This window comes from Vicugna pacos, chromosome 11 (assembly GCF_048564905.1).
Source record: "Vicugna pacos chromosome 11, VicPac4, whole genome shotgun sequence".
NCBI lineage: Eukaryota > Metazoa > Chordata > Mammalia > Artiodactyla > Camelidae > Vicugna > Vicugna pacos.
The window spans coordinates 6,615,066-6,686,639 of NC_132997.1; the positions used below are offsets into that span (position 1 = coordinate 6,615,066).

The following is a 71,574-nucleotide window of genomic DNA, read 5'->3' on the forward strand; positions in this document are numbered from 1 at the left end:
TGTTTGTGGAAAATACACACTCCAATATTTAGCAGAAATAGAGTCTCGTGTCTGCAGGTTATTTTCAAATGCTTTAGAGAAAGAGGAAAGTGTGTGAATGTAGCAGTAGGAGTGCGAGCAAGTGTGTGAGGGACCTGGAGGAAATGCAGTGCACAGTTGGGGAAATGTGAGTTTTCTGTACACTGCCTGTGACCTAAAGTCTGAAGTCATTTCAAAGTAAATATGTAAACATTTAAGTTAATTGATGTAGCTAAAATATTAGTAGAAAAAGACAAGTGAAGCCTTGTTAGTATCTTAGTAGATGCAAAAAATATTTGAAAAAACTTCACACACCTTCATGATTGAAAAAAAAAAACTAAACTAGGAATGAAAGGAAACTTCATTAAAAACAAAACTAACAAAATAAAAATCATACTAAGATAAATACTGGACTGTTTCTTCCTGATATTAATAATGAGACAAGAAGGCTTGTTACTGCCACTTCTATTCAATATTGGACTGAAAGCTCTAGATGGGTCAGATCAGTAAGGCCAAAAAAATTTTTAGAAAAGGTGTAAAAACTTTTAAGATTGAAATAAAACTCATTTTAAAATGATATCATTGTATTCATCAAAAAGTCAAAAAATTCTATGGAAGAGATATTAGAAATAAGTGAATTTAGCAAACTGACTATATAAAAATCATATTTTTGTGTATAACCAACAAATAGAAAAATTAAGTGATACCAGGACAATTGTACCCTTTCTGGATCAGGTAACATGGGCCAGACTTACCCTCCCACCTGACAAAATTGTGTAAAAAAAAATAAAAATAATTATTTTCAAGTCACTGCATTGTGATGGTTACACAGGTATATTTGTTAAATTGTATCAAGTTGTACAAGTCAAATATGTGCATTTTAAATACTGTGTTACATTGCTGTTAAATTTATAACAAGCCTAAAACAGTATCAGAAATCTAAACACTAAAAAAAAAAAAAAAAAAAATCTAAAAACTGCATCACAATACTGAGAACTTAAAACACAAAAAGGACTTTTGGTGACTTTGAAGTCTGGTTTCTTCCCAGATTGGTTGATTCAGTGCTCCCCTAATCATCATCCAACAGCTGGTTTTGTTGTTGGAAATTAGCAAGTCTGAATGTAAATAGTATATGCAGATTCAATGACCACCAACAGCTATGTCAATCTGAAAATGGCAAAGTCAGTCTACAGGACTTAGAGGGCTAAATAACAAGACTGTTACAGGCACACCTAGAATCATGTGGGCTTGGTATTGGACCACTGCAATAAAGTAAATATTACAGTGAGGTGGGTCACAAATTTTTTGGTTTCCCAGTCATATAAGAAGTTATATTTACACCATAGTCTATAAAATGTGCCATAGTTTTATGTCTAAAAAAAGTACTTGCCTTAATTTAAAAAATACTCTATTTATAAAAAATGCTAACCATCATATGAGCATTCAGCAACTTGCAATATTTTTGTAATGGTAACATCAGGGATCACTGATCACAAATTATCATAACAAGTGAAAAAGTAAGACATATTATGAAATATTGTGAGAATTACCAGAGTGTGACACAGACACATGAAGGGAGCAAATGCTATTTTCTCACAGACCCCATCCCCAACCTGAACTCCTAGACCCACAGCCCTCCCACTCCCCATCAGTCTTGTCCTCAGGAAGTCCCATCCCTTTCTTTGAGGTGGTTTGGTGCAGTTTAACCATTTGTCTAATTCTGGGCCCTGTGACAACAGCTCTTTCCTGACAGCCTACTTTATTTGCAAAATCCATGAGAGTCACACTTAATAGGCAAATTTCCCAGGAACAAAAAGGTAACAGGAAAGATGGAGCTGAACTCCTTTTGGTGAGGACAGCCCTGGGGGAGGGCAAGACCTTGAGGCTGGGTGAGGAGGCCACAGAAATGGGGGTAGGTCAGGGAGGCTCATGGCTTCTCTCTGCCACTGCTTGGAGCTCATCTCATTGAGGTTTTCCAGCTAAAATCTGCAAGCACAAGATTCCCCATCTGGCCTGAAAAGGGCAGATCACCCAGGCCCGCCCGCATCCAGGAACTCTGCTCTGGGCACCAGGCTCATATCAGTGGGGTGGGGGATCCCCAGCTACACAGGGCCTGCCTGGTTGTGGCTTGCCCGTGGGTAAGGACAATTATGGACATGGGTAAGGGGCTGCTGTGCATACAGTTTATTAAGATGCACACAAAGCCTGCCCTGGTCCCACTGTGGAATGTGGATGGCGGGGCTACCGGCACATCTTGAGCACCACTACCAGCTGTCAGCCTCTCACCTCCCATCCCAACCCATGTGTGGTCCCAAACTCATGCCCTGGACAGGGCTGTGGGGAAAAAACACTGCTCTGTAGAATACTTGAGTGTTAAAAGTACCAGAAGCCCCTCCCAATCCCCAGGCTGGGCACATGGCAAGGACTGTGCCACCTTCTGTAGCACAGGGCTCACAGGCCTGGCTGGCAGTCCTGGGGACTCTTGCCACCTGCTCCTTCCCTGCCATTGCTCAGGCTGGTGAGAAGTCCTGCAGTGATGTTAAAACAGGCAGATAGCTGGATAAGAGCAGAGAAAGACACAGAACTAATGGCAGATTTGGGCAGAAAGGAGGGCCACAGGCCAAATGCAGGAAACCATACATCATATAAGCACCAGGGGTCCCTGGGCAGAGAAAGAAAAGCAGGAACCTCTGGGCTGATAAGTGGTCACAACTTTGGGGGTGATAAGCAACAAAGAAAGGTGGGGAAAGGCAGGAATTTCCAGGGTCTGAATGTAACCTTTTGCACATTATGCCCTCATTTCAATAAAATTAGACTTGCAGATTAGAAGAACTCCCCACTGACCAACACCATGACACTTCCCATCCAGACTAAATAAGGACAAAAATTCCTCCTCCATTTGAGGAGGTTGAGTTGGGATTAAAAATTCAAGGAATATAACCCCAGATCCTTCCCTCCCTAAATAATACACAAACCATTTATTTTTACACCCTATGTAACCAACTTGCCAAAGAAACTCAGGGCAGCCCCTCAACTTAGCCTGTCCACTCTCCCCCTGGGAGTGTACTATCCATCCTTTAATAAATTCTCACTTGACTTTTTCAACCACAGTGTCTTGCCTCTGAATTCTTTCTGGGACAGGACAAGAAACTAGAACACCAGTTACATCCATCAGCAACAGAATCTTGCAATATTTTTCCTTTCCAAAGTCTGGCATACTTAGCTTAGTGTAACTTCTTCAAGATTCATCCACGTTGTAGGAGGTATCAGAAATTAATTCCTAATTTTCCTTTTTACATTCCCATTATGTTAATTTTTTTCTTTTTTTTTTTAACACCTTTATTGTGGTAGATTCCTGAACAGTAAATGATGCTTATTTCAGATGTACAATTTGATGAATTTTGATAGTTGTATACAGCAATGACACCATCACCACAATCAAGAAAGATAACAATTCCATCACTCCCTAAGAGGAGCAAATTTATATACCCAGCTTATACCTTCCCACCCACATTACTCTCTGCTAACCCTAAGTTTAGAACAGAATTCCTTTTCAAGGTAGAATTATATTCTACTATGTGAATTCACCACACATGATTCCCCCATTCATTGGCAGATGGATACGTGCTGCTTGCCCCCTTTAGGCTGTTGAGAATAATGCTACTGTGAACATGGACCCTGGTTACAGTTCTTTTGCAAATTAAGCTGTACAAGTGGAATTGCTGGATCAATTGGTAATCCTGTGTTTAATTTTGGAAGTCCTGCCCCTCCTCACTGCAGCTGAGGCTGTCAGAGGTTACAGGCTGGCATCCAGAAGCAGCACATCAGGCCTCTCTCCTCTCCAGTCCCTCTTACAAGGGTTCTGGTGTGCGAGCTTCCCCTGTGACTAAGGGGCCCATTGGAAGGGAAGACAAGGGAAGAGGAATATGAAGACACCTTGAGCAAATGAGGGTTTTTGTTAAAACTGATGTCAAACAATAAACTGGGAAGAGAACATTTAAACAGTTCTGAAAAATACCTGCTAAATTGAACCAAGTATCCTGAGCTGGGAGAACATTAGAATAGGGCCTTGAGAGCAAAGTTCAATGCCATTAAACACAATTAAATTTTTTTTTTCATTTGTGGGAAATCAATTTGTTTTTTCCTTTTGACGTTTTAGTCGAAATGAACACATTTTAAACTCAGTCACAGAAACCACTAAGATCCTTGTAGCTTGTGGTTCATGCCATTTCTCACAAGGAACTGGAGGAGGCCCTGTGATGGAGAGAACTGAGGGGGCATGTTCTAACTCATGTCATGGCCCCAGAGGGCCCTTCAGAGGAGGTGACACTTGGGCAGAACTTTGTCAAAGTCAACCCAGAGGTGAGCTAGTGTAAGAGGTTCTCAGGCAGAAAGAAGTGCACACAAAGAGACCTGGAGGTGACAAATAGCTTGATGTGTTTGAAGAGCAGAAGTTATTTCATAGCAAATAGAGCATGATGATTAAGGAGGTTGCATGACCTTTCAGTTTTGATCATAGGCCCCCACTCCTTTCAATTCTTTACCAATTGCTCATAGGTTTGAAAATAAAGTTTAATTTCTGCACTCTTGAGACCAGTTCCATCCTGGACCTGACTTCCCTGGCCTCCCCCTCTGTCATGACAGTGCACACCCTTCCCATCAGCCATGCTCACCCACATGCAGCCCCTGGACGTTGATGGTTCTTTTCTCCCCTCTGCCTTCCCTTCTGCCTGGAACACTGGCCTCCCTCTTCTCTACCTGCCTAATTCCCTTCCTGTGTTTGAAAACCCATGTCCTGCCACCTCTTCCAGGAAACTTCCCAGGTTGAGGGGCTCACCCCCTCGGCACTTCTGCCATTCTCTCTGCAATGGTTAGTACTTTGTCTTTCTGTCTGAGTGACTGAACACTCTTTCAAGGCAGGAAGCAAGGCTCACTCCTCATGTTTGTGTCCCTGTGTTGACCTGGTCAGAATTAATATCTCCGCTGATGTCTCCCAAACACTTTCTGCACCCCAGGTCCTCCCTCTTTGACTTTACACCCACACATCTAACTGCCTAGTAGATATGTTCATGCAATTGGCCCCCAGCAGTGGTCCTGGGGCCCCAGGTTCACAGCACAACCACCTGGAGCTAGATCATGCTGCCTGAGAGTGACAATTGCTGTGTCTCTTCTCAACTCGGTGTGAAGTCAGATGAGTGGCTAGAAGTCAACTGTGGTGGGATGGTTCCCACCACTGAATTGGCAGCTACTAAAATCAGGGCTCCTCCCCTCTCCCCAGGTATTAGTTGTTAAACACTGTCCAGCACACCCTTCCTGGGAGGGCTGGAGGGTTTGTTAACACCCAGATTGCTCACCCTACCCACCCAGAGGGTTCCTGATCTAGGAGGTCTGGGGTAGGGCCTGAGAAATTGCATTTCTATAAGTTCCCAGTAACATGAGGCAGCTGGACTCAGAGTCAGAGCCCTACAGGCATGTTAGCATCATGTCCAAAAGGAAAGCCATCATCCTTCCCTCAACCCACTCTTTCTGTGTGTTGTGTATGGGGAACAGCAGCACCATCCACCCAGTTTCCTCTGCCAGAAATCTGGGGATTGTCTCCCTTTTGTCTCCCTCCACTTCCGGGCAACTGATCACCAGATCCTTAGTATCACCTCTCCTCAATCCGCCCCCTCTGATCCTTCCCCTTCTCCCCCACCTCAGGGCCTGGGCCCAGCCTCATTCACACTCCCTCCCTCCTGTGTGTTCCTGCACCAGCCTCCCAAGGAGGCACCAGCTTCCCTCCTCACCTGTTCTGGTCCATGTCACTTGGCAGCATGGTCCTGACCAGCTGAGCCATCAATCCCATCATAGGATTCCCCATTCATTCCCTTCAGGAGTCTTTCTTCCTGGAGGCCTCCCATCATCATTCTTCAGCCCCCATCCCCATCAGGGCTGGGCAGCTGTGTGTGCTCTGGGATCCTTGCACCCTCTCCATCCCCATGGCTTATTGAAGTGTATCAGGTTTACAGTGTTGTGTTAGTGCCTGCTGTATAGCACAGTGATTCAGTTACACATGTATATATAATGTTTTTCATATTCTTGTCCTTATAGTTTGTTAATAGTTACTGGATATATTTTCCTGTACTATAAAGTGGTCCTTGTTGTTTATCTGTTTTGTGTATAGTTGTGCATACCTGCTAATCCCACACTCCTAATTTAACCCTCAACAACACTTTCATCCTGGTAACCATAGTTTGTTTTCTATGTGTGTGAGTCTGTTTCTGTTTTATAAATAAATCCATGTGTATCATTTTTTTAGATTCCACATACCAGTGATGTATTTGTCTTTCTCTGTCTGACTTACTTCACTTAGTATGATAAACGCCATGTCCAAACATATTCCTGGAAATGACATTGCTTCATTCTTTTTTGTGGCTGAGTAGTATTTCATTGTGTGCATATTCAATGTCTTCCTTATCCACTCATTTGTCAGTGGACATTTAGGTTCATTCTCTCTCTTGGCTGTGTACATAGAGCTGCTGTGAGTATTGGGGTGTATGTCTAGGAAACCTAGAGACAGTCATACTAACGGAAGTCAGTAAGACAGACAAGGATAAATAGTACATGATATAAATAATACAAGGCATCTAAACAAACTGCAAAACTGAGACCACTTTAAAATGAAGTCATTGGTAGAAACTGCTTCTCAGGGGTTACAAGCAAGCTGAGATACTCCAGCTGAGTAAAGAGCCTCTTGTTCCTGGCGACGTAAACTTTGGTTCTACTAGGATTAGGCCTGGATAAAACCTTACAGCCAGCTTCAGTCTTGGGGAGAAGTATATAATGACAAGGACATAAAGGAAGTAGCAAATGAGATCATCAAGTCTGTCTGGTGATGACAGCCACCATCTGCCAGTGTGTCCCCGGGACACTGCATGTCCAACCAAAGTTAACACGGTAGACTGTGTGAACTGAGAAGTCAACAGTTTCCCAGCCAACAGCACTGTGGCAATGAGTGTGGACAGTGGAACGAGACTGATTTGCTCCCAGTTTCAGCCCTGCTACATGCATGGCCTTGACTCATGAGCTCTAACTTTCCAGCAAGGGCCTCAGACTTTCTCACTCGGTTTGCTTTAGAAAACCGAAACCATCAGACCTCAGGATGCTATTGCCCATTTCTCCTGTGTGGGGACTGTTTCCTACTGGCGACACAGAGTGTGAGAAAAGGTTTACACACACACACATACAATGAAAGACACACACATTGACACCCGTGTACAATGACATTGAGTAAGAATTATCGCGTCCCATCATAAGAGGAACAGACACGGAGGAGGAAGTCAGAGGAAGATAACTTGGGTCGCAGGCAACACCTACAGGTGACATGACTCTCCAATTTTTCAGGCCTTATTCCACTTGCACCTGAGGACATCCCTAGAAGTACTTTCTAGGATCATTCCCACTGTGCAGCTGGGGAGACACACCGGCCTGGACACACACCAGGACTTCCCCAGGATGGAGAACAGGTAAGGATGAGGAGTGGATTCTGGAAGCCAGGGCGTCTCCTCAAAGCTGCATGCAGAACCTCCTCGGCAGCTATAGAGACGGCGGGGCTGCTCTAACTGTGCAAGGTGCGGGCTTGCGTTGAGAAGGGCGTGAGCAGGCAAGCAGCCCAGACGGCTGTGTGTGGAGGTGTTGTCTGAGGAGGGGGTTCCAGGAAGTGGACCCCAGGAAGTGACATCACATCCTTAACAGACCCCAACCGAAATGGAACCTGGTTACTAGGCACCCACATTCTAACGACGGCTCCAGAGCCAGCGCACTTGGCTGGAGACAGTTGAAGACACAGGATGTTCTCCTCTTGTTTCCCGGTCTCCCGGGGCTTCTCCGCATGGAAACCCTGGACTGCGAGGTTCTTCGGTGGCTGCAGGCGTCTGTGGAACCCTCCACCCAGGCGCCTGTGGCCTATTTTGAGGAGGTCACCAAAGGTAACGCTGGGTGGCCTGGAGAAGGCCAGTCTGGGACCGGCCTCCACTGGGGGCCCTCCCTGGGCTGGCCCGCTTCCCCTCATCTCCATGTCGCTGAAGGGGGGCTTGAGAGGAGGTGTCCCCTCTGGGAAGGAATGGTTTGTTGAACACTTGGTAACCTGGTGGTCCTGTCATGGCCGCACCCAAGGACAGGGCTGATAAGGGGGAAAGAGGAATCCTGGGGGGCATCTTCTCTGGGTCAATGGGAATACAAGGCTCCCACTTTGTCAGCTTTTCTGCCCGTGAAGGAGGTCTGTGCAGACAGTGGTGGATGTGTGTCACGACTGGAGATGTCTTATGGGTCGGAGAACCAGACAGGGCTCTGAGGCTCCTGCCTGGCCTCTGGGCACTGTATTTACAGGACTCCACACACGGGACAGGACAGGACCTGGTCCACGGAGATCCCCGCTCCACCTACCTGCAGGAGGCGCAGGTGCCCCACGACAGCAGCAGAGCCCAGGACGCGCTCAGGGTGAGTGCGAGCGAGGAGACTCCACACCCAGGAAGCCCCGGGCCCCGCTGTTCCTCCCCTGGGCTGCCTCTTAAGAGAGCTGCTGGCAAAGGGATCTGTTGCCCCATCTCCCCCATCTGCCGTCACAACCCAGGACCTGCCTTGGCCAGACGCAAAGTCAGTGCCCACATATGAGTCCGAATCTCAGAAAGAGACTCGGACAGAACTTCAGTATACGTAAAGTCAAGGGTATTTCTGCATTTTCCTACACGTTGTCCTGTTTCTTCTCCATCCCCACGTGTCCACATTCACCTGAAGACCCTGAGCCCTCCCACCCCAGGCTCAGCCGCTGTGTTCTCATCCCTAGAATGGGATGTTGTGACAGCAGTCACGGGGATGAAGTGGTGCAGGCAGGGAGGGGCCGGCACTGCGGTGCTGACACAGGGATCCGAGACACTGATGCATTTCATCATCGCCCTTCACCCCTGGTACTGGTGATGCCGAGAACCTTGGATCTGCTCAGGGCTCCCCTGTTCCACCTCAGGAACAAGAGCTTGAGGCTTGAGGATTCGGTCTAATCTCCAGCCCCAAGTGCCTGGGGGTCCCCGGTGCTGCCTCTGATTCATGTCTCTCCTCTTCCCACCCCAGGGGGGAGCTGGACCATCAGGCAGCAGGGATGAGGCCTACAGGGCTTGGAGCCTCCGGCGACACAGGCTGGAGAAGCTGGTGGCAAAGCTGGTGCCTGCCATCCTGGGCGGCCACCCCTCCTATGTGAACACATTTCTGGGCAATTATCGAACTTTTGCCACTGCCCAGCAGGTGCTGGACCATCTGTTCCGAAGGTGAGCACTGTGACTTCATGGGACATTGGGGACCTGGCCACCTACCAGCAGTGCCATGAGGCATTGTTCCTCTACCTCTCTGAGCCTTAGGGTCCCCCTGCACACTGGGGTCAAGAGAGGATCAGGCCCTAGGAGCGTAGGAACAGAGGGAGACCTTCATGGCAGGTGCTCTCCGGGGACCTGGCTCACGGAAAGCGCAGCTGGCGGGGCTGTGGTTGTGCGAATTTGTCATTGTCCTCCTGCCCAAGGGCTAGTGTCTGCCTCCTGTGTCACTGGGACTTCGGCCTTGGGCACAACTGTTTTCCCATTTCAAAGGGGATCTGTGACGCCATTAGCTGTCCCTGTCCTGGGAGAGTGAGAGCAGGGATCCCTGGGAGGGACAAGTGGGGTCCCAGGCCCACTCAGATGTGCGCCGTGGGGCCAGGTGGGCTCACTCACTCATTCGTCAAGTGTACAGGAAGGGCCCCCAGGGACAGGGGCTTTTCTAGGAACAACCGTCATTTAATGCATCGAGCAGACATCAGCCCTGCCCTCCAGGGCTTCCATTCTCTCGGGTGTCACACTGTCACACTAGACAGCACATCCAGCTAGTGTGCTAGGGACAGTCCATGTGACGCCTTCCTGCTCTCCTCTAGATATGGATGCGTCCTCCCTATTACAGAAGAGGACGGGGGACCCCTGCACCAGGTGAAACAGTGAGTCTCTTGGATTGAAATGGGAAGGACTCCTTCCCCAAATAGCGTGTGAAGCTCTGGGCTCTCTGATTGGGCAGAGGTGGGCGGAAACCTGGATCCCGCATATCCTGCAAGTCTGGCTTGAGAGCAGAAGTCCTAGGGCTTCCCCTGGCAAAGAAGAGACGAGACCCAGAGAGCTGTGGATGGGACTGTGGTGCTGTTAGGGGCATCTGGGAGGTCGGAGGACAGAGTCAAAAGTGAAGAAAATCCACAAGCATCCCCTATCCATCCCATCCCTGCCCACATGCCCTTTGGGAGACTCAGAACACGAGGGGTGGAGAGCATCCTGCCCATCGTCTAGGGGAGCCTCAATGGTGGGGACTCGGCTGGTGCTCAGGGGACCCAGGGAGCCTCAGGGGACAGCTCAGCCCATCCTGATGATGCTGAGTGACAGGGGCATGAGGAGACCCAGGCAGGGTCCCTGGAGGATTCTGCAGCCAGCAGGTGCAGGAGCTAAAGTCTGAGGAGTGAGGAAGCCCGTGGGCAGCCTGGATGGCCGACATAGCCTGTCTGTTCCCTCCTGGCTCAGGCACTCATAGAGCAGCTCCCGTGTCCCTTAGAGGGCAGTGGCCAGAGCACACAGCCTGCCTGTACTCACAGACGTGCCATCCCGTGGGGAGGGGCAGGGAGAGGGACATAGCAGTGTGACAGGAGTCCCTGAAGTGGTGGACAGGTGGTCACGCCATTGAACCAGGGCTGTCCCTTCAGAAGGCTTGTAGCAGCCCCTCCTCTGTGTCCAAGCCCACCTCTGCCCACACTGCCAGCTGAGATGGGACATGGAGCAGAGCCGGCCTCTGGATGGGCTGGAGCCAAAGGCAAAAAGGCCCAGGTCCCTGCAGGGCTACCCTGGGAGCCCAACGTGGTAGGAAAGGCCAAGCCTCTGACTCTGGTGTCCCCCTGACTATCCCCAGGGCCATGGCCTCCATCCTGGGCACCTGGATGTTCCAGTACCCAGACGATTTCCACCAGCCTCCAGAATTCCCATGCCTGAAGACCGTTGTCGCTTACGTCGAGCTCAGCATGCCTGGCTCAGACCTGGAGCGGCAGGCCCACCTCCTCCTGGCACAGCTGGAGCAACTGGAACTCCCAGAGGCAGACAGTGATGGTGAGGAGGATGCAGGGTGGGGGATCTGGTGGGTGGGGAGGGGAAGGCACTGGACCCCACAGAGCAGAGTCTGGGAAGACCCCCTGGGGGTGGAATCCTGGAGTGAGATTTGATTGAGTAGCAGTGAGGGCTCCCCTGGCTTTGGGAGACACGTGGGAAAGCAGTCCTATTGATGAGAGTTTCCCTTCTTGGAACTACAGCACCAGCTCCAGAACCCGCTGGGGAAACCCCTCTGGGTGGAGAGCCAGCTCCAGCTCTCCTGCCTGCGACAGCGCCCGAGCCAGAGCCAGAGCCAGAGCTAGAGCCAGAGCCAGAGCAGAGGGACACGCTGTAAGTATCAGTCTGGCTTGGCTGCCACCCGTCGCATCAGGGCCAGGACGCCCACTTTCCTTGAGGTGTCTGTGATTTACAATTCCGGATTATTCTTAGAGGTGATAACATATTCCTTGCGGCTTGTTGTGTCTGTGTTTTATTGTTAATAGAAACATCAAAGTGCCCTACATGTCTCTGTTTGGATTGACTCACTTCTCTGCACCAGACACACAGGGCGGGGATGTGGACAAGTGGCCCCAGCACATTCCCACCCTCTCCCTGCAGGTCCCGTGAGGCAGCAGCATCCTCTCTTGTCTGCTGTGGACCCAGGGCCCAGCTCAGGGCCTCCATCAACACTCCCTGAGACCCCACCCTTGGTAAGTGGCCGCCCATGTCATGATCAAGACAAGGACTTAGAAGGCAACCCCAAATTTTGATCTTAGAGGATTTGTTTTTTTCCAGCAGTGAGACTGATTTTGTGTTTGTGTGAATGTTGCCTGTTTGTCCAACATCCATGGAGCCAGCGGTTCACATGTCATTCCCCATACGGCCACCAGAGGGAGGGATGTCACTGCTTCTGAGAAACACTGTTCCATTCCAAAGTGGTCCTTCCCAAATTAGCCCTCCTCAGAACATGGTTTAGAAAGTGAGGATTCTTTTTTTTTTTTTTTTACATTTTTATTGATTCATAATCATTTTACAGTGTTGTGTCAAATTCCAGTGTTCAGTACAATTTTTCAGTCATACATGGACATATACACACTCATTGTCACATTTTTTTTCTCTGTGATTTATCATAATATTTTGTGTATATTTCCCTGTGCTATACAGTGTAATCTTGTTTATCTGTTCTACAATTTTGAAATCCCAGTCTATCCCTTCCCACCCTCTACCCCGCCCCCCCCCACCCCGGTAAACACAAGTCTGTATTCTCTGTCCATGAGTCCATTTCTGTCCTGTATTTATGCTTTGTTTTTGTTTGTTTGTTTGTTTTTGTTTTTTAGATTCCACATATGAGCGATCTCATATGGTATTTTTCAGAAAGTGAGGATTCTTTTAAGCTATAGAGGTTTGGTTTTTTCCTTCAATCTCGTTTCAGGTCTAATCTCGATACACCTTCATTCACAAACAGAAATTGAGCCACTGAGTGGAAGTTGTCACTTGGGATACACAGACGTGTGTTATTCTGTGTCCAGCCCCCATCTGTGTCCACCTCTGTCCCTTCCTCTCTCCCTCCAAACGTCTGCGTTTGTAAATATCTATTTAAATAAAAGACTTTGACAATCAGTGCAATGTACAAGAGATATTGTAATTCATGTTGCCTTGTGTGCGTGTGATGTAGATTTGGGTAGAAAGCGGTCTGCTCACAGGACAGTGGGGTTGTCCCTGAATCCCTAGGAGACAATTGAAGCGGGGCAGTAGGTCTCAGTGGGAGTCACTTCAGTGGAAAATTCTTCTCAGCACAGCCAAGTTGGGTCCACACTGTCTTGTATCTTCCGAGCACTGATTCTGCTTTCCCCTGGGGAGCTCTGCTAAAATCCTTTGTATCCTTAAGGATCATAAGGGTCAGAATAAAAACAGTGATGATAGGATCCATGTGAGTGGGACAGGCTGTGATTTTGATTACCTGATCCTTTGCCTACAACAGCCTTCCTTTTATTATATTTTAACCTATGCTCAGCCACGTGGGAGTCGTGTCCTCGCTGAGGTTTTGAGCATATTAAAGGCGTCTGGCCCAGCACATGGCTGAGTAGACATGCTTGCACTGCTGAATGAGGGGAAATAGGGCAGGTCTGAAAATGTATTTGAAACAGGGACTTCCTGGAGCTGTCCCCACAGCAGGTCATCTTACATAGGCACCTTCTTCAGCTGTCAGGCCCTTTACAGCTGTAGACTTTCTCAAGGGTGTGTCTTTGGAAAATCATCTCTTAGCTGTGGGTAATGGAAGAAGTATAATAATGAGCCATAATGTGTTTCCTTAGCATTCTGGGACACGAGGTTACTTTGTGGTAAGTGTAGCTCTTCAAAATCAGAGCCACCCTCTGACTTTGTGCCCCTGTGTTTCTAGAAGCGCCCAAGGGTCCAGGCCTCTCAATAAGTAGGTCACATCAAAGTCAGAGCAAGTGTGGGGTGAATGCCGTTTCCCTCTTGGGAGATGCACCTCCACCTTTACAGGAGGAATGGCTGTGGAGGGCAGGTACAGTGCCATTTTTGGATCACCTGTGTCCCCAGGGGCCCCTTGCAAGGGGCCACATTTGTTTTGGCAACCTCCTTTCAATTAGCCGTGTTCAGGGCAAATATAATATCTTGACAAAGAATGTTCCAATTCAATGTAAATAGACTTTCTCTACAAAGCCACAGGATGCAATGAAATTATTTAATCTAGAAAGAACTCAGTGAGTTGGAAAAAAATTGGTGTGTATTAAAGTGACCATCTCCTTCCCCGACAACTCAGTTAGCTCCTTTTTAATGTGCAGGCAGCACTGTCCACCTGGGCTGTTGGCTGTGAAGCTGTTTGTTATTTCAGGAGCGCCTGTCCTGTCCCCCTGCCCTGCACTGACCCATGAGCATTGTGCTCAGGGATAAGACGGCGACCCCAACAGCAGCTAGGCATTGGAATTCATTGAGAGGCACTTTACAAAGACAGATTTCCAGGCTCTGGCTCCTCAGTAGATCTGAGGAGTAGCCCAGGCATCTGCATTTTCCTGTGCAGGCAGGCCAAACACTGTGGAACAGTGTTTGGGCATGATCAAGTAGTGTTGTGGACACTGTTGTCGTGCAGTCTCTTGCAGGGATCCAGGCTCGGCCACTCCTTCCTGTGGGCTCCCTGGCCATGAAACTTGCAGCCTCGGTTTACTTTTCTAGAAAAGGAATACATCATATATGGTCTGCTTAGGACCTGGGCAGCTTGTGGGGATCAAGGGTTATGATATGAGTAACATAAGAAAACAGCTAACATTTATTAACTATTGACCATGTTCTGGGCACCAGATGAAGCACTTTGCCTGCATAACTCAGTCTTCATAAAAAAAAATTGTATGAGGGAGTTACTTTCATCTCTGTGACTTCTGTTTTAAAGATGAGTGAGCTGAGACCAGGGAGGTTAGGCAATTTGTCTAAAGTCACTGAGCTTGGGACATGAGCTCAGGCATGAGAGCAGGGCCCAGGCTCCTCTCCAGTTTCACCTGTGAAACCTGATAAGTGCTGGGCACCAGTGACAGTGGTGCGGGATCCAGCTTTCCTGCCCCGCCCCCTCTGAAACCATCAGGATGTGAGATCTAAGCCTGAGGGACCTGACAGCAGGAGACTTGAACACTAAACATGGCTGGCCAGTGCCCTTCTGCAGGAGAACAAGGAGCAGATGGTCCTCATCTGACCCTCCCCTCCCTGCCTGCTGTCAGGGATGTGGAAGTTTGAACCAGTTTCTTCTGATGGGCAGGAAGGAAAACACAATGACAATAACAAGTCCAGCTGGGGCACAGGCTGCCATGTTGAATTGCCAAGGTCAGAAGCCAAAAGTATTGAGAAGAATTCTTAAAACAATAGCCCTTCACACTTGTATGTTTGACAAGGAGAAGAGGATGCATTTATTGAGCACAAACTCTATGCAAAACCCTTCTGAACTGTCATTTATTTTAATCCTCACAGTGAAGCAGGGTTTCTTTCTGAGCCCATTCTACAAGTGAGAACCCTGGGTCTCAGAAATGCTCATTAAGGTCTTCAGGGGCCAGCAAGCAATGGACAGGGGATCTTATTCAGAGGGGCCTAGCTCCAAAGTGTTGCCCTTCCTGTGCCACAGCGCCCTACACAGGGCACTTCACCTCCATCATGATGGCCGGCTTTGACAAGGCTCTTACCTCACAACCAACTCCTGGATACTCTTTCCATACAACTTAAGATCTTGAAGATGAAGCTCTCTGTCTCATAACAGGAACAGGGCATCCTAGAGCATGTGGGAAGGCTAAAAAGACTGAGTTAAAAGGTGGTTCAATCTCATGATAAGGGGATGCCCACTTCAGTTATCAGTCAGACCAAGATGAAAAGTCACAATTAACCGACCACTACTTAGTACCAAGAAATTGCTCATAAATGACATGAGTAAAGTGTCATCACCACCTTGCCAGATTGGGTTGTATTATCCCATTACGGACGCAGAACCTCAAGGTCAATGAAGGTGAAGGGAAAGAGGGAGGTGGGAGTGCTATTCCCCCCTGCCCATCCCCTGCAGCCTGGGCCTGCCCCTTCCTTGCCCAAATCCTCTCCCACCTGCGGACTGATAGGCTCGTTCCACCTGCTCAGGTTTATCCTTTCAGCATTAGGCCAGTAATTGCCATTGACACACAAATTCAGTAGGAAAGGCTGATGCTTAAACCCTTATCATGTGTTTCCACTTTGGAGCTAGGATGGATCAATTAAGGTATGGTTAGTTTTGATTCAGGAAGGCAAGCAGGCTGGAGAGGGGAAGAGGCAGTGCCAGGCTAGAAGGTAAAAAGAGCCAAAATGGGAACTTGGGATTCAACATAGCTTTAGATATGACACGAAAACACAAGCAAGAACAGAAAAAAGAAATAAACTTTACCAAAATTAAATGATTTTTCTGCTTCAAAGGACATTCTCAAGAAAGTAATGGACAATCCACAGAATGAGAGAATAATTTTTACAAATCATATTTATGAAAAGTCTTTTATCTAGAATATATAATTGCTAATACATGTTGCTCCAAAGAAGACAATACAAATGGCTAAAAAGCATATGAGAGAAGCTCAATATCAGGGAAGCACAATCCAAAACCACAAGGAGATGCCACTTTACAACCATGAGGATGACTGTCATCAAAAGACAGATGGTAATAGGTGTTGGCTATAATTTAGAGATAACCTGAAACCCTCATAGTCTACTAGTGGAAATATATAAAATCGTGCAGCCACTTGGGAAACAGTCGGGCAGTTCCTAAAAAGGCCAATCATAGAGTTTCCTTATAAGCCAGCCGTGACGATCTCAGGCAGATAGCTGTGAGAAGTGAAAATATAGATCCCCACAAAACTGGTATACACATGTTCACAGCAAAATTATTCCTAATAGAAAAAAATGAATACAAATTAGGTGAACACCTGTTCACACACCTGTCTATCCTAAGGGAGCAGCCCCGCCCCTGGGCCACAGGAGCCAATCGGCGCGCTCGCTGCCCGGCCCCGCCCCGGAGCCCTCCTAGGCCGGGCCCCTCCCTCCGCCACCCGCCCTCCGTTGGCCAGGCAGGCGAGCGGCTGCTGGCAGTTGGTCCGAGCGGCGGGCGGTTCCGCCACTCAGCAGCTCTCCCGAGGCGGCGGTTGCTGCGGCTGCAGCGGCTGCGGCCGCGCGGTCCCTCCGGGAGGCGCAGCGTGGGCCGAGCGGCGGCCGCGAAGCATTGAGCTCAGCGCGTGCGGCGGCGGCGGCGGCGGGCGCGGGCCCCGAGCTGGTCGCCGCACGGCCGCGCTCCAGCAACCTCACGGGCGAGGGCTCCTCCGGCATGATGTGGTGAGTGTCCGCGCCCCGCGTGCCCCCCGCGCTCCCCCGCCCAGCCTCCTCCCTGACCTAGTGTGATTTGTTATTATCATAGAGACTACTTGCCATGTGCCAGGAACTCTGCAGGGTTTTACTCTGCAGCTCAGAAAAGACCATCCCTGTTCCTTAGATGAGGAAGCAGAAGCTCAGAGAAGTCAGCCTGGGCGGTAAGTAGGAGGGAAGGATGAAAACTCACATTTCCTTTTTTATTTACTTACTTCTTTGTTTGCACTTGACACAAAACTTAAGAGGTATTTAGAAATCTGCAGTGAAAAATTTATCTCCATCTTTGTCTCAAGTCATTGTGCCTCCCTCCCTAGCACAGCGCTTCCCTAGGTCTGTGTGTGTGTACTCAAATACACACGCGTGAGCTTGCTTTTACTCAGAGCAATACTCATGTCACTGTTCTCACTTTGCTTTCGTGAGCTAACAGTACCGTGTGTTGGAACTATGGCCTCTTAATACATGAAGAACCACAATTTTCCATTAAATGTATGTATCATAAATATATGTAACCAATCTGCTAAGGGAGGGACATTTAAGTTGTTGGCAATGTCTGCTGTTACCGACAACGCTACAGTAAGTCCTTATGCATCAAGAAAAGAGTCTACCTGCAGTGTTCGCTCCCCACAGCTTTACCATGAAGACCATGAGGCTGTGAGCAGAGCTGTGACACCTGGGCTTTGGGAATCAGACCTGGTCAACCCCCTACTCACCAGCCATATGTCCTGGAACAAGTCCCTTTAATTCTCAGAGCCATAATTTTCTTGTCTGTAAAACAAGGATAGCATGAACACGTCTCGAAGGGTTGCTGTATTAATGATGAAGTGAGCTGGTGCAGTTAAGGCTCTTACACAGTGCCCAGCTCAGAGTGAGGGCTGGACAAATGTGAGCTGTTACTCACTGACATCTGGACTACCTGGCTCATCTGGGAAGTTCAAGTCCTGACTCTGCCTTGGAGTCTGGGTCTGGGATTTGTCCTCAGGTCACAATTATTCTTTGTGCATCAGTTTCTTTCCTTTTGTAGCTGGTCAGTGAGTCTGGACACAGGCAAAAGGGCCCTCTGGAGATGAAGACCCCAAATGTGTCCTCAGGTCTCTTGCCTGGGCATAAAGAACAGGACCTAAAGGCACCACCTGAGGTAGCAAGGTATGGCTCCCAAAGATTTCTGGGGGTTCTTCAATCATCAGTGAGGCCTCTAAGGCCTGCCTGGCCCATAGCTCCAGCCACACCCATGGCCATTGCCACAGTCCAACCATATGCTCTTTCTCCGCTGCATTGCCCCCAGGCCTTCCAGCATGTTTTGCCTTCTGCTGGGACGCTCTTCCTACCCTCCTCCCCGCAGTGACTTTCGCTGATCTACCTCCTACTAGACCTTTAGACTCTTGCTTACATGCCACCTCCTCCAGGAAGCCCTCCCTAACCACCAAGCCACAAACTGTGCAATCACCACCAAGAATAAGATCAGCCCAGTGGCCATGGCAGAGTGGAGCAGTATCAGGGAGGAATGTCGGGCAACTGGGTGCAGACAAAGATGGTCTAGCATCGGGATCCATGTGCATGCAGTGCCACAACCTAGACTGAAGACACCCAGGAAGGAGGACAACATCTGCCCTCAGGACAGAGTGAGGTTTCAGCAGGAGACTATCTTTATGTCATCTGGATAGGGAAGGGCCTCTTAAATGTGACAGGAAATAGAGCTATGTGTCTAAAAGATGAATAAATTTGACAACAATACAGTACAGAATTACTGTGAATTAAGACAAATCACTCAAAGAAGATATTTAACCTACTTAACTTACAAAAGAAAGAGCTCAATCATAAAAACAGGCAAAAAATTAATAACTTTAAACAGGTGTTTCATAAGCGAGCAAACAAAAATAATGTATAAATATATGAAAAGATGCTCAACCTCCCTCACTTTTTATCATGGCAACGTAAATTGAAATCAGAGTAAGACACCATTCCGCGTGAAAATCTTAAAAGTAAAAACAACAACAGGTGTTGGTGAGGTTGGGGAGTTTCGAGAACTCTTGTACACTGCAGACAGCTGTCAAAATAGGTAGTAATGCTTTGGAAAACAGTTTGGGATAAACTAATAAAGTGAAACATGCAAAGACCCAACAGTCCAGCAATTCTGCTCCTTGAGAGAGACCCTCAAAAACTTCTTGAACACGAACACAGAAAGACAAGAATCTACTTATCAGCATCATTTGTAATAGCAAAAGCCTGGGAACAACTCAAATGCCCACAGTGACAAAATGGATAATAAATCAGGTGATGAATTTGCAGGAATAAAAATGATTGAATACACCCACCGGCATCAAATGAACAGATCTCAAAGACCTAATGTTGAATAAAAAAAACATCACCAAAGGGTACAGAAGTGTAACTCCACATATTTAAGGTTCACCAAGAGGCCAAGCCAAGCAATAGGTATGTTAGGATCCATACTTGTATGATAAACTATAAAGAAAAGCAAGAACTGTTTATAACACAATCAAGGTAGTGGTTATGCCCCCTCGGTAGGGGAGGACATAATAGGATTAGGACCCACAAGGGCTCTTTTACATGTTTTAAACTGGTTTGGGTTCATGGGAGTTCACTTTACTATCATTGTTTTAATTAGACATAAACATTGTAAGCGTGTGTAAATTTTAAGCTTTTTAAAATAATTTGAAAACAAGCGTGGATAGAAAATGGGTGCACATTTAGATCCCCAAGCTTTTACTTCTGTGGGATCCCAGCTGCCAACTCAACCCAGGCCTATAAGCTGGCTCAGAGGCCAAGAGGGACCACCACACTCCAGAGCCCTGAGGGTCCTGCCTTCCCATCCCAGCACTGTTCAGCTTTAACCAAGATACTCCACCCATCTGTTCCTTCATCTAAAATGAGTGCCTAGCAAAATAATTGTGCCTGGTAGGGTCTCAGTGAATATTTGTTGAATGAATGAGTCAGTGATTTCTAAGAGCCCATCATAAATATGCCCCTCATCCAAATGTGTTCACCAGGGAGAAATTGTGGCTGTAGTTTCTAGCACACCCTCCCCAGCACACCCATAAATATCCCAGAATTTGAAGCAGCAAGTCAGAAAGTTCTCTCTTCTGTTCAATCCAAACTTTTGGTATTTTAATGTTACATATTTTCTCTCCCAAATGTCAGCTTCTCTTTTATTTTTCCTTTCACTGTCACAACAAGCATACAAGTATTTTCAATGGAATTTTACCAAATGGCACATCTTGCATTTTGTAAACCATATACAAACTCCTCTCCCACCCCTCTGCCAAGTTCTGTCTTAGAACTTGCTTTTGCTTCTCTGGCCCTTGGCTCTTGACTCACGTGCCCAATCCTCAGGCTCCACTCATGGCAGGACATTCCCCTGTTTAAAGGGAGGTTGAGGGGCAAATGAGGGAGGATCAGTCCTCACCCTGCAAGGGTGAGAACTTACATATGACATTCACTAAAGTGACTGATTGCACCAACATAGGGCATGCCAAGTCCATTCCAGACATCTCCTTGGCATCAACTCTACCCAGCTGGGGACAGGAGAAGAAAGCTGGAGCCAGCAAGCCCCAGATTGCAGAAGTAGGACAGTGCCTTGGCTAAGTTCATGAGCATCAAGGTCAAAAAGAATCTCTCTGAGCTTCATGCTCTTCACTTGTAAAATGTGGCAATAATCCTACCTCAGAGAGTTATAGAATGGCTTAAATAAAATAAAACATGCAAAGATACTTGCAGATCAATATCAAAAAAGTCACTATATCCCCCAAACCACTTCTGTTCGACTTTGGAATGAATGAAACATTCTTTACACTCAATTTGCTTTTTAACTAGGCTCATCACAGCTAGTGTTGGAGTGGTAGGGTGAAGGAAGGGCCTCAAGGAATCAGGGAGACACCATCTGTTTTGGGCGTTTCAGCAATATAAATCTATCCACAGCCCTCGGACAGACGAGTGCCAACCAAGCTGAGGAGCACCCAAACCCTTCATTCTTGGGGCTGCACCAAACACCATACCACTTTGATTCACCTAACATGTTGAAAATGAGCCAGAGGTTGGATTGTGCATGAGCTGCATGGCCAAAACAAGTAAGAGGAGTTGGGAATGGTTAAAGGCTTACACACAATGTTTTGGGGTAGAAACCTGGTCTCAAAGGTTCTCAAGTCAGGGGGCCAATGACCAGGGCAGGCGAAGACAGGAGGTCCTGCACAGATCCCTATGAAAGAACACTGGCCTCCAGAACGTCTAAAGCCAAATGGATCAGCACCGTGGACAGAGGCAGCCAAGTGTAAGGCAGCTCAGAGAGGCTTTAATTGCCCCCATCTTACAGATCAGACTCATCAAACAGAGCAGGTTGCTGCCAGCTTCTCCCCTGCACCATGATCCTTCTTAGAGCAATCCCAGCTCTTTCTACTGCTGAGCCCACATGCATCCTCAGAATCCTTTCCAACACAGCATTCAAGGCTTGAAAAATTGCCTGCTGTGTCTACCATAGAAAAGCCATTGGTCATCCTGTGTCTTTATAGAATCACTAATAAAGGCCAGTCTTGTTGAAAACTAACTTCAACCCCATGAAGGTAGCAAGGTCTCCATGTTAGAAAAGAAAAGCATAACTTTTGGTTTGATTGGAGGTTCTGGGTGGGAGAGGAGAGGAGAGGGGCAGGGGAGAGTATCAGCAGAATGAAACATCTGTTTCCTAGCTCACCTCCCCGACCTCAGAGGTAAAGACTATGCAGTACCCTTGTATATCTCCATTTTCTTGTGCAAAAACTTGTTTGAAAAGTCTATGTCCTCATAAATGAATTGGATCATTCACACAGTGACAATTTTTTAGGGCCTACTCTGTGTAGGCCACCATGCTCATCAGCAGGGACGCAGCAGGGACATAGCAGTGAACAGCCCATGGCCTGCTGTCCTGGAGCTCACAGTCTGAGTGGGAGTAAGTGTCCATCAAGGATCAGCCCTCGGAGTGTGTCGGAACAAACTGAGAGCAGGCTGAGGGAAGGAGATGTGTGTCTATGAGAGCATGTAACCAAGGAACCAGCTTTGTGGGAGAGGGAGGAGTCTGCAGGCAAGTGGAGATCAGGGTGTCCTTCTTGGAGGACTGGATCTTAGAGACAAGGGGAGAAAGCAATGTAATAAGAAGAGAAGAGTGAGTTTGAGCAAGTGCCATCAGGCGTCATTCAGTCTGCAAAAATAACAGGAGCCCAGATGGGGTGGGCAGGCTGTAAGCTGATACCTGCCTCCTATGGCTGAAGGTTCCCCTCAAAGCCACCTCAAGGCCTTAGGAAGAGCCAAGGCTTGAAGATTTTCTATACATCAGAGAAGAAGGGTTGGAAAAGAGCCAGGAGAAGAGAGGTGGGAAGGGCCTACAGACACTGGACCACAGCACCCATCCAGCCCTGGCAGTGTCTACACCTCCCCAAGGGACCCAGCCTCAGAGCACCCACGAAGTCAGGGTTGAGCCCCTGGGGTTCTCAGGGGAAGGTTGGGCCCATGAGAGATGCTGTGAGACAATCTCCAACTCCTCCCCTGGGCCAGGGGTTGAATGGGGGTGGGAGAAAGAGGCCAGGTCCTGGACAGAGTCCAGTTCAATTGCCCAGAGCCTCCCTTGTCCCCATCACCACCTCATCTTTATTTGAGCACAGTAACTGTTTGCTCTTTCAATTCCTCCTGGAAGACTCCAAACAGCGTATTTGCTCAATAGCTGAGGACAACATTCCCATCTTAGGGACGCAGAGTATTTAGGCAAATGCAAACATATGCTGATTTCTCTTCTTAGTCGCATTCTTGGCAAAGGAATTCTTTCTCCAAGAGAGAAAAACAGGACTTTTGAGAGTCCACCCCTTGCTATCGTGGCCCCAGTTATGTGGCTGCTGACGCTCCCCAGTCCTCCACACCCTTTAAAGACATGTAATATGGGTAGCTTTGGCTATAAAAGGGTAGCATGGGGATACTTGTAAGGGACCTGCTCCGCATCTGACTGTGGTGGTGATGAATCCACATGTGACAAACTGCACAGGAGTGAAAATACACACCCAAGTGCATGAAAGCTGGTGAACATGAACACGGCCTATGGACAAGGTCAAATCCTGCTTAGGGCATGGAATGACAGTTAGGCAAGGTGTTGGGGCAACAGGATCTCTACATTACTTCTCATAATTGCATGTGAATCTCAATTATCTCATAACATGGAAACTGTTTTATTTTGGGACCAGAATTGATCTGTTTTCACAGAGCAACCGTAAGAAAACCTGAAGCAATTCCTTCAAAGTCCATTTTTCTGGTTTCCTAACAAGCAAATTATGATTTTATTTTTTCATAGGGAAAGTCTTCAGAGAAGCCATGTCTAGCCGTGCCCAGTGTCCCTAGACCCACACAACCCCAGCCTGGCTCCATGACATTCAGGGTGTCCCTCCCCCTGACCTTTGCCCCAGCCTGAGACTCTGAAACTGAGAACAGCTCAGGGCAGAGGTAGGCAAGGAGGTGGGAAGGCCAGGAGGGCATCCATTGAGAGGGGCATTCTTTGCAGAGGAGGCTTCTGGGAGGACCCATGCTGGTCAGCCTCCACCGCTGCCTAGGTGGATCCCTGCCAGCAGTTTATTAATATTTTATTGAAAACTCTAAGATGATTCAAACTTCAGCTGACATGATAAGGATTTGTTGCTAGACAACTTTAGTGACTGCCTACAGATCTGGTTTCAGAGCTCCTCCCCCACTCACAAAGCTCAATGGTGGGCCCTACCACTCAGAGGCCCACTCAGCTCAGACCACCAACTGCCATCCACACCCAGCCCCCTCCATTAACACTCAGCTGCCAAGGGTGATGGTCCAGCTCCTACATCTCCCAGTGCCCAGCTGTGCTCCCACTGGAGCCCCAGAGCAGCTCGTGGCCCCAACTCACCATACGCGCTATCGTAGAACATGATGAACTTCTGCCAGCACAGCTCTGTCACCAGCCTGAGCATGACATCGTTGGGGCACACGGGTGGTCTGGAGGCCAGTGTGTAGGCCTCACCATCTGGGCTGGGGTTCAGGTGGCAGGCGATACGCAGAGACCCCTCTGGGTTGTGCTGGACAAAGAGGTGTGGGACCTGCATCACATCTGTGAGGGACTGCAGGGTGTTGGCAGACACACAGCCGGTGGACGTGACCAAGGCCAAAATCCCCTGGGTCATGAGGTCACAGGCTGGAAAGAGAGGGGAGAGAGAGAGGGAAGGGGTCAACATGGGTACGATGCTGCCCTGGCTTCAATTTGTGCAGCTCATGCCAAGCAGCTCACGTCCAGGTTTCCAAGAAACGCTGCCTCCCTCCAGAGCCCAAGAACCCATGGAGGGCCAGGCCAGAGGCTCTCACAGGCACAGTCTCACTGATGCCCTTTGTGATCCTGCCAGCAAGATGTTCTTGTGTCCAGTCAACTGATGGGAAAACAGAAGTCAAGAGAGGTACAAATCACCTGTCCTAGGCTACTCAAGCAGGAAGAGTAGAACAGAGATCCAAGCCACGTCTGCTTGAGACACCCATCAGGGCTACTGAATTAGCATCCTGTTTCCCACCTGGGCTATGAGCCCCTTAAGAGGTGTGAACTCATTTTGTTGATCCATGTATCCCTCAAGGCCAAGCCACAGGCCAAGAATGTTCTGTGTGCTCTACAGCTGTCTGTTGAACTAAACTGACTGGGGCTGAACGGAATGAATTACTGTGGAAAGTCAGGGAGACACCCACGAAGACCCAAAGTATAGGCAAAAATAAAACAGAAACCCTAGGTTTCCTGGCCAAGTCCACTTGATTCACATGATAAAAATACTAGATCAAACCCTCGATGAAGCGTTTGGTTGCAGAAGCCTAGGATTTTTCAAAAGCCACTTGACAATAACAAAGGAAGATGCTCCCGCAGCTGGGGCGGTAACCGCAGGTGGAGAGAAGGAACAAGACCAGGAGCCAGCGGGTTTCCAGGGTGGCTGCACTCAGGGCTCACCTTTTGAAGTCATCCAGTAACCGTGAGTTCCAGTAACACCTTTTTAGCCACACACTTCATGCCTTTTTTGAGACATCGGACCAATTAATAGAAAGATATACCTCCCAACACTGCAACCCACTGCACCAGTTTTGAAGCAAACATTTATTAATGATGCTTTATGTGATGGCAGGAATGTGGGAAAGCAGATGCAGTTTCAAAACTCAGCCTGTGAATGTCAGCAGGCCATCTGCTGCCGACGGCAGACTTCTGAACAACTTTGACGATGTGGTTCTTTCGGCTGAGAGCACTTGGGTTTGTGTAATGCCTCAGACAAGGCTGGGAGAAGGAGCTGAAGGGCAGGGGCAGTGACCCGAAGGAGCAAGGTGGTGTGAGGCTGGGCAGATGTGGGCAGAGGCAGACACCTCCAGCTCGCAAACCCCGAAGGCCAGCTGCCCCTACGCAAGGACCTTCACCTTGAACACTCTTGAGCTGCAGCAGGACGATAATTCAAATGCCCACAATTCTCCCTGCTGAATCCTCAGCCTCCAAACACAAGGCAGGGGAAGGGGGCGGTTAAACAACAGGTTTTCTGAAGTCTCTCTTTTAAATTTTTTATTTTATTTTGTTTTATTTTATTACTGAAGTATACGATTTATAATGTTGGGTAGTTTCAGGTGTATAGCAAAGTGATTCAGTTATATATATATATAAAATATAATTATATATGTAATCTTTATATATATAATATAATTATATATGTTTTATTTTATATATATTCTTTTTCTGATTCTTTTCCAGTATAGGTTATTATAAGATACTGAATATAGTCCCCTGTGCTATACAGTAGGTCTTTTGCTGTTTACTTATTTTATATAAAGTAATGTGTATATGTTAATCCCAAACTCCTAATTTATCCCTTCCCATCTTTTCCTCTTTGGTAGCCATAGTTTGTTTTCTACATCTATGAGTCTGTTTCTGGCCTGTCTTGAAAATCACGCAGCCTCCCAAAATGCTCTGGCCCCTCCTATTCAGGCTCCACACAGACAAGTTCACTCCTGAACTGAAATCCAATCGTGTTGTGCTCCTGTTTAAAGCCCTCTGGTGGCTTCCAAGGGCCTTGGGCATAGAGTGAATCTCCTTAGGGCAATCTTGCAGGCTCCCTGATGCCTGCAGCCCTCACAAAGCCCTGCCCACTTTGTTCCAGCCAACTGCCCACCTTTCGGCCCCTCAAACTCATCACGTTTCCCATGGCCTCCTGTAGCTTCATATCCACTCTTGCTTGAAGACTCAGACTGCACCCCCAGGCTGGCTTAGGACCCTTTGTCATGTGCTTTGTCTGCATCCCATTGTTCCCCCATCAACACACTGTGCACTGCCTGTGTAACTGTCTCTCCCACTGGACCTCAGGCTCCAGGGGGACAAGGGGACATGCCCATTCTGCTCCCCACCCTTTTCCAGACACACCATATGCCTGGCACACAGCAGTCCAGCATGATCGGAAAATCACTTTGGGCTTCTATCCAAACTATGAATATGGCTTGAGATCCCAAAACATTCAGAGGATGCTTATTCAGACTCTTGATATATTGCTAATGATCTAAAAGATGCAGAGAGGTGAGTAATATAAAAGGGTTCCATTTGCTTTAAAGCACATGCAGCCTCTAGAACTATGTCTGAAGATACTACAGTAACATGGGAAAGTACTTGTCATAAAAGTTATGTGCAAGTCATACAAAACTGTACGTATTTTATGATATCAATGAAATCAAACTTAACATGCATGAAAGACCAGGAGGAAATACTGCAAAATGTTAAAGGTAGCTGCATTTTTCCTTCTTTTCTACATTTTGCTAAAATTTCATGTTGTAAACAGGTCATTCTTTTTTACAAAAGGAAAATAATCTTCTGGGCAAGTATGAAGCTATGTAGGAGGACAGACTATTCTGTGAGACTTTTCTCTGTGCCAAACGCTCCGGCAGGTACTCTATATATGAATTCCCATTACTTGCATGACATCCCTGTACAGCAGGCATCGCTGTGTCTATTTTCCAGATAACACGATGTGAGGCTGCACAACAGATAAGGGCTGTAATGAGACGCCTTCCAGTCTAAAAATGCTTCCGAGAGTTGACGAAGGGACAAAACCAGGACACGACATGTTATGCCCACCAGGATTACAACTAGGTAGAAAGCATGCTTTTGAAAAAGGCAAGAGAAAACACTAAAGGCCAAGGTCTGGGATGGCGAATGGATTTTTCTATCTTCTCTTTTACCTGTTCTCTTTAATGTTAATACATTGCATTCACGCCTTTAAAAAGTCATCTGATGGAATACACTTTATAGCACTGGAGTATAACACTGTCCAGGAACTCCAGACTTCGGTCGCAGCCCAGGATGCCCGCGAGAGCTCTCATCACAACATCATTGGGTCCCGGCTCCCTGTGATCCACCCCACCTGGCTCCCTCCCACCTGACTTCTGAAGGCAAGCCCCGTCCCCACTTCATATATGCTGGGTTCTGACATTGCTGAACATCTCTGGGCCTCAATTTCCCCATATGGGCACACATCCCACTGCTGACCATGGATGGACTGGTTTCCTCCCTCTGGGGTATTTCATACATACACTCAGCATCCCGCTAAGTGCAAATCCCTGCACTGAGCACTGGAGAGGCAAAGGGCAGGATGAACACGCACCCCAACTGAGGAGTTTAGGATCCACCTAAGAGACAGGCCCCCACAACTCAGCCTTGGAGGAAGGTAAGAGGAAGCTCTCTGGGACCCAGAAGAGGGTGAACTCATGTAGGGTGAGCATCAGGGGCTCAAAGCAAGAGAAGGATTTAGATCAAGATACGGGGGGCGGTGCAAGTGAGGGGTGCTGTGTGACAAAGACACAGGGGCTGGGCAGCAGGAACATGCTCAGGGAATAGGCGGTTGCCTGACTGGTCTTCCTGCTCCAGCCCCACTGGCACTCAGAGAACCAGCTTCACCGCCTCACCAGGGGCAGCAGAAGGAGCACTAGAACCTTACAGACAGAAGTTCCGACATCTCCTCCGGTCAGCAGCCATGTCTCCTTCCCAAGCCCCTATTTTCTGTTCATTGAGGATACAAATTACCCAGCAGAGCTATGGGAGCACTGACTTAGAACGTGGACCACAAGGGCCAACCTTGTGCTATGTGCAAGAAAGATGCCAAATAAGTATCAGTCCCCGACCCCTTTCCTTGGGCATCCCTGGCCCCCCATCAAAGTCCCCACACAAATCATGCCCAGGATCCCAAGAAACAGCAGTCACAACTGAGAGCAGCCTCATTCCTGCTGCTGACCAGCCCTCCCCATGGAGGTGGGCACCCTGCCCTGCCCCTGGTACGGCCACCTGGGGCACCACGTAAGCTCATCAAGTCTCCAACCTCCTCCATGAACCGGGTGGGTAATTAAGGCTGGAAGCCTCTCCCAGGCGCTGATGGAGAGGCCTGATGCAAGTCAATTTCTAATCCACTGTGAATGACCTGCTAATTGGGTCACTGTTGAAATGATGGTTATTTAGAGGCTCCTAACATAAAAATAATGAGATCAAAATACATCAGATCAAAGCCACATCAGCTACTAGCTTAAACAAGGTTTTGTGCGCTCACTCCCAGGACAGGACATCACGCAACTCATGCCCTAGTTCTGGAGAGAGATGCAGAACCCCATTTCCAGAGCCCAGTGGCCTGGGTCTGAATCAAGGCCCTGCCACGTACATGCTGTGTGATCTTGGGCAAGGGACTGACCCTCTCTGGGCCTTTGTGTTTTTTCTATCAGATAAAGATGACGGCACCCACTTCATAGAGCTGTTGTGTACATTCTGTGAAAGGTCTTTATGTGTGAAGAGCCACTCAGCGCTGCCTGGTGCATAGCAGGAATATAGAAGTCAACCCTGTTACTAGCCTCTCCAGCTTAGAGGTTTTTTTGCAGCTCACTGGAAGATAGCAGCCTTTGTTATAATTCTTTGCCTACAGTGTCATACAGTCATAAAGCTGATCTCTCTCTTGACGATAACAATGCAGGCTTGATGGACTGATAAGAGCTCACCAAGAATGGCTCATCAGCTGGGAAAGTAAGAAGTAGAGATGAAAGCAACAAGCAGCTTCGAGCCCCTTGACCCGAGCCTGGTGGTCGAGAAAAGTAATGGCTCCCCAGGACTCAAGAACAGGCCGCCCAGACTCAGGGTTGAGCCCAGACAAGAGGATCCAGGGGGCTCGGCCAGCTCTCTCAGACAGCCCCACAATCACCTCCCTGCCAGCTTCTCCTGAGATGTCAGCGTCCTGCTGATCGAGGATGCTCCAGACCCACGACTCTCAGGGGTGGACGTGCCAGGCCTAGCACTGGCCCCATCTCAGGACAAACGAGGTCTCCCTAATTCTTACCCAGGTGAGCTTTCTGATCCCCTGGTGAGAAAACTGAAGCAAAGAGAGGGCTGACCGTCTGGCTAGGGCCACACAACCAGAGAATGAGTAGCAATGAGAGCATCAGAACCAGATACCAGGTACCTGTATAGCCAGTCCCAGAAAGAGATGGTGGCCAGCAGAGGACAGAGCCTGGAATTCCATGGCTGACTCTACCCAGCCCTTCCCTGGTAGAAACTCCTGGGGCAGATCCACTGCCTAATGCCGGCCCCATAGAAGGAACCAGCAGGCACGAACAAGGCCTCCCTCTGCTAAAGGCAAATCCTTGTCAAGTCAGTCAGTGCCCACAGGTGGGCTCTGGAGATAACAGAGTTGCTCCCAGACATTGAGGTCACCCTGGGGACCCCTACTGATCCATCTTCTCCATGTCCATGGGCATTCCTGGAAAATCTTCAGGCTAAGACTGGGGGAAGCCACACCCCCAGAAGACTTGTGCAGGAAAAGATGCACAATTCCTAGTGCCATCACCTGGTGATGATGCTGGCCACGGCCATCCCAGCCCTGCCCTCCACCACATCCCCTGAATGCATCATGCCTCGAGCACATCCACATCTACTACTCCTGAAAGAGCTGACAGGGTCCCAGATTACCCCTGCAGCCCCTGCTCCACTGAGGCCACAAACCCTCTCAACCTCATGTGCTAACTGGCCTCTGGGTAACCCCTTAAAGAATGACAGGACTTTTCCAGATGGACAACGCAAGAAAGGGCACTCAGCCTGGGTAAAAGCAGCCTGGTAGAGGTGCCCGCATGTCAGAGAAGCACACTGGCAAGGCCCTGCTGATTTCAGCAGGCGGCAAGCAGAAGAGAGAGCCAGGATCTGGGCAGTCCCGAGCTCACCTCTGTCCTTCCAGAAAGAATCACCTCTCCCTGCGGGGGCCCAGCAGGCCAGCCCCAGGCCTTCCAGCACCTCTGCTGCCCTACAACTCAGGCTCTGGGTACCACCACCTTGCTAGCTACTCCAATAATCTTAACACCCAGGAGCACTCACCCTTTCCCGAGCCACCTTCATTATCTGGGCCCTTCCATTCCTCCTTTAAGCTGGCACCAGCTTTATTAATATTTGAATTCTAATGGTGAATCCTTTAAATTAAGGTAGCATTTATAAATACTTTATAGTCAATGAATAATTGACTAAATTTAGTATTGTCATAACTCATAGTAAATTATTGATCTATGGAGAATAAATATTTTTCATGTTTTATTAAGACATTTAAGAGGTAAACAAAACCATCAAATGGGGGGAGACGGGTGGCAGCACCACACAAAGGCAAGTGCGAGTGCTTGGGCCCTGCAGGCCCTTGAGCCCCACGCCCCTCACCATCAAAAGGCCCCCAGTGGGGAGGGTCACCAAGACTCTGCCTCCCTCCCGAGCACAGGATAGACTTGACAAGCATCCTGTCCTGCAGACCTTTTGCTTAAATGACTCTCCCGCCAGCACCCTCCTGCCTTCACTCCCGGCTCCCTGCTCAGTTTGGTTTCTGTCCATCCATCATTACAGTCACTCTGTTGCAGAGTCCCTTGCTCCTCTCTCTCCTAAAGCAGCATGCCTGGTGTACTCCAAACCTCCTCCCATCGGGCTCCCTGCGTCTGGCCCAGGCCCAGGTCAGTGACAGTGGCCTCTATGAATGCACAGCCAGGAACCCTGCGGGATCTGCCATTCAGAACTACACCCTCAGGGTGCAAGGTAGGGCCTGAGCTGGTGGCACCCTTCACGCACCCCTGCTTCTTTTTGGCCTCTCAGTGCCCCTCCCCATCTCCATGCCAGGCTGTCACCTCTTCCTGGCCCTCCAGTGTTTCCTCTGGCAACCCTGTTTCCTGTCTTTCTCAAGCTCTGTCTCTCCTCCTCCTCACCCCTCTTCTCTCCCTCTCCTGTACCCCTTGGTTGGGCCTGGAGAGACTGTTCAGAGGCCCCCTGAGAACAGAGGGCAGGGCCTAGTGTCTGTGGGGACTTGGAGGTCGAGAGGAGTTCCCACGAAGGGGGTTCTGGTCTCAGCTTAGGGTGGGCCCAGGAGTGGGCGTTCACCTATGTGTCCAGATCTCGTGCACAGAAGCAGCCAGTGGGGTCACTCCGCCACAGAGGTGGGGGCTTATCCTCCACCAGCCCCGAGGAATCACCTAAGACAGGGGTCAGCTGGCCTCCGCCCTTAGCCACCTCTGGCCTACCCGCTGTTTTCAGTGGAGAATGATGTCTTCATTTTTAAATGTTTCAGGAAGAAAAGACAAACAATATTTTGTAATGTGTGAAAATTACATGAAATTCAAGTTTCAGTGTCCATAAATATGAGTTCTATCGGAGTGCTACCACACGTGTTCAATTATGTGTTGTCTGTGGCTGCCGTGATGGCAGGGTTGAGTAGCTGAGACAGACCATCTGGCCTGCAAGGCCTGAAATATTTACTATCTGGCCCTTTATGCAAAAAGCTGACACCTGATCTACGCTCACTCCCCATTTTACAGAGAAGATTCAGAGATGGAGGGGCTCACAGCTTTGCTGTGGGTTTGCATAAGCATATGGGAGAAAAGGAAGCAGGGCGGCTGGTGATGACCAGGGCCTGAGTCAGCAGAGCTGGGTCTGAATGCTGACTCTGCCACCAACTGGCTGTGTGGCTTTAGGCCAGCTGCTTGGCATCTCTGAGCTTTGGTTTCCTCTTCTGTAAAGTGGGGGCAATAATGCCTATGCCATAGCTGTCAGAAGGGTATCAATGGCATCAGGCACTCAGTACAGTGGAAACTGTTCTCGTTTTCAGCAAGCATTGGTAGCGGAGTGGTGGGCAGGGAGTGTACACCCTTGTGCTCTTGGACAGTGAGGCTCGCTCGGGGCTCAGGGTAGGGGAGCCAATCTCTGTCCAGGGGCCAGGTTCCCATGGGTGGTCTTTGGGCTCCTCCTCTGAAGCTGGGTAGGTAAAGGGCCAGCTTCCTCCCAGGGCCCAGGACACTTGTCCCTGTCTCCGAGACTTCTTCCGGACTCGCTCAGTCTGGCCCCACGGGAAGCCACCTGGACTCCTGGTCACACAGACTCAGGCTTTGGGCTGCTCCAGCTCCTATCAGCTGACGGAGTGGGTGACTTTGGTCAAGCGACAACCTTTCTGAGCCTCAGTTTCTTCACCTGCAAAATGGGCATGTCATCACCCACCCCATAGGAAGGACCAAATGAGATGCATGATGGGAAAGTGACTAGGAAACACAAATGCAGAAGAAACAAAACCCACCCTCCTCCCACCCCAGGGAAGGGAAAGAGTGAGTCTAGCCGCAACATTTTTGGCACTACTGTGGGCCAGACCCCGTGCTGGTGACTCTACTGCTACATCTCCCTTTATCCAGGGGCGGCTTTGTGAGGAGGGGAAACTGAGACTTGGGTGAGGGGCAGAGCTGGGATTTGAAACTCCTCTTCTGTGCATGCTGCCCCCCACCCCCACCCACCATGCTGAGTCAGTCCCGCCACCCTCTGGGCCTCAGTGTCCCCATCCAGCACTGAGCTGGGTGGTTCCCAGCTGATAGTTCTCAAATGGTATAAGCGGGCTAGGGGTGGGGCTGGGGCTGGAGCATGGAGGAGCGACTCTTTGATGAGAGCCCGTGTGTTCACGCAAAAGGCTGATATTACTCACTCTTGGGGAAATTCACCTGGGGGGCCCCCACTGTCTTTTTCTGACAAAACAAGGAATAGTCAGCCTTGGATTTTCCCCCGGGATGATTTCTGCCTGTTGGTGACATCCAGGGGTCGAGGGAGCCCTGTGGCAGACCTGGCCTTCCCCATGGGTCTGGGCCCTGGGACCCCCACCCCGGCCCTCTGCCTTGACAGCCCTTCCTGTGGAAAAGTCAGTGCCCCCCCCAGGTGCAGCTGGGCCCGCGGGTCCTGAAAGTGCTGGTGGGAGACACTGTAGACCTGAACTGTGTGGCTGACTTGGACCAAGGATGGGGTGGACCTGTGGGGCGGGGGGCCCTAGGGCTCCATCCACTTCCCAGCCATCCAAACCTCTGATGCCAGGACATACCACTGTGAGGCCTCCAGCAGTGCTGGGGTGGACGCCTGGGAGCTGGAGCTCAGGGTGCTGGGTGAGTCTCCTATACCCCTCTCCACCTCCCCCCAACAGCAGCCTGGGTTTCTGAGCTGCTGGACACCTTCCCTCCTCCCAGCCCCCAGCCCCCAACCCCTGGGGGGCCGTCTGGTGTCAGGCAGCTTTCGCCAGCCCCTGGCAGACTCCGTCCTTGGCATGGGCTGCAGGCGCCTGGGCCCAGGTCCAACTTCTCCCACTTTCCAGCTGGACAACCACAGGTCAGTCGTTTACACTCTCTGACCCTACAAAATGTGTCCAGTGATATGTGCGGGGTCAGTGAGAGCATGTGTGTAAAGTGCCTGGTGCACAGGAAGTTCTGGATCTGTGGTGCTAGCGTTTTCACCTTTAGGACTTTGAAACTCATGAGGGGAGTGCATGGAAGGACGATGCCCAAGCTCAGCCCCCCTAGCCCGTAGGGGTCGTGCGTGGCCCTGGTGGCTGCTCCATGGGCCACTATGCAGGAGGTGAGCTGGCGCAGCTGGGGTTCTAGAGGAGAATGCCCTGTCCACTGGCCCTGGGCTTCTGGGGGGAGCTTCAAGCTTGGGGCTCGGGGATGTGAGCGTGGCCATATCACCTCCTGCCAGAGCCGCCACACTGGGAGGCTGATGAGACCAGCGGGCTGCTGGAGATGGTAGCAGCAGAGAATGGCAGCCTGCCATGTCCTGCCAGAGGTGAGGCTGGGCCCCGGGGAGGCTGGGTGGGGCAGGAGGCCCACCCACATTCCAGCGCCTTGGGTCACACACTGGGGGCAGTGTGTATGGGTGTGAGGGTTCCTCACTCTCATCCAGGGCCACACCAGGTACTTCCCATCAATAACCCTATAGGATGGGTATTAGCATTAACATTGGTGTTTTTTTCATTAGGGGCAATTTAAGCCCAGAGGGGTTAAGCAGCTTGCCCGAGGTCACACAGCCAGAAGGTGACTCACAAAGGATGGTGTGCTTTAACCTCAGCCCTGAATGCCCATTAAGCCCTGGGCCCCTCTGCACCTGAAGAGGGGGCAGAGGAAGGCCGAAGTGTCCTAGGATCAATGCCTGGTGGCCCCTGCCTGTCCCCAAGCCCCAGACTTTCTCACAGAGGATGATTCACATGGTCCTGGGCAAACCAGCCCTTTGAGGCTTCAGCACAGTGTGGGGCTGAGAGAGCCACCCCTCGGTCAACTACCCAGCACTGAAACCTGCTTCGATCCTCCCAGGCTGTGTACCTCGGGGCGGTTCCCATCTCTTTTCTGAGCCTCAGTTTTCCCAGCTGTACAGTGGGGTCACACCTATCTCTCCACACAGGGCTGCTGTGAAGGCCCAGTGGACCACAGAAGTTTTAGGTCCTGGCATCATGCCTGGCACATAGTAGGGGCTCAGGAAAGTGGGTTAACTGGATGATGCTACCTTTCTGTAAACCCTCCCGGCGGATCCCACTGCCTGCCCAAGTTGGGCTCTTCTATGACTGGTGAGAGGATGTGCTGTGCCCCCCCTACTGCATGGGTGGCACTTTCTAGCAGGGCAGGTGTCTGGGTGTCTAAGGGGCAAGTGGCCACTTACAGCAAAGCCTGGCAGGAGTCAGGAGAGCTGGTTCTAGTCTCAGCTGCAGTTCCTCAGGCCACGGGGCCCAGGGAAGCCCCTAGAGCAGACTGAGGGAGAGGCAGGCGGGAGGCAGGCACTGAGGTGGGAGCCCTGGGAGCCAGGTGGGCTCCCTTATGCAGAGCTGCCCACCTGGAGGGGCTGTTGTCCCGCCTTTGACCAGTGCGCCACCTTGTGCCAGTCTCTGGTAATAGCAAGCAAGGCATTCTCAGGAGATTGGAGGTGGCAGGTGGGACCACAGGCCTTGGCCCCCTGCCCTGCTTGCCCCATGGCTCCCTACAACTCTAACGTCATGTCTGGTCAGCCAGGGGCCTGTCCTCTGGCCAGACTTCAGCCAGGTCAGCATAACCCAAGTCGTCTGATAACACTGCCTCATCCCTGCTAGCGCCTGCCCACCAGGCTGCCCCTGGCCTTTTCCCTTTCAAGTAGGTGGCTGCCTGGTGGGCAGTGTTGGGCACCAACCACCAGCCATGTGACCTTGGGCTCGGAGGGCTCTGAGGGGAAAAGGAGAAAGACCAGAGCCCAGGGCCTGGATGTGGGAGCCCTGGTACCTGCAGGGCATGGCACCACACACCTCCTCCTTGTGGGGCGGGACAGAGGTCAGGAGCCTGGCCACCAACTTGCTGGTGACTTGGGGCAATCATTGCTCCTCTCTTGGCCCCTGTAAAATGGGAGTGGGGTGGTGAGGTGAGTGATTTCCAGGGATACCCCTCAGTCCCCTGGAGTCTTCCCATCTCAGAGCTTCGGGGCAGTTCTGTGTTACAGCTCCTTTAGGGGATAGATGTTTTTAAATTGATTTAAAAAAAAGTCCCAGCATTCAAAACTCAGTGCCCCTCTAGGCCAGCAGTCCTGATCCTAGGTGGTGGGAGGATGGGTTGGGCCCTCTGGAGAAGCTGAGGAGCTGGGAGGGGCATGAGTGTGTTTGTGGTGGGGGTGTGTGTTCACCTGAAAGTCCCCATGGTGGGGAGCAGGTCCTTGGCAGTGGAACACTTGGGTGGGCATCCTGGGTGGGCACAGAGGAAATGGCAGAGGATTCTATGGGAAAACAGACATGGAGGATTAAGTAGCCCAGAGATCCCAGAGCTCTGGTGGCCACAGGCCTCCCTTCCCCTCATGGCCACAGTGCAGCTTCCCCAGCACTTAGGGCGGAGCAGTCCACATGGTGGGTGGGACAGGGGCCCTCCTGAACGAGACCACGCCCAGGATGCCTTGGATGTGCTGCATCATAATCTTGCCCCGCCCACAATGGGGTGGCCCGCCCCTTCTTCCCACCACCTTTCCCCCTCTGTGGCTGAAGAGATAAAAGAGCAAGTGAGGCAAAGAGAGAGTGTGTGTTTACAAAGAGCACTTTGCTGCCAGGGGAGACGGCAGATAAAGGGGGGTGTTGTTAATGGTCATTGGTACTGGCAGTGATTGAGAGTCCCGCTGACTCTTGGTGGCAGTGGACATCGATGGGGTGATGGAGGAGCTGCAGGCTCCCCTCCTGCTTGGTGCCAGTGGAGGTAGGAAGGCAGGTGTGGGCCGAGAATGTGAAGCTGTGGGTAAGGGTGGCCCTTGTCCTGAGGTCACTCAGCAAGTCTGCAGAGCTGGGGCTTCCGGGACTCCGAGCCCTACTGTGGCCACTAGGCACCAGGCCTCACAGGCATGTGTGCCGCTTGGAAGCCTGGGTCATTTCTTCAGCACCGATCTGAGAACCTTCTGTGTGCCCAGGCCCACTGGGGCAGCTGTTCATTGTGTACCCACTGTGTGCCAGGCCAGAAGAGATGACGGTCTGGTGGCAGAGCCAGATGCTGGACAGTCCGACATGAGGAGTGTCGGAGAAGGGGCTCCAGGAGGACTGTGGTGCTCACGTTGGGGCCGGGCATCTGTCGTCAGCGGTGCCAGATCTCGTGTCTATGCGTTGATCCAATGGGGCAGTACGGGTGTTGAGCATGGCAGGCTTGTACATCCGTGTGGCACCTACTGCATGCCAGGCGCTGGGCTTGCAGCTGGGTGTGCAGCAGGGAGCAAAGCAAAAGCCCTGCCCTGGTGGGGGAGCTAGACAATAGAACAAAAAAAAAAAAATGAAGAAGTACATCTTATGTATGTTAGAAAGTTGAAGGTGATGAATAAAAAAAAGAAGGCCCAGAACTGGTGAGGGGATTGGGAGTCCTGGTGGGGGCAATTTCAGATGAGATGGGGCCCCTGAGAAGGGAACCAGGAAAGTCTCTGGCCCCCATGCCTGTGAACCCCAGGGCTCTGGGAGGCTGTGTGGACACACAGTGCTGGGTGGGAAGGTGGCTGGTGTGTGGGCACCTGCAACTCTGAGAGCCGCTCCTCCAGCCTGGGGGGCAAGAAGGTGCCTGGGACCCCCCCCACCATAGGGTCAGTGACATTTGCACAAGGAGGGGGGCAGTGTGCGTGTGGAGAGGGAAGCGGACAAGGTGTTTGTGCTGATGACTCTGTGCCCCGCCAGGGACACCCAAGCTGCAGGTCACGTGGTGGAAGGGCCCGTCCTCAGACCCCCTGCGTGGCCGGCTGGGTCTGGTGGTGCTGGATGAAGGCTCTCTGTTCCTGGCCTCCGTCTCTCCCACCGATGGCAGAGACTACGAGTGCCAGGCCACCAGTGAGGCAGGCTCTGCATCCAGGGGAACCAAGCTGGTGGTCCACGGTGAGCGGGGACCCTAGAGCCAGGGACACCCTGTACACACCTCCCAGTGGTACCCTGGGATGTCTAGGTGTGGCATTCCCGGCTCCTCGGCCTGAAGGCTCACCGCAGGGAGAGCTGCGGTTCCCTGCCCCCAGTGCCTGTCTGGGAGGGCCTGATGGAATGGGGAGATTGGCAGGTTTCATGAGCATCCCATTCCCCAGAGAGAATCCCACGGAGACAGTGAAGGAGAACCTGGAATTCCATAAATGGCCTTTTAAATGGCCTAGTGGTGAATTCATCTTAGAATGAGCACTGATGGGGTGGGGAGGGGTAGATCTCAGTGGTAGAGTGTGTGCTTAGCACGTATGGGTTCAATTCCCAGTACCTCCATTAAAATAAAGAAAGAAACCTTATTACCTCCCCCCACCAAATAAAAAGAATGAGTGCTGATGACAGTGGAGGGTCCCGAAACCCATCTCCCATTAAAGCCTCTGAAGCCACCTGAGGCTCATATTCTGCCCATCCCCTGTGCTGTGTCCCAAAGGAGCGGACCACTTCCCCTTAACGTGGGCTCATGGAAGGGGTGAGAAGCAGTTTTAATGGTTCCTAATCGGGTGGCTTGCCATGTAATGACTTGCCTGGGAAGTTTGTTTCCAAGACTGACTTGGGGAACCCTCCCAGTTGACCATGACAACAGTTTGGGTGTAGAACCAGCTGGATCTGGGGACTTCCGCATCTTACAAAATGGAATGTCAGAGACAGAGAGGGGCACAGTTCCTGGTCACAACCAGGTCAAGTTCCCCTGTCTAGGCTGCTGAGGCCATTCCCGGGGCCACAGGCTCCTGATGGGCAGATCAGGGGCTGGGGCAGGCATCCTGGGACTCAGAATCTGGGGAAGGGTGGCAGTTGGGGTTGCCTCATCCCAACAGGGTCCTGGTGGCTGCAGCTGTCCTGAGGAAGGGGCAGTTTCTCTGCTTCTCCTTGCTCCCAAGTGCCCCCCCCAACATCCTGGAGGACAGGCGCCAGGCTAACGTGTGAATTCACCACTGGGCAGTCCCTGATGCTGGAGTGTGCTGCAAATGGCTTTCCAGCCCCTGAGATCATGTGGCTCAAGTATGGGCAGCTGGTGGATGTTCCCTGGGGTGGATGGGCTGTGGGTGGAACTTGGACAGGGTTCAGGCCTTCTGGATGGGTTCTTGTTTGTGCCGTGTGTGGCAGGAAGATTGACAGGTGATAGGTGTCTTTGGGGATGCACTGGGGCTCAGGGCCATGGGGGACCTGTGGTCCCATGATGAAGCCCGGGGGGCTGCATGGTGGAGAGGACACAACATTATTTTGGGAATCAGAAGACCTGGGTTCCAGAAACCAATCAGATCCCTGGGCCTCAGTTTCCTCATTGCTGGTGCTGGGGGATGGCCAGACCCCGTTCATCAGCTCCCTGTGACCTCTTCTGCCCAGATCCCTGAGGTGGGCAGCCACCGCCTTCTGGATGGGGCCCAGGCACTCCACTTTCCCAGGATTCAGGAAGGCGATGCGGGCATCTATTCCTGATGGGCCAAGAACCAGGCCGGGACCACCCAGAAGGACGTTGATCTCCTTGTGCTCAGTGAATGAGGTCTGAGCCCCTGCAGCTCCCAGCCACTACCCTTCTAGGTGGGTCAGGGGAGAGGGGAGACTGCCTGCTGGGAGCCGGAGGCACAGAGGGGCCCATGGTAGACCCGGGCCTGTGGTCACAGAACCATGGGGACAGACATGAGACAGTAACACCATTAGCCAAGTAATTACTGTTGCATTCTGTGCTATGGAAGAGTAGCGCAGGCCTCTGAGGATGCACAGAGCAGGGGCCCCTCCAGCCAGGAGCTTGGGGGAGCTTCTCAGGAGGGCTGAGTGGGAGGAGAAAAGGCTCACTGGGTAGGGGACCTGTACATGCAAAAGCCCTGCAGCAGGCAGGTCCTGTAGGGTTTGAGCATTTTCACTCCCTACCCCTTCTCTCCCCCCGTCCCACCTTCTGTGCTTGGAGCTGGGGCCACCCAGGAGGTGCTGGGGCTGGCTGGTGCAGGGGCGGAGCTGGAGTGCCGGACCACGGGGTCCCCACGCCCCAGGTGGAATGGGCCAAGGACGGGCAGTGAGTGGTTTCCCCCACCAGCAGTGGGTAGCATCGGGGTGGAGCCCAGGCTGGGACTGGATGGAGGGGTCTCTGGGGAGGTGGAACTCTGCAGGGTGGGGGCTTGTGCACAAGCCACCCAGGGCCCAGGCAGAGGGCAGCGTGAGGCACTCCCATCTGAGATCACCCAGGTGAGACCCTGCTTTTGCCAGGCAGTGTTTTCTCATCACTCAGCCCATCTTCCTCTTATTTTTAAAACTTTTTAAAGGTATTTTTTATTTTAAGGTATTTAAGGTATTAATTTGATATTCACCATTCCAAAGGGCACAGTTCAGTGTATTTACCACATCCATAGTACTGCACAATCATCACTTCTGTCTGGTTCCAGAATATTTCATCACCTCAAATGGAGACCCTGTACCCATTAGCTGTCACTCCTCTGTTCTTCCCCTCCCCAAGCCCCTGGCAACCACAAATCTGCTTTCTGTCTCTATAGATTTCCCTATTTCACATACATTTCAAGCGGTCATACAGTATGTGGCCTTTTGTGTCTGGCTTAGCACACAGTTTTAAGAGTTCATCCACATTGTAGCAGGTTTTGGTATTTCATCCCTTTTAATGACTGTATAATATTCCATTGTAGTGATTGACCACATTTTGTTTATCGGTTTATCTGTTGATGGGCGCATGGGCTGTTGGCACCTTTCAGTGACTATGAATCTTTCAGTCTTCCTTTTCCCAAGCAGCAGGCTCCCCTCCATGCAGCCTGCCCCTGCCAGCATCTCGGCTTTTCTGGCAGTCTTCTCCACCATCTTTGCAGACCTGTTCTCCCAGGGTACCCTCACGTCCAGCTCCAGGAGGATGGCCAGATTCTCAGAATCACCAGCAGTCATCTGGGGGATGAAAGGCGGTACCAGTGCGTGACCTTCAGCTCAGCAAGCCAATAGGTGAAGGATTTCCAGCTCAGAATCCACTGTGAGCCCGGCCTCTTCCCGGCCCCTACCATGGGCTGACCACTGCAGGGAGGGTGGTGAGGGGAGAAATGGGGACTATGAGGAGTGAGCCCCCAGTCCAGTAAAGCAGGGGTTTGTAGGGGAGAGGTGGGTGGAGGGGGTGAAAGACAGAGGGAATCTGGCCCATTTCCCAAATCCCATCCTAGCTTCACAAGTTTTGCTATTCCTGATTCAACTCAGGTTGATTGTTTCTTTAAATCAAGTCACTTTTCTTTACACTGAAACACATTCATTTAAAAGGATGTTTAATATCTCACAGGGAAGTAGGAACCAGGGCCACTTGGCCTTCAGGGGAGGAAGCTGGGGAAACAAATGCGACCAAAGAGGGATGTTGGAAACGCTCAGACGTGAGCTGCCTGCATGTGGTAGAAAGGGCAGAGTAGAAGGTGCTAGAACATTTAGGAACACAGTGGCACCAAACACACTAAACACCTATCCTTTGTTGTAATTGGGCAGGAAGGAGATTTGGGGAGGGTGTAGCTGCTCTGTAACAAGATGCAGGCCTGTGTGCCCCGAGGATTGTCTTGGGTACCACTTCTGGTGTGTGACCAGCCCTGTGGGAACCCCTGATCCAGTTCAGTCCCTCATTTGACAGATGGGGAAACTGAACTCAGGAGAGGGGAAGTGACCTATGCTGGTCAGACAGCAAGTTAGGGGCAAAGTGGGGTCCAGAGCCTGACCTGAGGCCCCTCCCCTAGCTTATGCGCCTCTTGCAATGGCCGAGCTTGCTTCCCTTGTCACCCAAGCGGCCTCTCCCATCTGTCCCCAGACCCCACCCCCGTGCCATCCCCCATGCCTTCCCCACCCCTGCAGTAGAAGCCTGTGATGTGTATGGTGCTTGTGGCCCAGGGGCATGTGCATGTAGCCTTGAGGAATGGGACACCAGCAGCCTCAGTGTGGGCCAGGCTCCTTGTGACCACACCCCTCACCATTGTCCTCAGCACCTCCCACCATCTGGGGTTCCAACAAGACAAGTGAGGTGGCCATCATGGAGGGCCACCCATGCAGTTCCTCTGTGAGGCCCGAGGCATACCTACTCCCAACATCACCTGGTTCAAGGACGAGGACCCCGTGCCTTCCGGTGCTGGGGTCGTTTCCACCAGAGGTGGCCGGCAGCTGCAGCTGGAGAGGGTCCAGGGCTCAGACACGGGCATCTACACCTGCAAGGCCAGCAACCCTGTGGGGGACGTGGAGAAGGCCACCAGGCTGGAGGTTTACGGTGAGCCGCCAGGGGCGGTGGTCAGTCAGCTGGGGTGGTAGGAGGGACTCGGGGCCATAGCGGCCTCCAACTGTCTCCAAAGGTGGGTGAGGGGAGCGGTCAGGGGCCCGGGATAACACGATTGAGGAGTTACCCAGGAAGAAGGGTCATCTCAGCTCGTGTAACCCACCTTAGACAGGCGAGTAGCAGACCAGGAACGGAGGGGCCTGTCTCGGGGCCCAGCCAGAGCAAGTCAGGAATCCAGGTCTCCCCTCAGGGCTCTTCATGAAACAGCCCCCATGATCATTAATAACCAACTGCTCTTAATCACTTCCTGTGGTCAGACCTCCTGGGGCTCTTCACACAGCACCACGGGTTACAGGGACCAGGGCCCGTGTGTCCCCACTCGTGGGTGAGCCTGGTGGGCTCTGGGGCAGGTCACCCTGCTAGGAGGTGAGGGGACCTAGTTCATACCAAGAGCATCTGACTGTGAATCGTGTGCTGCGACCCTCAGGGCTGGCCTGCCTTGAGGGGCTTGGCTCTCAGGACAGGCGAAGAACTCAGAGGAAGGGCTGTGTGTGGGCAGGGATGGGTCCAAGCAGGTGAAGTCTGAGAGGGCAGAATGCAGGCTGGTGGGGTCATCGTGGGCTCTTGTGAAGAGTCATCTCTGGAGGTCTGGTCCCCAAGTTACAAGATATAAAGGGCTTGGGTGCTGGAGCCCTGGAGACCCCAAAGGGCAGTTGGGATGTGGGGAGGCTAAGGGCAAACTCTGAGGATGAGCCCAGCTGCCTGCTCAGGGATTCTTCTTCGGGGATCTGAAGTCCTCCTGGAAACAGAGTGAAAAATGCATATGTGTGTTTTCATTACGTTTTCAGCAGGGCTTGTGACCCAAACAGTTGAGAAGCCCACCCTGTTCCCTCATCTCCCCATGATGGCTCTGTGGGCTCAGCAACTTGGGGGCCCTCCGCAAGGGGGAGAGAGAATCCTCCCTCTGGCTACCCCCGGGCCATTGCTGGCTGAGTTAGGAGCCCACATTGGCCGGGTCACCTGGGCGAGGGTCCGCCCGCTTCCTCAGGTCAGAGAGGGGCCTTTAGGAGCAGAGGCTCTGGTCTGGGGCTCAGGGGAACCCACCACTTTCAGTTCAGCGGATATGGAGACCTACTGTGTGCACATGCTGGAGACACACAGAGACAAGCGTTGTTATGCTCACAAAGAGCTCGCTGGGGTAACAAGGCATGGAGAAAAGATACAACAGTGAGTTGGGGGTGGTGGGTGGATACCACCAAGGGGCAGAGGAGGGAGAGATGGCTTCCAGCCAGGGGTCTGGGAGAGGCTCCCCAGAGGGGATGATATCTGAACAGGGGTTTCAGCTAGCAGAGGGAGGAAGGAGGCATTTCACATAGGAGGAGGTCAAAGAGGGGCTTCATCAGGCTTCTGGTCCCTGAGCAGCCCCCGTGCCTCTTTCCTAGTCCCACCCACCATCGAGGGTGCTGGCGGAGGGCCTCATGTGGTGAAGGCTGTGGCCGGGAGATCCTTGGCGCTGGAGTGTGGGGCCAGAGGCTGCCCACCCCCACCTTCTCCTGGCACCATGAGGGGCTTCCCATGGCAGAAAGCAACGGGACGTGGGTGGAGGCAGACGGCGATGTGCTGAGCCTAGAGAGCTGAGGGGGAGGCACATCCAGATGTCTGTACAGCTGCATGGCCAGCAGCCCTGCTGGGTTGGGGGGACTGTGCTGCAGGACTCCGTGGTGGTGCAAGGTGAGCACAGGCCTGTCCCACCCGAGTTACCTGGGCTGTGTGTGGAGGGGATGGAAGGTGGGGGAGAAGTGACCAGTGCTCCCTGAGTTGCATGAGACAGATGAGGACACTGAGACCTGGGCTGGGGGCCCCTTGGGGCTTGGAGGGGGCAGGGTTGGCTCTCGGGATCAAGGGTCCCTGCTCCTGCCCAGGATGTTAGGTCAGGTCACCCAGGATAAAGGACATGGCTCTGCCTTCCACACGATGCTCTGGGTCAGCGGGATGGACCTTTATGGAGAACTCCCTGAGGCCCAAAGCTGGGTGGTGGGCGTGGGTTCCGGGGGCAGGTGGGCGGGTCCTTCTCCTGCTTCTTCCACTCACAGACACTTCCCAGCCACTGGCTCTGAGCTAAGGCAGGGGAGAGGCAGGTGGGACTCCTGAGCCCTGGGTCTGGTGGGAAGACAGAAGCTGAATAAACAGACCAAGCCTGTGGGGAGGTTGGGGACCACTCACCCGACCTTGGTAGTCGTGGAAGGCCTCCTGGAGGAGAGCCCATTTATGGGGGACTTGGAGGGTGATGTGGGGCTTGGCCTTGCTCTGGTGGCACTGGGACTGGAATTTTCCCAGCTCCAAACACCCAGTGGTGGCACCTGCCTGCAGCTCCTTGTGGCTGAAGGCTTGGGAAATGTGACCACCCTCATGGGACAGCCCCTGGAACTTCCCTGCCAGGCCTCAGGTTCCCAGAGCCTGCTATCCAGTGCGTGTTGGGTGATGGAGGCTAGAACTGGGGGGCTGAGGTGTGAGTAGAGAGGGCATACTTGTGGGGTGGATGGGGATGGGAGATGCTCTACTTCCCAGGATCAAAGAAAGAGGTCACGGAGCCAGAGACATGAGAGCAGGAGAGATGCTGCCAGGCCCCCTGGCTTGTCTTGTTGCCCCTGCCTTCCCTGGCCTCAAGCTGACCTATCTCCCTCCCCACACACTTTAGGTGGCTTCAGAATGGCCGCCCAGCCAAGGAGCAGGCCGGTGTGCAGGTGGCCTTGCAAGGGACCACACTGCACATCGACCATGTGGAGCTGGACCACGCGGGCTTCTTTGCCTGCCAGGCTACCACTGAGGCGGGCACTGCTGCGGCCGAGGTGGAGTTGTCTGTGCACGGTGAGAGGGGCCTGGGGTTCTGGGGCAGTGGTAGCTGGAGATGCTGGAGGGGTGAAGGCAGAGGGCATGGTCTTCTGTGCCTTTGTCATGCCTGGGGGATGTGGGAAGTTCATGGAGCCAGTCTTCTCTGGGCTGGGCTTCCAGCTTCCCAAAGAGACATAGGAGTGAGAGGGTGGTCTTAGCTGCTCTCCACACTTGTCATCTACCCGGTCCAAAGACCCTCAATCCCCTCCTCAGCTTCCCCCACCTTCACCCTCTGTTTGCCGGCACTTGCTCTATGCTGAGCACACTGAACTTCATTCAACTCTTCACATACACTGGCTTCTTACCTTTATTTAAGCCTGCAAATGCTGTTCCCTCTGCCTCTTCCTCTTTGCCTGCTTAGCCCCTCCCTACCTTTCAGGTCTGTCCTAAAACACCCCTTCCTCCAGGAAGCCCTCCTTAATTCTACCATGGTTATAATCTGCACTGCCCAGCCTCTCATGGCCATAGGCCCCCACCCACTGTATTGGGATTGCTTATTTGGTTGTTCATCTCCGTGGCCCAGTTTGGGAGCTCTGAGGGTGGTTCAGAGCTTTCTCTGATGTGTTTCTTTGCCTAGTACAGTGTGGGGCACAGAGTAGAAACTTAATTCCCGTACAGATATCTGGATGGATGATGGATGGGAGTATTTTAAAGGGAAAGACTTGCTCTACTGGCTCCCAGTCTGGTGCTCTTCCCCCAAGACCAGGTGTCTGGAGAGCTGAGTGGAGAGAGGCTAGAAGACAGTCCTGGAAGGTCACTCCCTCACTCCCCAGGCATTGAGGAGGTTTCTGGGTGCCCACTGCACCCCTCCTGACCCTCACTAGGCCCTCCCTACCTCTTCCTCTGCCCAGAGCTCCCATCAGTGGTCATCATGGGGGTGAGAAAATCACAGCCCCTTTCCTGCAGCCTGTGACTCTCTGATGTGCAGTGACTGGAGTGTCTACCCCAAGCCTCTGCTGGTGGGAGGATGGGGTGGCCCTGGTGGCCTCAGGGGGGAACCTGCAGGTACGTGCAAGGGCTCCAGAGCTGGCAGGCCAACCTGGCATAGGTGGAGGGGATGCTTTTTAGAGACCCTGTAGAGCCTGACCAGGGCCCTGGCAGCCTGGGGGCAGGATGAACAGAGTCCACTCCTCCCAGAAATGCTCACTGGGGTGCTGAGTCTGAGGAAAGAAGGGAACCCTTAGCCTAGTTGAGGTCCCTGGTGTTTCAGCTGTCAGAGGGAGAAAGTAGGGGGAGGGGAGTATCCCCAAGGTCAGAGGGATCCCCTGGAATCTGAATGCATGGCTCAGAGCTTCACCCCAGAGCCAAGCCTTTGCCCAAGACTCACTTCTCCTGCCCTGGGGTCAGCAGCAGCCTGGCCACTCGCCACGTCCCAGTGTAGCTCTGACAACCCTTGGGTTCCAGGCCCCTGGCCCGACCCACATTCCTGGCACACACTTGGCCCTCCTCCTCTGTGCCCTCCTCCCCGCCCGGATTGAGAAGGTGGACCTGAGGGACAAAGGCATCTACACTTGTGTCGCCACTAACCTGGCTGGGGAGACCAAGAGGGACGTGGTGCTCAAGGTGTTGGGTGAGGACACGGGCAAAGGCAGAGCCTGGGTCTGGGATGGTGGGTGACTGAGGGCTCGCAGGGCTGCTGTCAGGGGTTTGGGAGGGTTTGGGGTTCTAAAATCAATGTCATGTCCTTAACTTTAAAAGTAGAAAGTCATTTACTCTGTGGCCCTTTCTGGTTGTTTCCGGCTGGATGGGTTTTCAGTAGACAGCCTTGGTCTCATTCATACTTACCTTTGCTTGCTTTGTTCATATGGGGTATTCATTTACGTCCTTGTGTGTCTGAGCAGATCCCCGTTCTTGTCACTCTTCGTGGCTGCCTGGGATCCACCTCCCTGCTGTGCTGATGCCAGTTCCTGGGGGTCGGGCACCAGGGCCATCCCTGTAGTATGGCTGCCAAGCAGGTTGCCTCCCAGTGCCTTGCACTTGGGTCAGGAGCGAGGTTTCCTGGTCAGTGGACTTGAGCTGTTTTGGAGATTTGTTGTCCAGCCCCTTTGGGAAGGCGAGGGAGGGGCGTTGGGGATGGCTGAGATGAGCCACCCAGAGCCTGCACCCACCAAGCCAGGGCTTTCCTTGTCTCCCCAGTGTTCTCCAAAATTGAGCTGGGCCCAGTCAACAAGGCAGTGCTGGAAATGCCTCCATAAACTTGGAGTGTCTGGATTCAGGCATGCCTTCTCCTGGTAAGACCCCTCCTCTGGGCTGCAAGCCGCCTCCAGCCAGCCCCAGTTCCCTGTCTAAAGAGGCCCACCAGTGCCCCAGGCACCGCTCTGGCTGTGCCCCAAACAGGATGGAACTAGTGGGCCCACCCCCTTGTTCCTCTCTTCCTTCTCACCAGCTGTTTATCCAGTGCCCATTAAGTGCCAGTCCCCACTTTGCACTGGTGCCTGAAACAAACCTGCAGGTTTCTACTGACTTTGCAGCTTCGCAGGGCTTCCCCGGGGCTGGTGAGAACCAGAAGCTCTGTCTGAGTTGCCATCTGTCTGGGCCTCTGCTCTGGACCAGCAGTTGAGGAAAGGGCTGGGAGATGGGGTGAGTGTTCAGCAGACAGAATGAGCCCAAGAAGAGGATCCATTTCCTGTCGCCCAAGTGAACCACGTCTACCCTGCTTTGTCTGGGGCATTGAGCCCTGGAGGTATTTGCCCTCTCCCTTGGGGGAACCCTATTCTGGGACGGGTCCTGGCAGGATGTAAGGAGGTGAAGATTCAATTGGTCCATACTTCTGAGGCTGCTGTCTTGGGTGCACTGTGTCCTCCTCTAAAGCTGGTGCTCAAGTGTGGTCTCCTGGAAGGGGGAGGAAATGAGGGGGTGGGGTTGGCTTTGACTCTCCTTGCTCCTGGCTACCCCAGGCTGCATCCCCCTCTGCCTTGGGTTCCATCTCAGACAACACTGCCATGTTTTGCCCCCGCCCCACTTCCTGGAGAACACTGGCTTCCTCCAGTGCCTGAAATAGTGGCACACCATGTGGCCATCCTGGAAGCCTCTCTCAGATGCCCATGACACCAGCATGGTCTGAAGGGCTGGCAGGGTTCCTAGCATCAATTCTCACTTCTCCAGATATCTCCTGGTTCAAGGGCCACCAGCCTGTCTCTGCCCGGAAAGAATGACGGTGTCAGCTGATGGAAGAGCTCTCTGTATTGAGCAAGCCCGATTTTCTGATGCTGGGAGCTACCGCTGTGTGGTAGCCAATGTGGCAGGCAGCCCAGAACTGCAGTATGGCCTACAGGTCAATGGTGACCTGCCCTATAACTAAAAGAAGCCTTGTCTGAAAAGTTGTCTTCCATCCATTTTTCCATTAGTCTATTAATCCATCTGTCATCAATCCTTTCTTTGTCCCACCCATCATCCATCATCCATTCATCCATCCTTCTTTCATTTATCTTTCCTTCCTTCCATCCATCATATATCCATCCGTCCTTCTATCCATTCTTCCATCTATGCATGGAAACACCTACCTGCCCATCCATTGATCCAACCATCCATTCAATCCCCTGCCTATCAATCCAGCCACCCATCTAACCATCCAGTTGTCCATCTACCCAACCATCCATCTATTCAAACATTCATTCCTCCCTCTATCCATCTTCCATCCAACCAAATTTATTGAGCACAACAGACCCTGGAGACATTGCTTGTTCAGTTCCAGACCACCACAATAAAGCAAATAGCACAATTAAGCAAGTCACGTGAATTTTTTGGTTTCCCAGTGAATATGAAAGTTATACTTACATTGTACTGTAGTCTAGTAAGTGTGCTGTAGCATTATGTCTAAAAAACAATGTACATACCTTAATTTAAAATATTTTATTGCTAAAAAATGCTAACCATCATTTGAGCCTTTGGTGAGTTGTAGTAGTAAGAGCAGAGACCATTGATCACAGATCACCATGACAAATATAACAATAATGAAAAAGTTTGAAATATTGTGAGAATTACCACAATGTGACACGGAGATCAGAAGTAAGCAAATGCTGTTAGAAAAATGGCACCAACAGACTTGCTCAGCGCGGGGTTGCCACAAACCTTCAGTTTGTAAAAAAACTCAACATCTGCAAAGTGCAGTAGAGTGCAGCCCAGGAAGACGAGGTGTGCCCGTACGTGTCCTGGGCAGACCCTGGGGCTGCAGCCCTGAACCAGACAGACCTGGAAGCTGTCAGTCTAGTCAAGGATACAGTAACTGGACACTTACCCAAGTGCTGTTTCATGACTGCAGTGATAAGACCTAGGAAAGGTGACTGCCTGGAATTGGGGCACTGACCTGGCCTGGGGAGTCCTGGGAGGCATCTTTGAGAGCTGGATAGCTAAATGGAGACCACCTTCCAAGCCCTGAGGCTGTAGAGAATTTGAGAAACTGAAAGGAAGCCAGGTGCCTGGAGCTTACAGAACCATGAGAGGAGGGGCCAGGTGTGCTGGTGTCCAGATGGAGCTGGAGAGATCGGGTCTGTATCCTAAGAGAAGAGGGTAGCTGGACACAAGGCTGGGCCCTGAGCATCATGGCTCAGGCCTCCCAGATGCAAATGAATCTTCTGGCCATTTTCTGCCCAAGACTGGGCACCTGTTGGCTGATACCTCTGAGGTGGGAAACAAAACCTGCCCGGGGATCCCTAAGCCTTGTTACCCTGCACCATGCTCATGGTAATGACCTCATGCTGACCAGAGGCCCAAGATCAAGTGCTGCTTCTGCCAGTTCCTAGCTGGTCAACCTTGGGCAGGTGACTTGCACTCTCTGAGCCTTAGTTTTCCATCTGTGGAAGCCTTATGGAGTTAGAAGGATGAAATGAGAACTGTGGAGTGGTGTGCCCTATGCTCATGGGTATGGCTGTGTGCTCCTGTGGTGGTGCCCAGCCAGGGGCCCTCCCTGCTTCACCACTGAGGGGCTCAGCCTGTGCCCTGTGTTGCCCTGCTTTACAGTGGCTCTGTGCATCACACTGCCGCCCAGCCTGCCATGCCCCCTGCTGCTCCACACCCCAGTTCGGCTCACCTGCAATTCTACCAAAGTCCCCAGCCCCATGCTGATGTGGCTGAAGGATGGAAACTCTGTGTCCACTGCAGGAATCTCCAGCCTCCAGGTCAGTAGGGCTGGGTGGTCCTGGCTCACCTCCCTGGTGCCCAAGCAGGTGCTGGGAGCAGAGGTCAGGTTCTAGGAGCGCCGAGATGTGAGGGAAGCAGTGATGGCCCAGGAGGGTTGGCTGGCTGGAGCTGCTAAACAGAGTCTAGAGTCAGATGATCTCCAGAAACACAACGTGTGCCACAAACATGAGCCAAACGTGGAATTGTAAATTTCCTGGTAGTTGTGCTAAGATGCATAGAAAGAAACAGGCAAAACCAATTTTAATCATACATTTTAGTTAACACAATATACCCAAAAAGCATGATTTCATCACATGATCATTAAAGAAAATTATCAACTAGACATGTCACATTCTTCTTTTTGTACAAAGTCTTTGAAATCTGTTGTGCCTCTTACACTCGGAGACAAGACTGGTTTCAAAAGGTCCCCAGCCACAGCCCTGCTGCTGGGAACTCATTCTGAGATCCAATGCAATTGGCCATCAGTGGCAAAGGTCTCGAGGTCTGGGTACAGCTCCCAGCTCCCCTGCATTGTGGGGGACTCTGGGGGTCTGAGGCAGGCTACCCAGGTGTGCTGTCCAGCAGGGCCAGCTTGTGAAGGTGCATGACCTCATGTGGGCTTCCTTCTGGGGCACAGGTCTTCCCTGGGGTCGGGTTCTCATGCTGGCCAGTGCCCAGGCCTCAGACTCAGGCAGCTACTCCTGCATGGCCATGAGTGCAGTGGGCGAGGATCACCAGGACATCATCCTAATTGTCCACAGTGAGTGTCAGGCCCTGGAGGATGCCAGGTCCAGGCCGGCAGCTTAAGAACATGGATCTAGGGCATCCCCAGCCACATCCAAAAGGGGAGGGTGCAGCTGGATGTGGTATGCCTGGCCTGAGACTGTGGCTGCCTTCATGTGGGGGTCAGTTGGACCCCCAGAGGCCTGTCTTAGAGTGTGAACCCCCTCATCATGGACAGGTGGGCAGGTAGGCAGTTGCGTCACCCAGCTCAGCCAGAAGCTCTGTATCAGGGAGCAGGACGTAGCAGGAGGAGCACCAGGCCAAGAGTCAGGGGGCTGGACGATCTCACTGTCCTGGGTCAAATGGGGGTAACCATCTGTTTGGGGAAAGGCAGTATTGGGTGGGAGTTAGGAACACCGGCTCTCTAGTGCCACAGACCTGAATTCAAATCCTGCCTTGTAACTTTCTAGCTCCATGACCTTGGGCAGGTTGCTTTGTTTCTCTGAGCCTCCATTTCCTCATCCATTAAATGGCGATAAGATAGCACCCACCTCAGAGGGTGTCATGGGATTCACTAAACTCATGAAACACCCAGTTATAGTCACTATTAATGAAAAATTTCCTTGTCGGGGATTTTGTTGGGATCTGTGGAGGAAAATGTGAGAATTCTGGCAAATGCAGAGCCTTGGGCAGGAGGGGTGAGGTAGTATCTGGTTCTAGTTCTTTCCCTTTGCTGGAGTCAAGATAATAGATATTCTGTGCTGGGCACTCACCTGTGTCATTGTGTTTAATCTCACATGGCCCCACAAGCTAGGCCCCATTTGACAGAAGAGAAAACTGAGGCCCAGAGAGGCTGAGTAAGGTCTCCAGGGCCTCACAGTGTGACCAAGGATAGCTCGCAGGGCTTCAACCCAGGAGAACTGACTCCGGACCCTGCCTTCTTAACTCCGACACTGTACTGGTTGATTTGGCCACAGGGAAGAAGGTGGTTCTGGCATGTGATTTTTAAAAACTTAAAAAAAAATTAATTAAAAAAAATTTAAGATATTGTAATTTCACATACAGTTGTAAGAAATGAAACAGAGACATCCCAGGTCCCCTTTCATCAGTGGTAACATCAGATACAACTAAAGTACACAGTCATATTTGGGACACTGATGTTATAATCCACCATCCGATTCAGGTTTGGGGGCCTCCTCTGAAGGTCGTTGAGGGGACGACAAGAGGGCGCAGCTCAGGGGGTGGCCCCCATTCTAGTGATGACGTCCCATCCCCTGGCGTTGGCTCCTGGCTGCTGGAAGGGGAGGACCTGACCCAGGTCGTGGCCCTGTCCTGCCAGCCCCACTCACGTGCCTGACACAGCCCCTCTCCTGCCCCCTCCTGCAGTGCCCCCAAGCATCCTTGGAGAATAGCTGACCGTCTCCATCATGGCCACGACTCAGTGGCCATGGAATTCCAGAGGCACACATGCCCTCTCCTGTGCTGAGCTGATGGAAGGACAGCCACCCACTGGAGCCTCAGCTGGGCGTCCACCGGTCCACAGACAAGGCCTTGCTGGAGGTGTGTGGCCTGTGAGGTCCTCACCTGCCCAGAGAGCAGCTCATCCATGTCAGCTGGGGAAGGGGAGGTACCTCTCCAAGCTGTTGGGAAGAACGCTTCACTCCACCCTGCTCCTCCTTCTCCCACCCCTCTACACCTTGTGACCATTCCGAACTCTGAGCACCGCCGTATGGTTTCCTCTTCCCTTCATTCTTCAAAGCCACAGCCTAGCTCCATCTCCCCCAGGTCAGGATTTGACTCCTATGACAGGGCTCCCTCTGCCTCCTCCTTGGAACAAGGCTTGGCTGTGGATATGAAGTGGGGTGAGGCTGGCAGGGCCACCATTTGTGCCCAAGCTGTGTCAGGCCTCCAAGGCACTGGCTTCCAGAACCTCCCCAGTATAAGTGCCACAGCAGGTGCTGTCGTTGCCCCCAGGTCCCAAGTGGGAGGATGGGACTCAGTGAGGTCAAGTGACATGTCCAGGGGTAACCCCATCTCTGTGCAGCCCCTGCTGATGGGTTGTTCTGCTATTGGCCAGGTGGACAGAGCAGAGGTGTGGGATGCAGGCTGCTACACCTGTAAGGCACTGAACCAGGCGGGCTTCTCAGAGAAACACTACAACCTAAATATCAGGGGTGAGGGTCTCCTGGGCTGGGAGGGGGTCCCTCCCCTGCCCCCGTCAGGCTGGCTCTCAAGCCCTGAGTGGGGGTGCAATGCTGTCTTGGATGGGTCCCGGAATACATCCCTGCTCTACCTCACCTTATCCTGTGGGACCCCTATTCTCATTCCAGCCGAAAGCTTCCTGCCCCCTCATCTCCTCTCTGCTTTTACTAAGTCCCTCCAGTGTTCCCCTCATGGGAGCCCTGCACCCTGACTGTGACTGAGGGGCACCCTGCCAGGCTGTCCTGAGAATGTCAGGGCATCCCCTTCCCCAAGATCTCCTGGAGGAAGGACGGTAGGATGGCTGCCCAGCTCCACCCTCGCTGCCCCACACAAGAGGAAGCACCCTCGCCCTCTCTGGGTGCCTCCCCAGACCCTCGCTGAGATAGAGGTGGGTGGCCTTACAGCCTTAGGGGGTGCATGTGCTGGTAACAGAAATGAAGCTTCCTGAAGCCCCTCTTTGCTGAGTCCCTGAGTCTGCAGGCCCCCCATGCCCTTCTCAGCCAGTGAGAGCTAAATTAACCCTCATGCCTCTTCTTCCAGGAAGCCCTCCCTGACCTCCACCTCAGTCTAGGGCACGGCCTCCTTGATGCCACCCCTGTGTGTTAACTTGTCATGTCACCCACCCTAGTCCTTCAATGTTTGCTCCTCTGTGAGTCTGTGAGCCCCATGAGGCACTGTCTGGGAATTCAGCAATGGCCAAGACAGTGCCTGGTGCAAAATGGGTGATCAATAAATATTTGGAATTCTTTCATCTAACCAGCATTTTGAGAACCTCTCTATTCGCGGCCCAATTCTAGGTTATGGAAATACAGTAGACTGAGGCAGTCAGATAATTAACAAAAAGTTAGTACAGGCATAGCCTCACTTTTACTGTGCTTTGCTTTATTGAGCCTCGCAGGTGTTATGTTTTTCCAAACAGAAGGTTTGTGGCAACCCTGCCTCCAGCCAGTCCGTTGGCACCATTTTTCAAGCAGCAATTGCCCACTTTGTGTTTCTGTCACATTTTGATAATTCTCACAATATTTATAACATTTTTGATATTATTATGTTTTATGGTAATATGTGACTATTGAAAAAAGATTATGACTTGCTGAAGGCTCAGATGATGGTTAACATTTTTTTAGCAGTACAGCATTTTTTAATTTAGATATTACATTTTTTTTAATTTCATTCATTCAATGACTATTAAATTGAGGTGTTGCACATATGGTGAATAAATCTTCAGAAAGTGGCTTGGTGAATTTGGGGTGTTTTGGAGGGGGTAAGTAATTAGGCTTATTTATTGATTTATTTTTTAGTGGAGGTACTGGGGATTGAACTCAGGGCCTTGTGTATGCTAAGCACATGCGCGACCACTGAACTATATACTGCCCTCCATTGTTTTTTAAACATAATTATATTGAACAGCTAATAGACTCCAGCATAGTGTAAACATAATTTTTATATGCACTGGGAAATCAAAAAATTCATGTGATTTGTTTATTTTGATATATGCTTTATTGTGGTGGCCTGGAACTGAACCTGCAGTATCTCCGAGGTATGCTTGTAAATAACTTAGTACCTGACATGATAAGTGCTCTGGAGAAAAATAAAGCCAGGAAAGCGGAGAAGATGTGCTGGGGGCTGGGGAGGGGGTAGGATTTGCTATTTGAAGTTGAGTGGCCAGGGACATTTGAACAAGAAGACTTGAAGAAGTTGAAGGATGAGCATGGGCCTATTGTAGGGAAAAGCATTCCAGGCAGAGGTGATGGCAGGTGCAAAGGCCCTGGGGCAGGAATGAGGCAAGCATGTTTGAAGAACAGCACAGAGGTCAGTGGGGCTGCAGCAGATTGACCAAGGGGCAGCAGCAGGACATGGTCACCTGAGTGATGGGGGCTGGATCAAAGGCTGTTGTGAGGATCTCAGCTTTTACCTTGATTGAGATGCAGCTACTGTGGGGCTCTGGAAAAGGGAAGGACACAATTCGATTTGTACTCTAGCAGGTTCCTGCCAGTGTGATGAGTATAGACAATTGGGAGCCGGGTTGGGAGCAGGGTGGCCAGGGAGGAGGCTCTTGCAGGGATTCCAGGCAAGAGATACTGATGCCTGTAGGTGGGTAGCCATGAGGTGTTGGAAAGTGTCCATAATCTGGATGAGTTTCAAAGATGTTGCTGGCAGGATTTCCTGGATGTGGGCTGAGAAGAAGGAGTTGGGAATGACTGGAGGTTCTAGCTTGAGTGTCAGGAGAGTGCTGCTGTCATCACTGAGACAGAGAGGCTATGGGGGCAGGTTTTGAGGGCAGGTCCAGAGTTTGGGCCTTGTTAATTTTGAGATCTGCTAGACACCCAGTGTGTTGTTGGCTGGGCAGACGTAGGTGTCTGGAGCTCAGAGGAGAGGTCTGGATGAAGAATAAATCTAGAAGCAGAAAGACCTGGAGATCACCAGGAAAGAGAGTGTGGACACATGGTAGACCATAAGAGGGAGGAAGTATCATCCTGGGGCCACTGGGGCTCCTCCCCATGCTGGAACATGTGTGGATGGATGGGCAGAGCCCAGAGGGCTGCTCCTCTGTAAACAGGTTCAGGATGACAGAAGTTAGTGTTTAATCCAATGCCTTGGGGTGTACAAAATCCTTCCCTGCATTGGAGTCTCCTTGCTGCCAGGTGTGCCAGCTGCTTGGTCTCCCTCCCTTGGTCAGTGTAGCTAGATGGATGGGTCATTTATTCAGTAGCCTTCACTGAGCCCTATGATGTGCCAGGTCCTGGACAGCCTCTCATGATCCCGGAGAAATTGAGGCAGGTCTGCCCTCCAGAACAGGCCAGACAAGGGCAGGATTCAGATGGCCACCTGTAGGGAGATCTGTGACTGCCTCTCCATGACCTTGGCTGTTAGGGAGGGTGGGTATGAAATACTGAGGATGGAGGAAATAACCTGGAAATCTCTCAAAAGAAATCCCTTAAGAACTCAAAAATCTCCATGCTACCATATTACCCAAATTACTTCTCATGCAAACTATCTATTCATTAAGGGTCCATGACGGGATTGAGGTGGGGACCTGAAGAAGTGAATGCTGTGCCCCACAAAGTCACTCAGAGACTCAGGCTGAAAGAGGTTTCACCATCTTGTAAACTCCATCATTTGAAAAAAATATGTGGTCTTCTCAATCCCATGGATCACAGAAGAGAGAGGTGGGATCATGACACATGTTTTTTTCACTGCTTTATATGTCATTTCTGCTCATGCTTTTATTGGCTAGCACTGGTCACATGAACCTGCCTAGCTGCAAAGGGTTTGGGAAATGTAGGGTAGCCAATGGAATTTGTGTAAGCATTCATTTCTTTGCCACATTCCCTAAGGTGGCTGTTGTTCCTGGTTCAGGAAGCAATCTCAGAAAGGTTAAGAGTTCTCACCCAAAATCATATACACACACTGGAGAGAAACCATACGAATGCTGTGAATGTGGGAAATCATTCTCATTTAAATCGGTCCTTACTGTACATCAGAAAACACATACAAGGGAGAATCCCTATGAAAGCTGTGAATGTGGGAAAGCCTTTCTCAGAAAATCAGACCTCATTAAACATCAGAGAACTCACACAAGGGAAAAGGCTTATGAATATAACGAATGTGGGAAATCCTTCTCTGAATAGTCAACTCTCACTAAATATTTGAGAACTCATACAGCTGATAAGCCCTATAAATGTATAATGTGGAAAATGTTTCTGCCACATCTCAGGTTTCACAGAACATCATAGGAGACACACAGAAGAGAAACCTTTTGGATGTAATGAATGTGGGAGAAACGTTCATCAGAAGTCAGCCCTAATTGTTCATGAGAGAACTCACATAAGATAGAAATCCTATGAATGTAATGAATGTGGAAAATCATTCTGTGTGAAGTCAAAACTCATTGCACATCAGAGAACACATTTAAAGAGAAACTCTATAAACATAATAAATGAAGGAAATCACTCTGTGTGAAGTCCAGTGTTTATAGAACCCAAAATGGAGAGGAAAATCTATTTATATAATAATTTTGAGAACACCTTTGATCTAAAATCAGTTCTTACAATACAGAAGAGAGAGCTTATATAGGGGAGAAAATCACATCTGGACATAGGAACATTTTCTACTGAAATTTGGACCATACTGTAGATGAGACAACTGAGTGGAGAAAACCTATTGTTGAAGGAATACAGGGCACCTTTTGCCCAAAGCCACACCTTACTAAACATCAGAGAAATCATATAGGGTAGAAACCTCTATAAGGATTTGCTGAGAAGACTACACACAGGCTAGAGGAAATGCACAAGCTATAGGAAATTATAGGAAAACATTTACTAAGAGGTGATATTTTATTGGACTTGTGTGAAATATTTTAAGTAGCATCTCAGTGGATATCAGATAGTAGTTACTAGAAAAATACTTTTAAGTGAGTGGAAGCTTTAAGTTAAACCTAAGTTTATGATACATCAGAGATGTTCAATTGCAGTGTCTGGCAATTTAGGAAATGTGGAGAATGTTTCCATTTTAGCACTTTGTTTTGTTAAAATACAATCTGGACCATTGGCTGGTGTACTGTTCCTTTCAACTTAAGGTTTTAGATGTGACTTGGAGCTGGCGGTTATAAACAATTCAAAGATTTATTGCTCAGGCATATGCGAAATAAGGAAAGGTTTTTGCAGGGGACTTACGAACAAGAAGACATTCTGATGTCCAGGCAGAGAGAGCGATCCTGGTCTTGGTGACATACATAGGACAGGAGCCTGCCAGCAGGATTTTTAAAATAATTCAGGAGCAGACTAATTTTGAGTGGCTTGTCTGGAAGTGGTGGATTGAAGGCACAAGGTAGGTTGCCTTGAATGCAACTTACTAGCTGTAGCAGAAGTGGGTGAGTATAGAACGTAGGTGGTTTCTGCCCTGCCAGTGTCTTACCAGTTTGGCCAGCTGTCATCCTGCTGTGAGTGACTTATTGCACCCAACGTTATTTCTCCACATACTTAACACTTCTCACATGAGATACAATGAATTTTTAAAAGCAAAACATTCACGTACAAACATATATATTGTCAAGTACGGAGCTTTAAAAAGCACAAATAGATTCTACTACTCAATAGGCTATAGTAGCTTTCACAGACCACTGCTCTCACTAAGGACAACTAGAAAAGCAGTTCATAAAAAGTATATTTAAATGCAACCTGTTGTTGCAAAAGCAGAGAGGGCTGGTATGCTAAAATTCAGGAGGGGAGTGAAAGACAGAAAGTAAATGGGAAAATGTAGCTGTTTTATCTGGGTGCACTTGTCAGTTCTGGCTACAGGAAGGAGCCTGAATATTGAGCTTGGCTCAGGCAGAGGGTTATGACTCAGTGACAGGGCAGGGGAGATGTAGGGTGCAGGGAGACCAGAAACCAGAGCCCAGCAGAACTCTGGCAGTCAAGGCTGGAGTGAAAATTTTTGAAACATGGGAGACTTCAAACTTATAGCCTGTTTCTCAGGATTTTCAGAAGACTGACACAGGGCAGGAATCTGAATACCTAAGCTGAAAAACACAATTATTTTTTCTTCCATTACTGAGGGAAAAATGAATAGAATTCAGGAACTGCCAGCAGGCTGGGCCCTTGGTGAGCACAGCATACTCTCAGTGACAGCGCAGGGTCATACCAGGGGTAGACTATACCTTACCAAAGTTGCAAACAATTCCTGACTCATATTTAAAATATCTCCCAGAAAGAAAACTCATAGGAACAGATGATTTCACTCCAGTTTTTCCAAATATTTAGAGAAACAGTACCAAGTTTTTATAAGCTCTTCCAGAGAAAGAATGAGGGGGGGTTTCCTGTTCCTTTTATGAGGCTAGTACAACATTGATACCAAAACCTATAAGATATTTCAGGAAAGTAAATGTACATTCCACTATCTTATGAATTTAGGTGCAAAATCCTGAAATGAAAAAAAAAATTCCAGCCGTATCAGTCGATAAAATATCTTGAATAAATGATATTTATTAGAGGAATCAAAGGATGAATTTAATATTTAAAATCACTTGATTTGGCCTTCTATTCCCCTTCCTCTCACATTCTGCCTTCTCCCTTGCAATTTGTACATTTCTCTCCCGCTTGCCTGTGCTAGAGTGGGAATCAAAACAGCCCTGACATGGGGGATGAGAAAGGTGTTGAGGTGATGTGCCCTCTTGTATCAAAAGTGCTGAGGGCAGGTGGAAGACATGATCAGCAGGGCTGAGATGCTGGTAACACTGGGCAGATAAATAAATATACTGAGGGTGGTGAGAGCCAGCTTTCTCACTGTTGGAGAAGGTATCTGTAAACACAGAAGGGCAAAGCTAGAAAACCACCTAAGGTGTTGGATTGAAATGTAATTCAGATTTTAAGTACACAAATCGAGTAGTGCTTTTGGGTGTGTTTTTGGATCTGTGTGCTGAGAGGGCCTAAACTCAATGACACCCCAGTAGCGTTGAGCAAACCAGGTACCAGGTGGTTAATTTTAAATACTATACTCCCACCAATAAAAGACCAGGTCCCTGAAGTGATGGCTTGTTGAAAGTCAGAGATGGGGAGAAATACAAGATGATCCTGAATCGTCTTAGCCATTAGACAATAAAATGTCAAAGAATTATGGAGACATGTTAAAAGGACAAAAGAACCATCTTGTGCAGCTTCCAATGGCCAAGTCTGAGACAATTTGAACATCAAAACAAATGAACAGCGTCATAATGCAAGAGACAAAACCGAAATCCAATAATTTGTACTGATATAAATATGTGAATCCATAAACAAATGAAAGCTTTATACAATGCCAGCTAATAAATGTAGGAGGAACAATGGCAATAGAAAAACACTATCTGGTAACCATCATACTGGTTGTTGATTCAGTATGTAATTGATGACACAGGCTAGAGTATGTGGGTAGAGGTTTGATGGACAGGATGTTGGCATAATCTCCAAATATTTCCCCACAAAATACTAAAGCACAAAGGTGAAAATGGTGACAACAACATAATCAGATGATCAAAGTTTACTTCACCAGTAGCAGAGCACATCAGTGTGTTGTAGCCCTGATGAAATGCACTGAGAAGAGCCAGCATCATTCGTGCTGTATTCCTGCTAAGGACACATGGCCAGAGTGTGCTCACAAGGAAACATTAGATGAATTCACTTGAAAGTATCTTCCACAAAATGGAAAGCCTATGTTTAAATTGGCAAGAAAATGCAAGGAAAAGACTTCCAGATTGAAGGACGATGAAGATACTTAACAAGAAAACAAAAAGAAAGAACAGAACATTTGGCCTAATTCAGAGTGTGTGGGTTCAATGATAGTATCTCTTTCCTGACTTGGTTCAGTAAGCAAGTGTTTTTGTTTGTGGAAAATACACACTCCTATATTTAGCAGAAATAGAGTCTCATGTCTGCAGGTTGTTTTCAAATGCTTTAGAGAAAGAGGAAAGTTTGTGACTGAGTGTAGCAGTAGGAGTGCAATCAAGTGTGTGAGGGACCTGGAGGAAATGCAGTGCACAGTTGGGGAAATCTGAGTTTTCTGTACACTGCCTGTGACTTAAAGTCTGAAGTCATTTCAAAGTAAATACGTAAACATTTAAGTTAATTGATGTAGCTAACACATTAGTAGAAAAAGACAAGTGAAGCCTTGTTGGTATCTCAGTAGATGCAAAAAATATTTGAAAAAACTTCACACACCTTCATGATTGGAAAAAAAAAAACTAAACTAGGAATGAAAGGAAACTTCATTAAAAACAAAACTAACAAAATAAAAATCATACTAAGATAAATACTGGACTGTTTCTTCCTGATATTAATAATGAGACAAGAAGGCTTGTTACTGCCACTGCTATTCAACATTGGACTGAAAACTGTAGCTTGGTCAGATTAGTAAGGCCAAAAAATTTTTAGGAAAGGTGTAAAAACTTTTAAGATTGAAATAAAACTCATTTTCAAGTGATATCATTGTATTCATCAAAAAGTCAAAAAATTCTATGGAAGAGATATTAGAAATAAATGAATTTAACAAACTGACTATATAAAAATCATATTTTTGTGTATAACCAACAGATAGAAAAATTAAGTGATACCAGGACAATTGTACCCTTTCTGGATTGGGTAGCATTGGCCAGAGTTACCTGACAAAATTGGGTAAAAGAAAACAAAAATAATTATTTTCAAGTCACTGCATTGTGATGGTTACACAGGTATATTTGTTAAATTGTATCAAGTTGTACAAGTCAAATATGTGCATTTTAAATACTGTTTTACATTGCTGTTAAATTTATAACAGGCCTAAAACAGAACTAGAAATCTAAGAACTAAGAAAAAGAAAAAAGAAAAAAAAAAAGAAATCTAAAAACTGCATCACAAAATTGAGAACTTAAAAGACAAAAAAGACTTTTCATGACTTTGAAGTCTGGTTTCTTCCCAGATTGGTTGATTCAGTGCTGCCCTAATCACCATCCAACAGCTGGTTTTGTTGTTGGAAATTAGCAAGTCTGAATGTAAATAGTATATGCAGATTCAGTGACCACCAACAGCTATGTCAATCTGAAAATGGCAAAGTCAGTCTACAGAACTTAGAGGGTTAAATAACAAGACTGTTACAGGCACACCTCAGAGTCACTGTGGGCCTGGTTTTGGACCACTGCAATAAAGTAAATATTACAGTGAGGTGGGTCACAAATTTTTTGGTTTTCTAGTCATATAAGAAGCTATATTTACACCATAGTCTATAAAGTGTGCCATAGTTTTATGTCTAAAAAAAGTACTTGCCTTAATTAAAAAAAATACTCTATTTCTAAAAAAGGCTAACCATCATATGAACATTCAGCAACTTGCAATCTTTTTGTAATGGTAACATCAGGGATCACTGATCACAAATTATCATAACAAGTGAAAAAGTAAGAAATAGTATGAAATATTGTGAGAATTACCAGAGTGTGACACAGACACATGAAGGGAGCAAATGCTATTTTCTCACAGACCCCATCCCCAACCTGAACTCCTAGACCCACAGCCCTCCCAGTCCCCATCAGTCTTGTCCTCAGGAAGTCCCACCCATTTCTTTGAGGTAGTTTGGTGCAGTTTAACCATTTCTCTAATTCTGGGCCCTGTGACAACAACTTCATTCCTGACAGCCTACTTTATTTGCATAATCCATGAGAGTCACACTTAATAGGCAAAGTTCCCAGGAACGAAAAGGTAACAGGAAAGATGGAGCTGAACTCCTTTTGGTGAGGACAGCCCTGGGGGAGGGCAAGACCTTGAGGCTGGGTGAGGAGACCATAGAAATGGGGGTAGGTCAGGGAGGCTCATGGCTTCTCTCTGCCACTGCTTGGAGCTCATCTCATTGAGGTTTTCCAGCTAAAATCTGCAGGCACAAGATTCCCCATCTGGCTGGACAAGGGCAGATCACCCAAGCCCACCTACATCCAGGAACTCTGTTCTGGGCACCAGGCTCATATCAGTCGGGTGGGGGATCCCCAGCTACACAGGGCCTGCCTGGTTGTGGCTTGCCCGTGGGTCAGGGCAATTATGGACATGGGTATGGGGCTGCTGTCCATACAGTTTATTAAGATGCACACAAAGCCTGCCCTGGTCCCACTGTGGAATGTGGATGGTGGCGCTACCAGCCCATCTTGAGCAACACTACCTGCGGTCAGCCCCTCACCTCCCATCCCAACCCGTGTGTGGCCCCAAACTCATGCCCTGGACAGGGCTGTGGGGAAAAAACACTACTCTGGAGAGTACTTGGGTGTTAAAAGCACCAGAAGCCCCTCCCAATCCCCAGGCTGGGCACATGGCAAGGGCTGTGCCACCCCCTCCAGCACAGTGCTCACAGGCCTGGCAGGGAGTCCTGGGGACTCTCGCCACCTGCTCCTTCCCTGCCAATGCGCAGGCTGGTGAGAAGTCCTGCAGTGATGTTAAAGCAGGGAGATAGCTGGATAAAAGCAGAGAAAGACACAGAACTAATGACAGATTTTGGCAGAAAGGAGGGCCACAGGCCAAATGCAGGAAATCATACATCATATAAGCACCAGGGGTCCCTGGGCAGACAAAGAAAAGCAGGAACCTCTGGGCTGATAAGTGGTCACAATTTTGGGGGTGATAAGCAACAAAGAAAGGTGGGAAAAGGCAGGAATTTCCAGTGTCCGAATGTAACCTTTTGCACATTATGCCCTCATTTCAATAAAATTAGACTTGCAGATTAGAAGAACTCACCACTGGCCAACACCATGACACTTCCCATCCAACTAAATAAGGACAAAAATCTCTCCTCCATTTGGGGAGATGGAGTTGGGATTAAAAATTCAAGGAATATAACCCCAGATCCTTCCCTCCCTAAATAATACACAAACCATTTATTTTTACACCCTATGTAACCAACTTGCCAAAGAAACTCAGGGCAGCCCCTCAACTTAGCCTGTCCACTCTCCCCCTAGGAGTGTACTATCCATCCTTTAATAAATTCTCACTTGACTTTTTTAACCACAGTGTCTTGCCTCTGAATTCTTTCTGGGACAGGACAAGAAACTGGAACATCAGTTACATCCATCAGCAACAGAATCTTGCAATATTTTTCCTTTCCAAAGTCTGGCAAACTTTGCTTAGTGTAATATCTTCAACATTCATCCATGTTGTAGGAGGTATCAGAACTTAATTCCTATTTTTCCTTTTTACATTCCCATTATGTTAATTTTTTTCTTTTTCTTTTTAACACCTTTATTGTGGTAGATTCCTGAACAGTAAATGACGCTTATTTCATAGGTACAATTTGATGAATTTTGATAGTTGTATACAGCAATGACACCATCACCACAATCAAGAAAGCTAATATTTCCATCACTCCCTAAGAGGAGCAAATTTATATACCCAGCTTATACCTTCCCACCAACATTTCCCGATGCTAACCCTAAGTTTAGAACTGACTTCCTTTTCAAGGTAGAATAATATTCCACTATATAAATTCACCACACATGATTCCCCCATTCATTGGCAGATGGACACGTGCTGCTTGCCCTCTTTAGGCTGTTGAGAATAATGCTACTGTGAACATGGACCCTGGTTACAATTCCTTTGGAAATTTAGCTGTACAAATGGAATTGCTGGACCAATTGGTAATTCTGTGTTTAATTTTGGAAGCCCTGCCCCTCCTCACTGCAGCTGAGGCTGTCAGAGTTTACAGGCTGGCATCCAGAAGCAGCACATCAGGCCTCTCCCCTCTCCAGTCCCCCTTCCAAGGGTTCTGGTGTGCGAGCTTCCCCTGTGCCTAAGGGGCCCATTGGAAGGGAAGACAAGGAAAGAGGAATATGAAGACACCTTGAGTAACAGAGGGCTTTTGTTAAAACTGATGTCAAACTCTAAACTGGGCAGAGAACATTTAAATAGTTCTGAAAAATACCTACTAAATTGGACCAAGTATCCTGAGCTGGGAGAACATTAGAATAGGGCCTTGAGAGCAAAGTTCAATGCCATTAAATACAATTAAATTTTTTTCATTTGTGGGAAATCAAGTTGGTTTTTCCTTTTGACATTGTAGTCAAAATGCACACATTTTAAACTCAGTCACAGAAACCACTATGATCCTTGTAGCTTGTGGTTCATGCCATTCCTCACAAGGAACTGGAGGAGGCCCTGTGATGGAGAGAACTGAGGGGACATGTTCTAACTCATGTCATGGCCCCAGAGGGCCCTTCGGAGGAGGTGACACTTGGGCAGTACATTGTCAAAGTCAACCCAGAGGTGAGCTAGTGTAAGAGGTTCTCAGGCAGAAAGAAGTGCAAAGAGGCCTGGAGGTGACAAATAGCTTGATAGGTTTGAAGAGCAGAAGTTATGTCATAGCAAATAGAGCATGATGATTAAGGAGGTTGCATGACCTTTCAGTTTTGATCATAGGCCCCCCACTCCTTTCAATTCTTTACCAATTGCTCATAGGTTTGAAAATAAAGTTTAATTTCTGCATTCTTGAGACCAGTTCCATCCTGGACCTGATTTCCCTGGCCTCCCCCTCTTTCATGACAGTGCACACCCTTCCCATCAGCCATGCTCACCCACCTGCAGCCCCTGGATGTTGATGGTTCTTTTCTCCCCTCTGCCTTCCCTTCTGCCTGGGACACTGGCCTCCCTCTTCTCTAGCTGCCTAATTCCCTTCCTGTGTTTGAAAACCCCATGTCCTGCCACCTCCTCCAGGGAACTTCCCAGGTTGAGGGGCTCACCCCCTTGACACTAATGTCATTCTCTCTGCAATGGTTAGTTCTTTGTCTTTCTGTCTGAGTGACTGAACACTCTTTCAAGGCAGGATACAAGGCTCACTCCTCATGTTTGTGTCCCTGTGTTGACCTGGTCAGAGTTAATATCTCCGCTAATGTCTCCCAAACACTTTCTGCACCCCAGGTCCTCCCTCTTGAGCTTTACACCCACACATCTAACTGCCTAGTAGACATGTTCATGCAGTTGGCCCCCAGCAGTGGTCCTGGGGCCCCAGGTTCACAGCACAACCACCTGGAGCTAGATCATGCTGCCTGAGAGTGACAATTGCTGTGTCTCTTCTCAACTCGGTGTGAAGTCAGATGAGTGGCTAGAAGTCAACTGTGGTGGGATGGTTCCCACCACTGAATTGGCAGCTACTAAAATCAGGGCTCCTCCCCTCTCCCCAGGTATTAGTTGTTAAACACTGACCAGCACAGCCTTCCTGGGAGGGCTGGAGGGTTTGTTAACACCCAGATTGCTCGCTCTACCCACCCAGAGGGTTCCTGATCTAGGAGGTCTGGGGTAGGGCCTGAGAAATTGCATTTCTAAAAGTTAACAGTGACACGAGGCAGCTGGACTCAGAGTAAGAGCCCTACAGTCATGTTAGCATCATGTGCAAAAGGAAAGCCATCATCCTTCCCTCAACCCACTCTTTCTGTGTGTTGTGTATGGGGAACAGCAGCACCATCCACCCAGTTTCCTCTGCCAGAAATCTGGGGATTGTCTCCCTTTTGTCTCCCTCCACTTCCGGGCAACTGATCACCAGATCCTTAGTATCACCTCTCCTCAATCCGCCCCCTCTGATCCTTCCCCTTCTCCCCCACCTCAGGGCCTGGGCCCAGCCTCATTCACACTCCCTCCCTCCTGTGTGTTCCTGCACCAGCCTCCCAAGGAGGCACCAGCTTCCCTCCTCACCTGTTCTGGTCCATTCTCCATGTCACTTGGCAGTGTGGTCCTGACCAGCTGAGCCATCAATCCCATCATAGGATTCCCCATTCATTCCCTTCAGGAGTCTTTCTGCCTGGAGGCCTCCCATCATCATTCTTCAGCCCCCATCCCCATCAGGGCTGGGCAGCTGTGTGTGCTCTGGGATCCTTGCACCCTCTCCATCCCCATGGCTTATTGAAGTGTATCAGGTTTACAGTGTTGTGTTAGTGCCTGCTGTATAGTACAGTGATTCAGTTACACATGTATATATAATGTTTTTCATATTCTTGTCCTTATAGTTTGTTAATAGTTACTGGATATATTTTCCTGTACTATAAAGTGGTCCTTGTTGTTTATCTGTTTTGTGTATAGTTGTGCATACCTGCTAATCCCACACTCCTAATTTAACCCTCAACAACACTTTCATCCTGGTAACCATAGTTTGTTTTCTATGTGTGTGAGTCTGTTTCTGTTTTATAAATAAATCCATGTGTATCATTTTTTTAGATTCCACATACCAGTGATGTATTTGTCTTTCTCTGTCTGACTTACTTCACTTAGTATGAGAAACGCCATGTCCAACCATGTTCCTGGAAATGACATTACTTCGTTCTTTTTTATGGCTGAGTAGTATTTCATTCTGTGCATATACGATGTCTTCCTTATCCACTCATCTGTCAGTGAACATTTAGGTTCATTCACTGTCTTGGCTATTGTACATAGTGCTGCTGTGAACATTTGGGTGTATGTCTAGGAAACCTAGAGACAGCCATACTACCAGAAGTCAGTCAGACAGACAAGGATAAATACTATGTGATATAAATAATACAAGGCATCTAAACAAACTGCAAAACTGAGACCACTTTAAGATGAAGTCACTTTTACAGACTGCTTCTCAGGGGGTTACAAGCAAGCTGAGATACTCCAGCTGAGTAAAGAGCCTCTTGTTCCTGGTGACCTCACATCTGGTTCTACCAGGATTTGGCCTGGATAAAACCTGACAGCCACCCTCAGTCTTCGGGAGAAGCATTTAAAGACTGGAACATAAAGGAATTAGCAAATGAGATTGTCAAGTCTGTCTGGTGATGACAGACACCTTCTGCCTATGTTTCCCCGGGTCACTGCATGTTCAACCGAAGATAAGATGGCAGACTGTGTGACCAGAGAAGTGGACAGTTTCCCTGCCCACAGCACTGTGGCAATGAGTGTGGAGAGTGGAACCAGACTGTCTTTGCTCCAGTTTTAGCCCTGATAACTGCATGGCCATCAGTTGTGAGCTCTGAACTCATAGCCAGGGCCTCAGACCATTCATTTGGTTTGATTTGGGAATTAGAAACCCTGAGTATTCAGGGTGCTGTTGCCCATCCCTCCCATTTTGGAGCAGTGTTCTGCGGGTCACACAATGTATGAGTACTGGATTAGACACACACACACACACACAAAGACAAACACAGACAAACGTGCACCACAGTACATTAAATAAGGATTATGAGATGGGATCAGAAGAGGAACAGACATGGAGGAGGAAGTCAGAGGAAGATAACTTGGATCGCAGGCAACACCTACAGGTGACATGACTCTCCAATTTTTTAGGCCTTATTCCACTTGCACCTGAGGACATCCCTAGAAGTACTTTCTAGAATCATTCCCACTGTGCAGCTGGGGAGACACACCGGCCTGGACACACACCAGGACTTCCCCAGGATGGAGAACAGGTAAGGATGAGGAGTGGATTCTGGAAGCCAGGGCGTCTCCTCAAAGCTGCATGCAGAACCTCCTCGGCAGCTATAGAGACGGTGGGGCTCCTCTAACTGTGCAAGGTGCGGGCTTGCGTGGAGAAGGGCGTGAGCAGGCAAGCAGCCCAGACGGCTGTGGGTGGAGGTGTTGTCTGAGGAGGGGGTTCCAGGAAGTGGACCCCAGGAAGTGACATCACATCCTTAACAGACCCCAACCGAAATGGAACCTGGTTACCAGGCACCCACATTCTAACGACGGCTCCAGAGCCAGCGCACTTGGCTGGAGACAGTTGAAGACACAGGATGTTCTCCTCTTGTTTCCCGGTCTCCCGGGGCTTCTCCACCAGAAAACCCTGGACTGCGAGGTTCTTCAGTGGCTGCAGGCGTCTGTGGAACCCTCCACCCAGGTGCCTGTGGCCTATTTTGAGGAGGTCACCGAAGGTAACACAGGGTGGCCTGGAGAAAGCCAGTCTGGGACTGGCCTTCCATAGGGGCCCTTCCTAGGCAGGCCCACTTTCCCTAATCTCCATGTCGCTGAAGGGGGACTTGAGAGGAGGTGTCCCCTCTGGGCAGGAATGGCTTGTTGAACACTTAGACACCTGGTGGTCCTGTCATGGCCGCACCCAAGGACAGGGCTGATAAGGGGGAAAGAGGAATCCTGGGGGGCATCTTCTCTGGATCCATGGGAATACAAGGCTCCCACTTTGTCAGCTTTTCTGCCCCTGAAGGAGGTCTGTGCAGACGGTGGTGGGTGGGTATCAGGACTGGAGATGTCTAATGGGTTGGAGAACCAGACAGGGCTCTGAGGCTCCTGCCTGGCCTCTGGGCACTGTATTTACAGGACTCCACACACGGGACAGGACAGGACCTGGTCCAGGGAGATCTCCGCTCCACCTCCCTGCAGGAGTCGCAGGTGCCCCACGACAGCAGCAGAGCCCAGGACGCGCTCAGGGTGAGTGCGAGCGAGGAGACTCCACACCCAGGAAGCCCTGGGCCCCGCTGCTGCCCCGCTTCTCCCCTGGGCTGCCTCTTAAGAGAGCTGCTGGCAAAGGGATCTGATGCCCCGTCTCCCCCATCTGCCGTCACAACCCAGGTCCTGCCTTGGCCGGACGCAAAGTCAGTGCCTACATATAAGTCCGAATCTCAGAAAGAGACTCGGACAGAACTTCAATATACGTAAAGTCAAGGGTATTTCTGCATTTTCCTACACGTTGTCCTGTTTCTTCTCCATCCCCAAGTGTCCACATTAACCTGAAGACCCTGAGCCCTCCTACCCCAGGCTTAGCCACTGTGTTCTCATCCCTAGAACGGGATGTTGTGACAGCAGTCACGGGGATGAAGTGGTGCAGGCAGGGAGGGGCCGGCACTGCGTTGCCGACACAGGGATCCGAGACACTGATGCATTTCATCATCGCCCTTCACCCCTGGTACTGATGATGCCGAGAACCATGGATCTGCTCAGGGCTCCCCTGTTCCACCTCAGGCACAAGAGCTTGAGGCTTGAGGATTCGGTCTAATCTCCAGCCCCAAGTGCCTGGGGGTCCCCGGTGCTGCCTCTGATTCATGTCTCTCCTCTTCCCACCCCAGGGGGGAGCTGGACCATCAGGCAGCAGGGATGAGGCCTACAGGGCTTGGAGCCTCCGGCGACACAGGCTGGAGAAGCTGGCGGCAAAGCTGGTGCCTGCCATCCTGGGCGGCCACCCCTCCTATGTGAACACATTTCTGGGCAATTATCGAACTTTTGCCACCGCCCAGTAGGTGCTGGACCATCTGTTCCGAAGGTGAGCACTGTCTTCATGGGACATTGGGGACCTGGCCACCTACCAGCAGTGCCATGAGGCATTGTTCCTCTACCTCTCTGAGCCTCAGTGTCCCCCCTGCACACTGGGGTCAAGAGAGGATCAGGCCCTAGGAGGATCAGGCCCAAGAGAGGATCAGGCACTAGGAGGGTAGGAACAGAGGGAGACCTTCATGGAAGGTGCTCTCCGGGGACCTGGCTCATGGAAAGGGCAACTGGCAGGGCTGTCGTTGTACACATTTGTCATTGTCCTCCTGCCCAAGGGCTAGCGTCTGCCTCCTGTGTCACTGGGACTTCGGCCTTGGGCACAACTGTTTTCCCATTTCAAAGGGGATCTGTGACACCATTAGCTGTCCCTGTCCTGGGAGAGTGAGAGCAGGGATCCTTGGGAGGGACAAGTGGGGTCCCAGGCCCACTCAGATGTGCGCCATGGGGCCAGGTGGGCTCACTCACTCATTTGTCAAATGTATAGGAAGGGCCCCCAGGGACAAGGGCTTTTCTAGGATCAACCATCATTTAATGCATCGAGCAGACATCAACCCTGCCCTCCAGGGCTTCCATTCTCCCGGGACTCACACTGTCACACTAGACAGCACATCCAGCTAGTGTGCTCGGGACAGTCCATGCGATGCCTTCCTGCTCTCCTCTAAATACGGATGCATCCTCCCTGTTACGGAAGAGGACGGGGGACCCCTGCACCAGCTGAAACAGTGAGTCCCTTGTTTTGAAGCGGGAAGGACTCCTTCCCCAAATAGTGTGTGAAGCTCTGGGTTCACTGTTTGGGCAGAGGTGGGCGGAATCCTGGATCCCGCATATCCTGCGAGTCTGGCTTGAGAGCAGAAGTCCTAGGGCTTCCCCTGGCAAAGAAGAGACGAGACCCAGAGAGCTGTGGATGGGACTGTGGCGCTGTGAGGGGCATCTGGGATGTCAGAGGACAGAGTCAAAACTGAAGAAAACTCACAAGCATCCCCTATCCATCCCATCCCTGCCCACATGCCCTTTGGCAGACACAGAACATGAGGGGTGGGGAGCATCCTGCCCGCCATCTAGTGGAGCCTCAATGGTGGGGACTCAGCTGGTACTCAGGGGACCCAAGGAGCCTCAGGGGACAGCTGAGCCCATCCTGATGATGCTGAGTGGCAGGGGCAGAAGGAGACCCAGGCAGGGTTCCTGGATGATTCTGCATCCAGCAGGTGCAGGAGCTAAAGTCTGAGGAGTGAGGAGGCCCGTGGGCAGCCTGGATGGCTGACACAGCCTGTCTGTTCCCTCCTGGCTCAGGCACTCATAGAGCAGCTCCCGTGTCCCTTAGAGGGCAGTGGCCAGAGCACACAGCCTGCCTGTCCTCACAGATGTGCCATCCAGTGGAGAGGGGCAGGGAGAGGGACATAGCAGTGTGACAGGAGTCCCTGAAGCGGTGGACATGTGGTCACACCATTGAGCCAGGGCTGTCCCTTCAGAAGGCTTGTAGCAGCCCCTCCTCTGTGTCCAAGCCTGCCTCTGCCCACACTAGCCAGCTGAGATGGGACATGGAGCAGAGCCGGCCTCTGGATGGGCAGGAGCCAAAGGCAAAAAGGCCCAGGTCCCTGCAGGTTCACCCTGGGAGCCCTATGTGGTAGGAAAGGCCCAGGCTCTGACTCTGGTGTCCCTCTGACTACCCCCAGGGCCATGGCCTCCATCCTGGGCACCTGGATGTTCCAGTACCCAGACGGTTTCCACCAGCCTCCAGAATTCCCATGCCTTAAGACCATTGTTGCTGATGTAGAGCTGAGCATGCCTGGCTCAGACCTGGAGCAGCAGGCCCACCTCTTCCTGGCACAGCTGGAGCAACTGGAACTCCCAGAGGCAGACAGTGATGGTGAGGAGGATGCAGGGTGGGGGATCTGGTGGGTGGGGAGGGGAAGGCACTGGACCCCACA

At 50.3% G+C, this 71,574-nt stretch overlaps 1 long non-coding RNA gene across 4 annotated transcripts; it reads left to right on the top strand.

Moving 5' to 3' along the window:
- The first annotated feature begins 16,935 nt into the window (after positions 1-16,935).
- On the top strand, positions 16,936-30,615 carry LOC140699130 (uncharacterized). 4 transcript variants are annotated; one of them, XR_012077138.1, is made up of 4 exons: positions 16,936-16,982; positions 17,065-17,176; positions 18,037-18,158; positions 18,419-18,748. It is a non-coding gene; the product is annotated as an uncharacterized lncRNA (long non-coding RNA). The 4 variants fall into 4 exon arrangements; XR_012077136.1 differs by lacking the exons at positions 16,936-16,982; positions 18,419-18,748 and adding an exon at positions 29,015-30,615 and having other exon boundaries at positions 16,992-17,176; XR_012077137.1 differs by lacking the exons at positions 16,936-16,982; positions 18,419-18,748 and adding an exon at positions 27,022-27,297 and having other exon boundaries at positions 16,992-17,176.
- The last annotated feature ends 40,959 nt before the right edge of the window (positions 30,616-71,574 follow it).